General features: G+C 39.6%; 1 protein-coding gene, 1 long non-coding RNA gene and 1 pseudogene across 5 annotated transcripts; 1 reads left to right on the forward strand and 2 right to left on the reverse strand.

The window, feature by feature from the left end:
• Positions 1-22304: 22304 nt before the first annotated feature.
• LOC116558804 lies at positions 22305-23564 on the reverse strand (annotated as a pseudogene).
• Positions 23565-31749: 8185 nt separating this feature from the next.
• Positions 31750-49408, reverse strand: ATP23 (ATP23 metallopeptidase and ATP synthase assembly factor homolog). Of its 4 annotated transcripts, none has more exons than XM_032289027.1 (6): positions 48991-49390; positions 45008-45053; positions 42644-42725; positions 37542-37679; positions 35787-35870; positions 31750-32389 (listed from the first exon to the last, which is right to left on the reverse strand). In XM_032289027.1, exons 1-6 carry the CDS (start codon positions 49019-49021, stop codon positions 32186-32188), a joined length of 585 nt encoding a protein of 194 aa, XP_032144918.1. In that variant the 5' UTR covers positions 49022-49390; the 3' UTR covers positions 31750-32185. The 4 variants fall into 4 exon arrangements, with proteins under 4 accessions (XP_032144918.1, XP_032144925.1, XP_032144932.1 ...); XM_032289018.1 differs by having other exon boundaries at positions 31761-32389; positions 49031-49408; XM_032289034.1 differs by lacking the exon at positions 45008-45053 and having other exon boundaries at positions 49031-49383.
• Positions 49409-53442: 4034 nt separating this feature from the next.
• LOC116558833 lies at positions 53443-59358 on the forward strand. Its single transcript, XR_004272185.1, has 3 exons — positions 53443-54635; positions 54915-54998; positions 59148-59358. It is a non-coding gene; the product is annotated as an uncharacterized LOC116558833 (long non-coding RNA).
• The last annotated feature ends 12731 nt before the right edge of the window (positions 59359-72089 follow it).

Consider the following 72089-nt stretch of genomic DNA (forward strand, 5'->3'; position numbering starts at 1 on the left):
GGTGAGCTCTCTGAACTTTTGCTGGTTCTGAGTACTGCTAATGCATGAATTATTTTCTGCCCAAATAAACTCTGCTAAATTTAAATTGTCAAAGGCTTTTACTGTAACAGACAAAGCTATCCAGCCACAAAGTGAACTATCATAAGATGAACTTCCATTCCTAGAAAAGTTTGTGCAAATTTTTAACATCTGTCAGCCTGTCCTGGAAGGCCCAGGGTGAAAGTTTGGACTACTCGACCTCTAGGGGTTCTTAAATCACAGTGGGTTTCTGTGGTGACAGTTACCCTGAGAAGTTAAGTAGAGCCAAAAAATAAAGTTCCAGTTCTGACTAGTTTTTGTTTCCGTGGCTGCATTGTCAGTTCTCTGAAGAGAAAGGTTGAGTTTCATCCTCTTTGTTATCCTCACTCTTCTCAAGGTCACTCATGACCTTTGAGAGACAAACCTAATGGCCATCTCTCTGTTCTCATGTAACTTTACCTCTCTGCAGTGCTGTACACTTCCTCCCTAAAGCACTTTCTCTATTGATTTCCATAGCCACACCTCTCCATCTTCCTGCCCGTCACACTTTTTGGTTTTTCTCCATCTTTTTTGCTGCTCCTCCTCCTTTTCCCAACTTCAACAATGTTGTGACTTAGAGACACAGTTCTGCACCACCTTCTCTTGGATCTATACTCTCTCCCAACATCAGCTGGTCATGTCCCTGATCTTCCAAAGCCACCTGTATACAAATGTCACCCAAGTGTGTATCTTCAGCTCCAACGTATCTGATATCAGTGTTTTGATGTCCAATAGGCATCTGAAACTAAGCACATTCAAATCAAACCCTTAATTTCCACCCCCTAAACCTCTTCTTTCCCATCTCAGGAAATTATTCAGGACAAAAGCCTCTTTCCCTCAATCCCCACATCTCATCTATCAATATATTTTGTTGTTTCTCGCTCTCTGAAATATATTTTGGCATCAACTACGTCTCACGTCTCACTGTTTCTACTATTTCCACTTTAGTCCAAGACCCTGGACTTACCTGGCTTATCTGAAATAGCCCTGGTGCTCTTCCTGCGCCCACCCTTGCCCACACAGTCATTCTCCTCGCAGCAGCTAGAAGTACATATACAATAAAATCTAAACTCTTCATTGGGACCTTACAAGATCCCAGATGACCCAATCCCTGCCTGCCTCTCCTTGCTTATCTTCCATTACCCCACCTTTGCTCACCAGGCTTTGGCTCCAAGAGCTCCTTCCAGTACCTTGAACATGCCAAGTTTGCTCCTGCTTCAGGCCTTTGCGCTTGTTTGCAATGCTTGGGGTGCTCTTTTCCTCCCTCTTCTCTACCTGATTCCATTTTCTTAAATAACACTCCCTCAGGGAGGCCTTTTCCACCCCACACCTGTCACTCTCTATCACATTAACCTATGTTATTTTCTTCCATAGGCTCTTTGTTAACTTGCTATTGTCTTTATTTCCAAGGAACAGTAAACTCTAAGAGAGCTGGGACTTCACCCATCATGTTCACCAGTGACCCAGCACCTAGAACAGTGCCTGGCATATAATAGGTGCTTAATAAATATTTTTTGAAGAAATTCAGTGTAAGTACTAAAGAAATATTTTTGCTTAACTGAGTCGCCTGGTGACTTTATGCCAGAACTGGAATTAAAGATGTTTAGAAAGCACTGGTTTCTGTTATAAACAAGTGACCCCTAGAGACTCCCCAGTTTCCCATGTTGCCCCAACAAATTTACAGTGGATCTGTTACTAGCAGTGCTGAAAGAGATGACAACCAATAACTCTGGGGCTCAACTTCCTTTGTTTTGCATTCCCAATCTCTTAATGTAGGAAACATAGTTTAAATGATGAATCTGCCTCTTTCTTCCAGGCCCTCCAGTGTTATTATTTGAAATGAAGAGACACCAAAGCAGAAAGCCTGCTTTAGGCCAAGATACAAATTATCTCATTTATATTGTCAGATGTGTGTCATATTCCCCTTGGGGAACTATCCAAAAGTAATGTCAAGAGCCACTTGCAGTTTCATATGAAACATCTCCACATGGACACCCTCTGCAATTTCAAGTGAGTTTGTAGTTCCATTGGAGGCACATTATTTAGAAATGTTCATTATTTTTAGATATTCAAGCAAATCTCATAAGGAGAATTAAGGATTAGGTATTATCAATGTAAAGAGAAAATAATCATTCTTAATCATTACTGCGTTATGTGAAAAAATGACTTCCTTTCATTGAGTTTTGGTTTAAACCACTATTGTAAAATTGGCTTCTGAAAAATTGTCTCAGGTAACTTATTTATAGTCATCATATGGAAAAATGCAATTTGCCTTCAGTATCCTATTATTTCTGCACTTCTCAGTTATTTGTGACCTGAATAAATAAGGCCTGTGGCTTAATAGGATAAGAATACTGCTAAGATCTGTAGAAGCAAAGATAAACCCTCTTCTCTGTTCTCCCCAAGAATATGAGATGAAGGTGCAAGTCATGATACTTTCAAAAAAGCAAGGCCACACACCCAGAGCCTTCCTGAGCAAAGCCCTACTTACAAGGGACACAGAGTGAAGGGCTGGGGCTGGCTTAAATAAGGTGACTCAGGGAGGAAAATCTTTTTTTGTTATAAGCATCTGAATAATTCAAGAAAACATATTTCAACATTGTGTTATCTGGTTTATTGGTCATCACCTTCACATTTCCCCTTGCATATCCAACCACAGCTGAATATTTCATTTCCAACTCCTCTGTTAATGTTACAACTACAAATTAATTTCATTTCCTTATTGGTAATATGCTAAATTTCTTGAGAAGGTTTTAAAAGATTATTAGGAAAAAGATGCCAGAACAGTGCAGAATATCATCACATCCCTAAAAAAGAAAGTCCAGAGATCTCTGGAATAGTGGTGACTTACCAGCCTTCAAAATTACTGAAACACAACTGAAATTTTTAGTCTATGAACTTCAAATCCTTTGACTGATCCCCTGATATAGATATCCACATCCTTCATTTGCTTTCGTTTATCTAACAAATGACATTAAAATGTGATGCACTGATTAGATGAAATTGAATGTGTGTGTGTGTGTGTGTGTGTGTGTGTGTGTGTGTGTGTGTGTGTGTGTGTGATTCCTTGAGGAATCACCACCCAAATACATATTTTCTAAGAATGATGATAATAATGAACTAACTCCTCTACTTCCTACCAGGGAATATATTCCATATATAATTAGACCCATGTTTCTCAAAACATGTTTTACAAAAGGTATATGCCTTGCAACATGGATGCTTGTTCTACCAAAAATGGGAGAAGGATTCTTTAGTTAAATAAGATTGTGAAACCTAAGCATAAAGTTAAATAAGTTGCATTACCACAGAATTTCTTAAGAAATTTTACAACATTTTTGTGTATTGTGAAACTCTAAGAAACAGTTAAAGTTTTCAACATATCCCATAACTGTTTGATAAGGAAAATTTATGAAACCTTGAATGGTACTAGTGTCTTACAGACCAAAGTATAAGAAATCTAACGTAGGTTAGATGAAAGTTAAGTGAGTGCCTACCATACACAAGGATGGTGTTCTTTGAAATATACCTTTTCGTTCAGCCTTGGGGAAAACAGATGATAATAATACCTATCTCACAGGGTTATCATGAAACTGAAATGAAATCAAATATAAGCAATGCCAAGGCTAGCACAAAGAGGGCCAAAATAGACTCTCCTTCTCTGTCCGTAAAGGCAGTACTGTGAGGAAAATAAAATCGTCCTGAATTTTACTGCACCTACACACACTTTTGTATAGATTTGTATGCCTGGGGACAGAATTGTATCATATGACACTTTATTGTCTGGTTCAAGAGTTAAGTCAGTCCAGCCTTGGCCATCTCCCATCCAACTAGGATTTTAGTTCCTTAACTTCACAAGCCTCCATCCACCACTTCCTTTCTTAATTAGACCTATGATCCCTTACACACAGTCAACACACTTGCAAAGACTCAGGCATTCAAGTAGAAACCAAAAACATAGTGCATCTAGTGGCCAAAATAATTAAGTACTTAGCAAAGGATCTGAAGCAAAAATATATTACTATTTAGGATGCAAGTGCTGAACAGTACACTACAACTGCTTTTAGTTTCTAATCTGTTTTAACAACACTGCATGGCAAAGTTGATTAAAATAAATATTTAAATAAAATCTAAGTTGAACAAAGCATTACAAAATGTTTAAGCCGCTCGTGACTCACAATTCATCAGTGATACGTTAGTGCCCTCTGCTGCTGGCTGGGTTTTCCAACAGCTCAGAATTTCAATACGGCTTTTCTTTTTCTCCCTTTTTTATTTTCCTTTTTTTTTTTTCCCCTCTTTTTCTTTTAAGAATATTGCAGTGTATTGTTTTGGTTCAGCATTTTACACATAAATTAATAAAATTGGTAGAATGGTAATCAGGATGCATGGGATTGTTTTAAATTATTGTTTGTGTTTTGACAACTCAAAAAAAATTCTTGATCAAAATTACTTAGAGATTTCATATTGAGCTGCAATCATGGAACACAGCATGTTATTGCTCTTTAACTGTAAAATACCCCATAAAAGGGAATTTATGTAGCTATCATGCTAGCATATCATATAGGTTCCAATTTTCATTGATTAAAAATATAATTTACTCCTCATTTTGCATGGCTTATTTCTTAACGGTTGTCAGATTTAGCAAATAAAACTATGTCCCAGGTACTTGCATGGAACCTATTTCTACTAAATACTTATACTAAAAAATGCTAAATTGTTAGGTTAAAAAAGGTATTTATGGTTGAGAAATTCAAATTTAACTGGATTTCCTGTATCTTACCTAGTGACCTTATCTATACTCATGTGTGCTCTGAATCTCATAATTGAAATTCTTTTCTGTTATGATATTCAGAAACTTTATCCTACCATAATAATGTGTAAAAGCAAAACATATCTTTCTCCATTTTATATTTCTTCCCTCACATGTTGTGAAAAACTGAATAGGTTTTCACATATCAACGCTTAATGCAAAAGACTGAATGAGCAGGGTTTGTTAGTCGTGAGATTAAAAACATTTGTTCTTAAAAGAAGAGTTATTTAATTAATGAATGGATTAAATGAGAACAGTTCTGAATTCCTCAGCTTCCTTTATGGAACAACAGACTTACTATATAAAAAGCATATAAAAAGTTCTGTTTTGTTCTAAGAATGGTAAGTTAGAAAGTAAGGGCACCCAGATGCAATATTATCCAAAAGTAGTGAGTCTTAAACTTGCACTGCTGAATCACTTGTGGAAGTTTTTGGGGGGTTGGTTGGTTTGTTTCTGAGACAGCTCTGTCACCCACGCTGGAGTATGGTAGCATAATCACAGCTCACTGCAGCCCCAAGCTCTTGGGCTCAAGCGATCCTCCCGCATCAGCTTCCCAAGTAGCTGAGACAGGTGCACCACCATGCCTGAGTAATTTGATTCATTGATTCATTGATTGATTGATTGATTTTAGAAACAGGATCTCACTATGTTGTCTAGGCTGGTCTCAAACTCCTGGCCTCAAGAGATCCTTCTGCCTCAGCCTCCAGAGTCCCTGGTATTACAGGTGTGAGCTACTGCAGCTGGCCAGAGGGTGCTTCTTGATTTTAATGTACACATGAATGAAACAGATTGATCTGACAGAATCTGGGCATTTCTAATTAGCAGCTAGTTGATGCCATTGCTGCTAAGCCAAGGACCACACTTTGAGAAGCAAAATTTTAGGAGAGACCAAAAAAGAAAAATATTTTTTTTCAATATGGAACTACATAACGTCTGTGTGATTGAAAATGCAGATTACTTACCACCACATTACTGCCAGAATGTAACGATAACTGCCACAGAAACGAAGGATGGGAGCGGAGATAAAAGAAAACAATCTTTTTTTCTTGAGACGGTTTCACTCTTGTTGCCCAGGCTGGAGTGCAATGGCCCGATCTCGGCTCAGGGCAACCTCCGCCTCCCAGGTTCAAGCGATTCTCCTGCCTCAGCATCCCGAGTAGCTGGGATTATGGTATCTGCCACCACACCCAGCTAATTTTGTATTTTCAGTAGAGACGGAGTTTCTCCATGTTGGTCAGGCTGATCTTGAGCTCCTGACCTCAGGTGATCCACCTGCCTTGGCCTCCCAAAGTGCTGGGATTACAGGCCTGAGCCACTGCGCGCGGACAAAAATGAATCTTAATAGTCCCACAGTGGTGTTCAGTGTGCCACCTTCAGTTCCTTTATCGTTTTCTGCCACAGTAACTCTCACTAGCAAAATGGAATTAATATTTGCTCCCTCACTACTTTTTCAAAATTCGAGAATTTGCATTAGATCATCTTATATGCAGCATCCCAAATATGCAGTAATTTAAAGCATACAAGTTTAGACCACATTAGAATTGAGTTCGTAGTTTATTTCCATTGGACCTCTTTTAACCATTTTGGTCTGTTGGAGCTTAAAGTAGTAAGATGCAGATTGTGCAACCATGTGGAGCTGATCAAACCAACCCCTGAAAGTGTAACTGGTAAATTTCTTCAAGTGCTTTTGAAAAATTAATCAAGACAGGTTTGGTGAACCTTTGCTGAGAGTGTCATTAGGACAAATGACTTGGGTCCCAATATATTATCATAAAGGAAAACTCCAGCTGCAAATCCCAAGGTGACCCATTCATCTCACTTGAATGGAAAATAATGACTTTTTAAGCATTGCAAATAATTCTGCTGGTTTAAAATCAATTTGGTTAACACAACTAAATTGAACTATTTGATCTTTCATGTTCAAAAACCACCAATTTGACTCAAACATTCACATTTTAATATGGAAACAGCCACCACAATCTTCCAATGCCTTCCAAAATGGTTTATACAGACACATTATAGAAAACAGTGCATATAGCATTGTCTTTAAAATTTTTCGAGAATTAGTAATAAGAATTGATATTGAAATATTCTGCCTTAAGCACTCATATTTCACCTCAAAGCCAATGCCTTTTGTTTTTTGTTTTTGTTTTAGACAGAGTCTCACTTTGTAACCCAGGCTGGAGTGCAGTGGTATGATCTCAGCTCACTGCAACCTCCGTCTCCTGCGTTCAAGCGATTCTCATGCCTCAGTCTCTCAAGTAGCTGGAATTACAGGTGCCCACTACCATGCCTGGCTAATTTTTTGTGTTTTTAGTAGAGACAGGGTTTCACCATGTTGGCCAGGCTGGTCTTGAACTCCTGACCTCAATAGATCTGCCCACCTCATCCTCCCAAAGTGCTGGGCCACTGCAGTCATGAGCCACTGCACCCAGCCCAAAACCCAATGCCTTTATAAAGTCTTTTGCTTGTATTTACCAGAGAAGGTAGAGGTGTTACAAAGTGTACATCAAGTTCCACTGAATAGCCTATCTCCCCACCCCACCACCTTCGAAGTTACAACACCTACTTGGAGCACACTGACTTGGTCAATGTTAAAGACCTACTTTCAGTTCTTATTTTAATGAATCAGTTCATGATATTTAACCCTAGTAACCACCCTCTCTCTTCTCAAAACTCTTCTGGTTTTTTTTACAGGAAACGCTCCTCCTTTTGGCCTCTTTGGCCGCATTTTTTCCATCTCTTTCTTCTCTGGCCAAACCTTAAATGCAAATATTCCCCTATTTCTAAGCTTTACTGTCTTCCCTTCCTATTCTATTTATTTTTTCTTCATTTTTATGGCTTTTCCTGTTGCCCATAAAGTGATAATAACATCTACAACTCACAGCCTGGCCTCACCTCCAAGCCCTAGACCCATGCTGTCCAATAGGGTAGCTGCTAGCCACAGGTAGCTAATAAATGTAAATTAATTAAAGTTAAATAAAATTTAAAACTCCATTCCTCAGTCACTAGCTGCATTCCAATACTCAATAACACTTTTAGCTGGTGTATACTGTATTGGATAGTTCTGACCAAGAATATTTCCCTCATCACAAAAAGTTCCGTTGGACAGTGCTACCTAAATAACAATAGCTAACACACAGTTGCTCTTCAACTTACAATAGGGTCATGTCCTGATAAACCTATAGTAAACTGAAAATATTGTAAGTCAAAAACGCATTCCATACACCTAACCTACTGAACATCAGAGCTTAGCCTGGCCTGCCTTACACGGATCCAGAACACTTACGTTCGCCTACAGTTAGGCAAAATCATCTGGCAACACAGTCTACTACAGAGTACGGGTTGTTAACCCTCATGTTCAAGTGGCTAACTGGGAGCTGCAACTCACTGCCACTGCCCAGCATCAAAGAGAGTGTCATATCATTTTCATGACATCACATAGTCAAAAAATCCTAAATCAAACCATCATAAGTCGGGGGCCGTCTGTACAGCATTTTCTATGTGTCAGGCTTTGATTATGTTCTCTCTCTCTGTGCATATGTTCTCTTTCTCTCTCACACACTCTCTGTCTATCCATCTCTATCTCTTTCTCACCCTGTATAACATTTCAGTCAATGACAGACCACACATACAATGGTGGTCCCATGATACTAAAATGGAGCTAAAAAACTCCAATCGGCCCGTGATGCAGTCATGGTAAATTTATAGCAAAACGCATTGCTGACGTTAGCATAGCATTTTATGCACCATACACAATATTACGTACCATACATAATACTTGATGATAATAAACAACTGTGTTACTGGTTTATGTATGTGCTACATACTTTTTATCATTATTTTAAGAGTGCACTCCTTCTACTTATAAAAAAATGTTAACTGTAAAACATCTTCAGGCAGGTGCTTCAGGACATATTCCAGAAGAAGGCATTGTCAGCATAGGAGATGACAGCTCTATGCATGCTATTGCCTCTGAAGACCTTCCAGTGGGACAAGATGTGGAGATGGAAAACAGAGATATTGGTGATCCTGACCCTGTATAGGCCTAGGCTAATGCGTGTGTTTGTGTCTTGGTTTTTAACAAAAAAGTTTTGAAAGTTAAAAAAATAAAATAAAAATTTTTTAAATAAGAAAAAGCTTACACAATAAAGATATAAACATTTTTGTGCAGCTGTGCAATGTGTTTGTGTTTTAAGCTAAGTGTTACTACAAAAGAGTCAAAAAGTCTTGAAAAATTAGGCTACTATAACCAAAACAGTATGATGCTGGTACCAAGACAGAGATATAGACAAGTGGAAAAGAACAGAGGCCTCAGAAATAACGCCACACAACTTCAACCATCTGATCTTTGACAAATCCGACAAAAACAAACAATGGGGAAAGAATTCCCTATTTAATAAATGGTGTCAGGAAAACTGGCTAGCCATATGCAGAAAGCTGAAACTGGATCCCTTCCTTACACTTTGTACAAAAATTAACTCTGGATGGATTAAATATTTGAACATGAGGCCTAACACCGTAAAAACTCTAGAAGAAAACTTAGGCAATACCATTCAGGACATAGTCATGGGCAAGGACTTCATGACTAAAACACCAAAAGCAATGGCAACGAAAGCCAAAATAGACAAATGGGATCTAATTAAACTAAAGAGCTTCACACAGCAAAAGGAACTATCAACAGAGTGAGCCAGCAACCAACAGAATGGGAAAAAATTTTTTGCAATCTATTCATCTGACAAAGGGCTAATATCCAGAATCTATGGAGAACGTAAACAAATTAAAAAAAAAAAAAAAAAGCCCTGTCAAAAAGTGGGCAAAGGATATGAACAGACACTTTTCAAAAGAAGACATTGATGCAGACAACAAACATATGAAAAAAAGCTCATCATCACTGGTCATTAGAGAAATGCAAATCAAAACCGCATTGAGATACCACCTCACACCAGTTAGAATGGTGATTATTAAAAAGTCAGGAGGCAACAGATGCTGGAGAAGATGTGGAGAAATAGGAACACTTTTACACTGTTTGTGGGAGTGTAAATTAGTTCAACCATTGTGGAAGACAGTGTGGGAATTCCTCAAGGATCTAGAAATAGAAATGTCACGTGGCCCAGCAATCCCATTACTGGGAATATACCCAAAAGATTATAAATCATTCTATTATAAAGATACATGCACACTTATGTTTATTGAGGCACTGTTGACAATAGCAAAGACTTGGAACCAACCCAAATGCCCATCAATTATAGACTGGATAAAGCAAATGTGGCACATATACACCATGGAATACTATGCAGCTATAAAAAAGGATGAGTTCATGTCCTTTGCAGGGACATGGATGAAACTGGAAATCATCATTCTCAGCAAACTGACATAAGAACAGAAAACCAAACACTGCCTGTTCTCATTCATAAGTGGGTGTTGAACAATGAGAACACACAGACACAGGAAGGGGAACATCACACACTGGGGCCTGCTTGTGATGGGGGGCTAGGGGAGGGATAGCAAGGGGTGGGGGGCTAGGGGAGGGATAGCATTAGGAGAAATATCTAATGAAGATGACGGGGTGATGGATGCAGCAAACCACCACCATGGCACGTGTATGCCTATGCAACAAACCTGCACAATCTGCACATGTACCCCAGAACTTAAAGTATAATAAATAAAGGAAAAAAAAGTCTTGAAAAATTAAAAAGTTTACAAAATTAAAAAGTTACAGTAAGCTAAGGCTAATGTATTATTTAAGAAAGAAAAATGTTTTTTATAAATTTAGTGCAGCCCAAGTTTACAGTGTTGATCATGTCTACACTATTGTACAGTAATGTCCTAGATCTTCACATTCACTCACTACTGACTCACCCACAGCAACTCCCAGTCCTGTAAGCTCCATTCATGGTAAGTGCCCTAGACAGGTGTACCATTTTGTTATCCTTCTTACTGTACCTTTTCTACTTTAAGATACATTTAGATACACAAATACTCACCATTGTGTTACAGTTGCCTACAGTAGTCAGTATGGTAACATGCTGTATAAGTTTGTAGCCTAGGGGCAATAGGCTATACCATGTAGCCTCGATGTGTAGTAGACTATAACATCTAGGTTTGTGTAAACACACTCTATGATGTTTGCATGACAATGAAACTGCCTAATGATACATTTCTCAAAACATTTCCTTATCATTAAGCAACACATGACCGTATATATGTTTTCTCTCTATGTGTGTGTATATATATGTTCTCTCTATATATATATAAAATAATATCCTGCATTAATATATATGCTCTCTCTATATATGCTTTCTCTATATATGCTTGTTTTATATATATGCTCTATATATATATTCTCTACATATGTGTGTGTTCTCAATATATATATGTTCTCTCTTTGTATGTTCTATCTATACATTTTTTATATATAGTATATATTTTCTCTGTACATCTATATGTATTTTCTACATACATATGTGCTGTTTATATCTATATATGCTCTCAGAGGGTGTATGTTTTGTGTGTGTACTATGTGTTCATACATGTGTATATGCATGCTGTGTATTATGTGTGTATATACATACACATACATACACAGACACATACACACATGCATATATATATATATATATATATACACACTCATTTAATTCCCACAACAAATTTCTGGGGTAGGAATTATTATTCTCCTCCCCATTTTACAGTTGAGGGAATCAAAGCACATAGAGGTTTAGCATTGCCCAGAGGCCATGTTTTTAACTACTGTGATAAATTGCCTAGATGGTATTTGTAGTTTATATTTCTAGCTGCCTACCTGGAGTCCTACAGACTCCTAAAACTTATCACATCTGAAATAATAATAATTGTATCTTCCATTTCCTTCACCCCTAAATAACCCATCTGTGCCCCCTGTCTCAGTCAATCCCTATCCACCCCAGCTGCTAACCTAGAGTTATCCTTGTCTCTTCTTTCATATATTGAAGCTATCACCCACTCTGGTCAGGAAAGTTTCTAAACAAGGTTTTTGGTTAATGAAATAGTTCATATATATGTAAGATAGTGTGAGGGAAATTGGTGTCCAGGGAGTAATCACAAGTAACACGGTAACAAGCTGTTTGTGGTTTTGTTCATTGTTGCCCCCATGAATTAGTTTCCCATAACCACTGTAACAAAATTACCACAAACTCCACAGTTGAAAATAATACGAGTATTTTATCTTACAGTTCTGGAGATCAGAAGTCTGAAATGAGTCACAGGAGCTAAAACCAAGATGTAGACAATGCTGTGTTTCTTCTGGAGGTTCCAAACAGAGAATCCATTTCCTTGTCTTATCTAGTTTCTAGAGGCTGCCTATATGCCTTGGCCCCTGGCCTCCACTTTCAAAGAATATCATTCCAACCTCTGCCTCCATCCCCAAACCTCCCTCTCCATCCTCAAACTTTGTTCTTCTTTCTTTGATGTTCTTTCCTCCCTCTTATTTTGATTAAATTGTGCCCACCTGTATGATAACTGGACTATGTATATGTGGGTCTATTTCAGCTTTTTGTCTTTCTGTCATCCTCAGCTGCACTCAATAATAAAAAGATAAACAATCCAAGAAAAAAATGGGCAAAATATTTGAACAGACACTTTTACAAAAGAAATATATTTTAAAATTTATAATTGTTTAATAAACACAAGAAAATTGTTCAATATCATTAGTCATCAAAGAAGTGAAAATTGAAACTACAATAAGAAACCCCTACACACCTACTAGGATGACTAAAATTAAAAAGACAGCTGACAATATTTGTTATAATACAAAGCAAATAGAGCTCACATACACTACTGGTGGGAATCTGAAATAGCCAGCCACTTTGGGAAAAGTTAAATATACATATATTTAAAGTTAAAGTTAAATATACATATATTATTTGATTCTGCTATTCTACCCTAGGTATTTTACTTATTTGTAGAAAGGAAAACATATTCACAAAAAGACTTGTACAAGAACGTTCATAACTGCCTTATTTATAACACCTAAAACTAAAAACAACCCATTATCTATAAACAGGAGAATGAATAAGCAAATTGTTATATATTCATACCATTGGACATGTCTCAGCAATAAAAAGAATGAAATACTAATAAATGCAATAAGACCAATAAAACTCACAGACATGCTGAGCAAAAAAAACCAGATACAAAAGAGCATATATTTAATGATTTCACGTGTATGAAATTCTAGAACAGGCAAAACCAATCCATGGAGGAAAAAAATTCAGAAAAGTCCCTGGGTGGTGGGAAAGAGGGAAACTAACTGAGAAAAAAAAAGGAAGGAATTTTCTGGGGTAATGGGGGTGTTCTACATTTTAGGATGTGGGTTACACAAATGAACATACTATCCAAATTGTGTAGTTAATATTTGGATATCTCACTATAGGTGAAATTTACTTTAAAAAATGAATGGATAATAGCTGAAAGTATAGATTAAACAAAACAGCAGAATGTTGACAATTGTCAAACCTCAGTCATAGGTGCAAAGATATTTATTATACTTTGTTTGCTTTGTAAATGTCTGACATTTTCTATGATGGAGTTTGTTTAAATTGGTAGAAATTAATTAAAGGTTAATATGCACCGAATTCTAAATGCAATAATCTTCTATTTTAACTAAAACTATATGAGAACTGGTATAACCACACAGTTTTTGCTAGGCAGAAAACTGAGTGCTAAACAATTAAGAAACTATTGTTTTGTTTCATTCATTTATGCCCTTGGGTGAATGAAGAGCAGAAAAGGAGGAAACAGAATAATGTGAGTCTGTAGCAATCAGACCATGCTATTTCAACTATTCACCTCCTCAAGAGGATAGCGATATTCAGCCAAGATATTACCAAACCTAGTTATTTGTTCATTAAACTCGCTTCAGAGCAATGCCCTGAGTGTATAATTAATAAATGTTAATTTATGTTCATGATAATGTTGCACTTGAATTTTTTAACTTTTTTCTGAATTTAAAATATTTGAGAAGCAAGAGCCAAACATTCTGCTAATAAGCCTGTATTTTTCTTTCATTATTCTCTTTTTTCTTTCTCTTCCCTGCTGATTTCTACTTCTAACTTTTGCAATGCAAGTGTTAGAGTCCCTAAGGGCTGACTTTGGTTCTATAGAAATTACCAAGTAGAGTATCTGGGATTATATTGAACAGCATTGTTTATTCAACAGGTACCTATGTTAAGTAGAAGGAAAACAAAAATTGTGTGATGCCCTGAGTAGCAAATGGCAGCTTCTCTGAGTGCTAACTGCATTCACACTTCCTCATAACCAAAGTGGTCAAATACAAGGGGGAAAAAATTACAATGGATCAAGAAAACTCTCCTAACATAATGCTTCAGAGTCCTAGAGCAAAAGTCAAAGTGATATGCACACTCCAAATCTGTCTGTAGGATCAAAGTCAGATCAGACAAGCCACTAACATGGCCACCTGTTAATAGGAAACCCTGAGGAGCCTCAGAAGAGTCAAGGTGGCTGGACTAAGAGCTCACTAGGAAACTACAGTTCCCTTTCATTCTCCAAACCACTGCATGAGGAGAGACTCAATCTAAAGAAAAAAATAGATATTGCACTCATTCAATAGGTATTTATTAAACACTCACTGTCTATTATGTGCTGATGTAGGCACCAGGGATACAGGAGAAAACAACATGGGCTGAGTCTTTGTCACTGTGGGCAACAGCTGCATTAAGGAGGAAGTGCAGGGTGACCTGGGGTGTGTAACACAGCATATATTTGAGGATATATAACCTGGGTTGAGACCCAAGTTAAGGCTCAAGAAAAAATGTCCAGACATAAATAACTCTATTTCTAATTGGCTCAAAAATTGGTTCAGTCAATGGAAAGAAACCATAACCTCAATTCTTACCTCTCTAGCAACTGTGATAATTATACTTCTCATTAGATGTTGTGTCATACCATGCATCTGAGGACTCGTTCAGAGGCTAATAGACACAACCCTTACTAAAATATCCCCAACCCCTCCTCCACCCTATTCAGATAGATTAATTCTTTTAGAAGAACAAACAGAACAACTAAGCCAAGACATGTTAAGGAAGTTTGAAGAAAAACGAAAGCTATAGAGAGGGTACAAAATGACCAAATAGGAACAGCTCTGGAGTGCAGTTCCCAGTGAGACCAATGCAGAGAGTGAGGGATCACCATGTTTCCAAACTAGTTTTTACTGCCCACAGACCAGAGATTCCCAGGCTGAAAAGCATCACAAGTTTGAAGCATGGCTGTTTCAGCCAGCTCCACAGGTCTCCGCACAAAAACTCACACAAATCTGGGCAGCTGTTTCAACTGGCGCCTGGAAAGCCTGGGATACAGAGATGCTCATTCAAATAACAAAAGGGGGGCTGAAACAGGGAGCTAGGTTATCTAGCGCAGCAGGTCCCACCCCCACAAGGACCAGAAATCTGAACCTCTTTGGATTGAGATTTTCACAGCAAGTGCAGCTGGACCTGGGTCAGTCCAGCTCGGTGGGGGGAAGGGCATCAGGCTTTACCAAGGTAGTCCACCGTTACCGAGGCAGTCCACCTTTACCAAAACAGTCCGCCATTACCAAGGCAGTCTGCCATTACTGAGGCAGTTCTAACTGTATCTCTGTAAAAAAAACCAGAAGGAAGTTCACACAGAAGCTGGGCAGAACCCATGGCAGCTCAGCAATGCCTCTGCTGCCAGACTGTGACTAGACTATCCCCTTGCTGGGCAGGGCATCTCTGAAAAAAAGCAGCAGTATGTCAGGAACTTATAAATAAAGCCCCACCTTCCCAGGACACAGCACCTGGGAAAAAAGATGGTTATGAGTTCTGCTGCAACAGACTTAAACGTACCTGGCCAGCAGCTCCGAACAGAACAACAGAGCTCCAAGCTCAGCACTTGAGTTCCTACATGGGACAGACTGTCTCCTCAAGCAGCTCCCTGACCCCCATATACCCAAAGAGACACTTTATAAAAGAGAACTCAGGCTGATATCTCATGGGTACACTCCTGGGACAAAGATAACAGAAGAAGAAACTGGCAGCAACCCTTACTGTTCTGTAGACACCACGGGTGATCCCCAGGCAAGCAGGTAGACCTCCAGCAGTCCTACAGCAGAGGGGCCTGATTGTTAGAAGGAAAACTATAAAACAGAAAGAAATAACTTCAACATCAACAAAAGGACATCCACTCAGAGACCCATCTGAAAGTTACCAACTACAACGATCACAGGTAGATAAATCCATGAAGATGGAAAGAAACCAGTGCAAAAAGAATGAAAACACCAAAAACCAGAACACCTCTCCTCCTCCAAGGGATTACAACTCCTTACCAACAAGGGAACAAAGCTAGATGGAGAATAAGTCTGAAGAATTGAGGGATCACAACTCCTCACAACCAAGGGAACAAAGCTGGATGGAGAATGAGTCTGATGAATTGACAAAAACAGGCTTCAGAAGGTGGGTAATAACAAACTTCTCTGAACTAAAAGAACATGTTCTAACCCAATGCAAAGAAACTAAGAACCTTGAAAAAAGATTAGACAAAATGCTAACAAGAATAAACAGCTTAGAGAAGAATATAAATGACTGGATGGAGCTAAAAAACACAACACAAGAACTCCACAAATCTTACACAACTTTCAATAGCCAAATCGACCAAGCAGAAGAAAGGATATCACAGGCTAAAGATCAACTCAATGAAATAAAACAAGAAGGCAAGATTAGAGAAAAATGAATGAAAAGAAATTAACAAAGCCTCCAAGAAATATGGGATTATGTGAAAGCTACATTTGATAGGTGTACCTGAATGTGACAGAGAGTCTGCATCTAAGCTGAAAAACACTCTTCAGGATATTATCCAGGAAAATTTCCCCAACCTAGCAAGGCAAGCCAACATTCAAGTCCAGGAAATACAGAGAACATCAAGATATTTCTGAAGAAGAGCAAACCTAAGGCACATAATCATCAGATTCACCGGAGTTGAAATGAAGAAAAAAATGCTAAGGGCAGCCAGAGAGAAAGATTCGGTTACCCACAAAGGGAAGTCGATCAGACTCACAGTAGATCTCTCAGCAGAAACCTTACAAGCCAGAAGAGAGTGGGGGCCAATATTCAACATCCTTAAAGAAAAGAACTATCAACCCAGAATTTCATATCCAGCCATACTAAGCCTCATTAGCAAAGGAGAAATAAAATCCTTTACGGACAAGCAATTGCTGACAGATTTCATCACCACCAGGCCTGCTTTACTAGAGCTCCTGAAAGAAGTGCTAAACATAGAAAGGAACAACCAGTAGCAGCCACTCCAAAAATGTACCAAATGGTAAAGACCATCAATACAATGAAGAAACTGCATCACCTAATGGGCAAAACAACCAGCTAGCATCAAAATGGCAGGATCAAATTCACACATAACAATATTTACCTTAAATGTAAATGAGCTAACTGCCCCAATCAAAAGACACAGACTGGCAAATTGGATAAAAAGCCAAAAGCCATCAGTGTGCTGTATTCAGAAAACCCATCTCACGTGAAAGGACGCACATAGGCTCAAAATAAAGGGATGGAGGAAGATTTACCAAGCAAATGGAGAGCAAAAAAAAGCTGGAGTTGCAATTCTTGTCTCTGATAAAACAGACTTTAAACCAAAAAAGATCAAAAGAGATAAAGAAGGATATTACATAATGGTAAAAGGATCAATGCAACAAGAAGAGCTAACGATCCTAAATATATATACATCCAATACAGGAGCACCAAGATACATAAAGCAAGTTCTTAATGACCTACAAAGAGACTTAGACTCCCACACAATAATAATGGGAGACTTTAGCACCCCATTGTCAATATTAGACAGATCAACAAGACAGAAAATTAACAAGGATATCCAGGACTTGAACTCAAACCTGGACCAAGCAAGCCTAATAGACATTTACAGAACTCTCCACCCCAAATTCACAGAATATACATTCTTCTGAGCACCACATCACATATACTCTAAAATTGACCACATAATTGGAAGTAAATCACTTCTTAGCAAATGCAAAAGAATGGAAATCATAACAAACAGTTTCTCAGACCACAGTGTAATCAAGTTAGAATTCAGAAACTAACTTAGAACCACACAGCTTCATGAAAACTGAACAACTGGCTCTTGACTGCTGACTGGATAAACAATGAAATGAAGGCAGAAATAAAGATGTTCTTCAAAACCAGAGAATGAAGACACAACATACTAGACTCTCTGGGACACCTTTAAAGCAGTCTCTAGAGGAAAATATACAGCAATAAGTGCCCACACGAGAAGCAAGGAGAGATCTAAAATTGACACCCTATCAACAAAATTGAAAGAGCTAGAGGAGCAAATCAACAAAACTCAAAAGCTAGAAGAAGACAAGAAATAACCAAGATCAGAGTGGAACTGAAGGAGACAGAGACACAAAAAAACCCTTCAAAAAATCAATAAATCCAGGAGCTGGTTTTTCAAAAAGATCAACAAAATACACCACTAGCCAGATTAATAAAAAAGAAAAGAGAGAATAATCAAATAGATACAATAAAAAACCATAAAGGGGATATCAACACCGATTCCACAGGGGGGAAAAAAAATCATCAGAGATTATTACAAACAACTCTACATACATAAACTAGTAAACCTGGAAGAAATGGATAAATTCCAGGACACTTCCATCCTCCCAAGCCTAAACCAGGAAGAAGTCAAAACCCTGAATAGACCAATAACAAGGGCAGAAGTTGAGGGAGAAATTAATAGCCTCCCAACCAAAAAAAGCCCAGGTCCAGATGGGTTCACAGACTAATTCTACCAGACATACAAAGATGAGCTGGTACCATTCCTTCTGAAACTAGTCCAAACAATACAAAAAGAGGGAATCCTTCCCAAATCATTTTATGAGACCAACATCATCCTGATACCAAAACCCAGCAGAGACTCAACAAGAAAAGAAAACTTCAGGCCAATATCCATGATGAACATAGATGCAAAAATCTTCAATAAATACTGGCAAACTGATTGCAACAGCACATGAAAAAGCTTATCCACCATGATCAAGTAGGCTTCATCCTGGGATGCAAGGCTGGTTCAACATATGCAAGTCTATAAACGCAATTCACTACATAAACGTAACCAAAGACAAAAACCACATGATTACCTCAATTAATGCAGAGAAGGTCTTTGACAAAATTCAACAGCCCTTCATGCTAAAAACCCTCAATAAACTAGGTATTGATAGAACGTACCTCAAAATAATAAAAGCTATTTACAACAAACCAACAGCCAATATCATACTGAATGGGCAAAAACTGGAAGCATTCTCTTTGAAATCTGGCACTAGACAAGGATGCCCTCTCTCACCACTCCTATTCAATATAGTATTGGAAGTTCTAGCCAGAGCAATCAGGCAAGTAAAAGAAATAAAGCGTATTCACATAGGAAAGGAGAAAGTCAAATTATCTCTATTTGCAGATGACATGATTGCATATTAAAAAACCCCATCGTCTCAGCCCAAAATCTCCTGAAACTGATAAGCAACTTCAGCAAAGTCTCAGGATACAAAATCAATGTGCAAAAATCACAAGCATTCCTATACACCAATAACAGACTTAAAGAGAGCCAAATCAAGAATGAACTGCCATTCATAAGTGCTACAAAAATAATAAAATACTTAGGAATACAACTAACAAGGAATGTAAAGGACTTCTTCACAAACCACTGCTCAATGAAATAAGAGAAGACACAAACAGATGGAGAAAGAGTCCATGTTCATGGTTAGGAAGAATCAATATCGTGAAAATGGCCATATTGCCCAAAGTAATTTACAGATATAATGCCATCCCCATCTAGCTACAAATGACCTCCTTCACAGAACTGGAAAAAACCACCTTAAACTCAATATGGAACCAAAAGAAGCCTGCACAGCCAAGTCAATTCTAACCAAACAGAACAAAGCTGGAGGCATCACACTACCAGACTTCAAACTATACTGCAAGGCTACAGTAAGCAAAACAGCATGGTACTGGTACCAAAACAGAGATACAGACCAATGGAACAGAACAGAGGCCTCGGAGGCAACATCACACATCTACAACCATCTGATCTTTGACAAACCTGACAAAAACAAGCAATGGGGAAACAATTCCTTGTTTAATAAATGGTGTTGGTAAAACTGACTAGCCATGTGCAGAAAGCAGAAACTGGACCCCTTCCTGACACCTTATACTAAAATTAACGCCAGGTGGATTAAAGACTTAAACATAGGACCTAACACCATAAAAGCTCTAGAAGAAAATCTAGGCAAAACCATTCGGGACATAGGCATAGGCAAGGACTTCATGACCAAAACACCAAATGCATTGGCAACAAAAGCCAAAATAGACAAATGGGACCTAATCAAACTCCACAGCTTCTGCACAGCAAAAGAAACAGTGATTAGAGTGAATTGGCAACCAACAGAATGGGAAAAAATTTTTACAATCTACCCATCTGACAAAGGGTTGATAACCAGAATCTACAAAGAACTAAAACAGAGTTACAAGAAAAAAACAAACAAACCCATTCAAAAGCGGGCAAAGGATATGAACAGACACTTTACAAAAGAAGACACACATGAGACCAACAAACATATGAAAAAATGCTCATCATCACTGGTCATTAGAGAAATGCAAATCAAAACTACATTGAGATACCACCTCATGCCAGTTAGAATGGCAATCATTAAAAATCTGGAGACAACAGATGCTGGAGAGGATGTGGAGAAATAGGAACACTTTTACACTATTGGTGGGAGTGTAAATTAGTTCAACCATTGTGGAAGAAAGTGTGGCGATTCCCCAAGGACCTGGAAATAGAAATTCCATTTGACCCAGCAATCCCATTACTGGGTATATATCCAAAGGATTATAAATTGTTCCACTATAAAGACACATGCACACGAATGTTCATTGCAGCACAGTTTACATAGCAAAGACCTGGAACCAACCCAAATGCCCATCAATGATAGACTGGACATGGAAAATGTGGCACATATACACCATGGAATACTATGCAGCCATAAAAAATGATGAGTTCGTGTCCTTTGTAGGGACATGGATGAACCTGGAAACCATCATTCTCAGCAAACTGACACAAGAGCAGAAAATCAAACACTGCATGTTCTCACCCATAGGTGGGTGTTGAACAATAAGAACACATGGTCACAGGGAGGGGAGCACCACACAGCTGGGGCCTGTCGGGTGGAAATAGAGGAGGGACAGCAGGGGGTGGGGAGTTGGAGAGAGATAGCATAGGGAGAAATGCCAGATATAGGTGATGGGGAGGAAGGCAGCAGATCACACTGCCATGTGTGTACGTATGCAACAATTTTGCATGTTCTTCACATGTACCCCAAAACCTAAAGTGCAATAAAAGAATTATTCAAAAAAAATACAAAAATTAGGCTGGGCATGGTGGCTCACACCTGTAATCCCAGCATTTTGGAAGGCCAAGGCAGGCAGATTACAAGGTCAGGAGTTCGAGACTAGCCTGATCAATACGGTGAAACCCCATCACTACAAAAATACAAAAATTAGCTGGGTGTGGTGATGGGTGCCTGTAGTCCCAGCTACTCAGGAAGCTGAGGCAGGAGAATCACCTGAATGTGGGAGACAGAAGTTGCAGTGAGTGGAGATCTCGCCACAGCATTCCAGCCTAGGTGACAGAACAAGACTGTCTCAAAAAAAAAAAAAAAAAAAAGAAAGGAAAAATTAGCCAGGCCTGGTGGTGCACACCTGTAATCCCAGCTACTTGGAGGCTGAGGCTGGAGAATCACTTAAACCCAGGAGGCAGAGGTTGCAGTCAGCCAAGATTTTGCCACTGCACTCCAGCCTGGGCAACAGAGCAAGACTCCATCTCAAAAATAAAATAAAATAATAAAATAAAAATAAATAAAATACAAAAAAAAAAATCTTTTCCACATTCTTCACATTTGTAGGGTTTCTCTCCAGTATGAATTCTCTTATGTTTAGTAAAAACTGAGGGCTAATTAAAGGCTTTCCCACATTCTTTACATTTGTAGGAATAGTCTTTAGAATAAATTCTTTTATGTTAAGTATGAAAGCATGCAAAATGATTTGACACACTCTTTTCATTTGAAAGGTTTCTTTCTAGTATGTCTTATGTCTATTTTAATTTCAAAATTTATAAAATACTTTCACACATTTATCACATTGAAATATTTTGCTCTGGTTAGTTGTCAAACACTGGTTAAGTCCATTATGACCTTTTTTGTGCACCTTACGCTCATCCACACTTTTACTTACTTTTCTTAACTATAAATTCTCATACTCACATTTTCCATATCTTTTCAGTATAACTTTTTGGAAAAAAGTTTCTACGTCCTCCTCTGGCCAAAGGTCTTGGGGGTTTGGCTACCATCTCATGTCTCTTCATATTCCAGGGCTTTTTAGTTTTCTCCAGACAGGTGATCAGGTCTGGCTTAGAGACAGCAATACCCAGGAAGACCATGTTTCTATAGTTCCCTAACATCACATTTCTATATAAATTCCACTGTATAGTGTAGAGACATTGCCACTCCTTCAGAGAGAATTCTATGGCCACATCCCTAAATGTCAATGATCTCATTTCCAGGCTTCCAGGGTGTCCTGGCATCTTAGCAGTGGATCTCCCAATACCTGCAGGTCATGGGGCCACAGAGTCTGGACCTCTAGAACCAGAAAACAGAGAAGTGAACACAAGACCTGGAGCTCTGGTTGCAGCAAGAGACAAAGGCCTTTATTTGTCTTTTGACAGTTTGATTATAATATGTCTCAATGTGGCTATCTTTGAGTTCATCCTACTTGGAGTTTGTTGAGCTTCTTGGATGTTTATATTCATGTCTTTCATCAAACTTGAGAAGTTTTCAGCCATTATTTCTTCTAATATTCTCTCTGCCCCTTTTTTTCTCTCTTCTGCTGGAACTCCCACAATGTATACATTGGTCTGCTTGATATTGTCCCATGGGATTCCTAGGCTGTGCTTACTTTTCTTCAATTTCTTTCTTTCTGTTCCTCAGACTCGCTAATTTCCATTGTCCTATCTTCAAGTTTGCTGATTCTTTCTTCTGCTTGCTCAAATCTGCCTTTGAATCCTTCTAGTGAATTTCTTATTTCAATTATTGAAATTTCCAGCTTCAGAAATTTTTTCCTTTCTAGGTTTTCTCTTAATATTGCTATTTTGTTTATACGTAGTCTTCTTAACTTTCTTCATGCCTTCCTTTAGTTCTTTGGGCATCTTTTGCTAGTTCTTTTTTAATTAAATTTTATTTTTAATTTTTGTGGGAACGCATTAGGTATATTTATAGGATACATGAGACATTTTGAAATAGAAATGCAATGCATAATAATCACATCTAGATAAATGGGGTATCCCCCATCTCAAGCATTTATCATTTGTGTTATGAATTACACACTTATTTTAAATGTACAATTAAATTATTTTTTACTACATTCACTCTGTTCTGCTAGCAAATACTGTCTTGTCCATTCTATTTTTGTACCCATTACCCATCCCCAATTTCCCCTCCCTTACCCCAACACCCACACCCCCACCCCATTACCCTTCCTAGCCTCTTGTAACTATCATTCTGCTTTCTCCATGAGTTCATTTTCTTTAAATTTTAGCTTCCATAGGTGAGAACATGAAAAGTTTGTCTTTCTGTACTTGGCTTATTTCACTCAACATAATGACCTCCAGTTTCATCCATGTGGTTGCAAATGACAGGATCTCATTCTTTTATATGGCAGAATAGTACTCCATTGTGTAGGCTGCTTCCAAATCTTGGCTATTGTGAATAGTCCTACAATAAACATGAGAGTACAGATATCACTTTAATATACTAATTTCCTTTCTTTGGGGTATATACTTAGGAATGAGATTGATGGATCATGTAGTCTTTGAGCATCTTTAAGACAGTTGTTTTAAAGTTTTTGTCTAGTAAACCTGACAACAGGTCTTTTCCAGAGACAGTTTTTGTTTGTTTGCTTTTTTCCATAGAATGGGCCATAATTTCCTGTTTCTTTTTATGTCTTGTGATTTTTGTTGAAACTGGACATTTTAATCTAATAATATGGTAAGTCTAAAAGTCAAATACTCTCTCCAGGGTTTGCTGTTTTGTGTTTTTATTTCTGTTGTAAGTTGTCCCTATGATGAGGATCAGTCTGAGATACAAATTTAGGGTCTTCTTGGAGCTTGCACCTTCCCTGCACATGCACTGTAACTTTCTAATTTCTCTTGTATTTGAGGTTACTTTTAAATGTCATAGTCTTTCAGTGTCTGGATCCCAAAAGGGGAAAAAGAAAAATGAATGGCACAGAAAAAAACAAAAAGCACCAGCCTTTTAAATATCCAGGAAGTCACTTCAGCCAGAGGGAGAGGCTTGCAATAATGAAGGGAGGTGCAACCACAATGTCCACAAACCTGTGAACCTCTGTAATCAGAAGCAGCAGTTAGCAATCAAAGCAGAGATTTCCACTATTTGGAGGACAGAGTCTTTTTTTTGTCCACCCTGGCTCCCACAACCTGCATGCAACCTTCTCCAGGAACATGTGCACAGCCATCTGCCACAGGGATAGGGGATGGGGGATGGCTAGCTGCTACTGTGCTAAGAGCTAAAATTGACCAAAATGAACCACAAACTACTCTCCAAGCTTTTCCCTGAATGTTGCAAGCCTTCAATAGACCCATAGTTCCAAAACAGTTACATTAGATTCTATTACTATAACGTTTACCTAAGTGAGAAAACAGATTTCTGGTGCTTCTTTCTCTATTATCTTCCCACAATCCTCAAAATTTGTTTTAAATGTTTAATAAGTTATTAGGCCTGAGATATTACTTTATAATTGATATTTAATAAAATTTTAGCTCAAAAGAATAAATCCTGCTAGTTTAACTGTCTTTAAACGTCTAATCAGCCACATCTGCACATAGGCATCACCACCTATCAATCTAGACATAGGCCAAATGATGTTTGCTAGGAGCAGATTAAAAATGCAGCTGCTAGGAACAGGTGGAAGATGCAGGTAATGCCTGTGTTAAGGGCTATATACACAATGACCATGCTTTCTGGATCCAAAATTCAGATATGGTGCCTAAAAGATTTGAGAATCATTATATGAAAAAATATTAATATATAAAAATTAAATTTGATTGTATTATGAATTTAATGCACTGCCTTTATTTTTGTTACGGTTTTAGTTTGCTTAATTTTATTTATTTTTTTCCATAAGTTATTGGAGTACAGGTGGTATTTAGTTACCTGAGTAAGTTCTTTAGTGGTGATTTGTGAGATTTTGATGCATCCATTGCCCAAGCAGTATACACTGTACCATATTTGCAGTCTTTTATTCCTCAGCCCCCCTCCCTCTCTTCCCCCAAAGTCCCCAAAGTCCACTGAATCATTCTTAAGCCTTTGTTTCCTCATAGCTTAGCACCCACCTATCAGTGAGAACATATGATGTTTGGTTTTCCATTCCTGAGTTACTTCACTTAGAATAATAATATCCAGCCTCATCCATCACTGCAAATGCTGTTAATTCATTCCTTTTTATGTCTGAGTCATCAGTATTCCATCACAGATAGATATAGGTATGGATATACATATAGATGATATATAGATATAGATACATATATCACAGTTTCTTTATCCACTCATTGATTGATGGGCATTTGGGTTGGTTCCACAATTTTGCAATTGTGAATTGTGCTGCTATAAACATGTGTGTCTCAGTGTCTTTTTTGAATAATGACTTCTTTTCCTCTGGGCAGATATCCAGTAGTGGGATTGCTGAATCAAATAGAAGTTCTACTTTTAGTTCTTTAAGGAATATCCACACTGTTTTCCATAGTGGCTGTACTAGTTTATATTTCCACTAGCAGTGTAAAAGTGTTCCTTGATCACTGCATCCACACCAACATCTACTGTTAATTGACTTTTTTATTAAGACCATTCTTACAGAGTATGGTGGTACTGCACTGTGGTTTTAATTTGCATTTCCCTGATTATTAGGGATGTTGAGCATTTTTTCATATGCTTGTTGGCCATTTGTACATCTTCTTTTGAGAATTTTCTATTCATGTCCTTAGCCCACTTTTTGATGGGATTGTTTTATTCCTACTGATTTATTTGAGTTCATTGTAGATTCTGGTTATTAGTCGTTTGTCAGATGTGTAGATTGTGAAGATCTTCTCCCACTCTGTGGGTTGTCTGTTTACTCTGCTGACTGTTCCTTTTGATATGCAAAAGTTATTTAGTTTAAGTAGGTCCCAGCTATTTATCTTTGTTTTTCTTGTATTTACTTTTGGGTTCTTGGTCATGAAATCCTTGCCTAAGCTAATGTCTAGAATTTTTCCAATGTTATCTTCTAAAATTTTTACAGTTTTGGGTCTTAGGTTTAAGTCCTTAATCCATCTTGAGTTGATTTTTATATAAGGTGAGAGAATCCAACTTTATTTTCCTGCATGTGGCTAGCCAATTCTCCCAGCACCATTTGTTGAAAAGGGTGTCCTTTCCCCACTTTATATTGTTTGCTTTGTCAAATATCTGTTGGCTGTAAGTATTTGGGTTTATTCCTGAGTTCTCTATTATGTTCTGTTGGTCCATGTGCCTATTTTTATAGCAGTACCATACTGTTTTAGTGACTATGGCCTTATAGTATAGTTTGAAAGCAAGTAGTGTGATGCCTCCAGATTTGTTCTTTTTGCCTAGTCTTGGTTTGGTTATGTGGGCTCTTTTTTGGTTCCATATGAATTTTAGAATTGTTCTAATTCTGTACAAAATGATGGTGGTATTTTCACAGGGATTGCACTGAATTTGTAGACTGCTTTTGGCAGTATGGTCATCTTCAAAATATTGATTCTACCCATCCATGGGCATGGGGTGTGTTTCCATTTGTTTGTGTGATCTATGATTGATTGATTTCAGCATTGTTTTGTAGTTTTCCTGTACAGGTATTTTGACTCCTTGTTTAGGTATATTCCCAAGGTTTTTGTTTTCGTTTTTGTGTTTTGTTTTGTTTTGCAGCTATTGTAAAGGGGCTGAGTTCTTTATTTGATTCTCCGCTTGGTCACTGTTGGTGTATAGAAGAGCTACTAATTTGTGTATATTAATCTTGTATCCAGAAACTTTGCTGAATTCTTTTATCAGTTCTAAGAGCTTTCTGGAGGAGTCTTTAGGGTTTTCAAGGTAAACAATCATATAATCAGCAAACAGTGACAGTCTGACTTTCTCTTTACCAATTTGGATACCCTTTATTTCTTTCTCTTGTCTGATTGCTCTGGGTAGGACTTCCAGTACTATGTTGAAGAGGCGTGGTGAAAGTAGGCATCCTTGTCTTGTTCCAGTTCTCAGAGGGAATGCTTTCAACTTTCTGCCATTCAGTCTTATGTTGGCTGTGGGTCTGTCACAGATGGCTTTTATTACATTGAGGTATGTCCCTTGTATATCCATTTTGCTAAGAGTTTTAATAATAAAGCAATGCTGGATTTTCTTGAATGCTTTTTCTGCATCTATTGAGATAATCATGTGATTTTTGTTTTTAATTCTGTTTGTGTGGTGTATCACATTTATTGACCTGTGTATGTTAAACCATACCTGCATCCCCAGTATGAAACCCACTTAATCCTGGTGGATTATGTTTTCAATATGTTGTTGGATTCAGTTAGCTAGTATTTTGTTAATGATCTTAGCATCCATGTTCATCAAGGATATTAGTCAGTAGTTTTCTTTTTCAGTTATGTCCTTCCCTGGTTTTGGTATTCAGGTGATGCTGGCTTCATAGAATGAATTAGGGAGGATTCCGTCTTTCTCTATCTTGTGGAATAGTGTTAAGAGGATTGGTATCAATTCTTCACTGAATGTCTGGTAGAATTCTGCTGTAAATCCATCTGGTGCCGGACTTTTTTTGTTGGTAATTTTTTTAATTACCATTTCAATCTCGCTGCTTGTTATTGGTCTGTTCAGGGTATCTAATTCTTCCTGGTTTAAGCTAGGAGGGTTGTGTTTTTCCAAGAATTTATCCGTCTCTTCTAGGTTTTCAAATTTATGTGTGTAAAGGTGTTCATTGTACCTTTGAGTGATCTTTTGTATTTCAGTGGTGTCAGCTGTAATATCTCCTGTTTTGTTTATTAGTGAGGTTATTTGGATTTTCTCTTATTTCCTTGGTTAATCTTGCTAATGGTACATTTATTTTATTTACCTTTTCAAAGAACCAGCTTTTTGTTTATCTTTTGTATTTTTGTTGTTGTTGTTTCAATTTCCTTTAGCTCTGCTCTGATCTTGGTTACTTCTTTCTTCTGATGGGTTTGGGTTTGGTTTGTTCTTGTTTTTCTAGTTCCTTGAGGTGTGACCTTAGAATGTCAGTTTGTGCTCTTTCAGTCTTTTTGATGTCAGTGTTTAGGGCTATGAACTTTCCTCTTAGCACTGCCTTTGCTTTATCCCAGACGTTTTGGTAGGCTGTGTCACCATTGTCATTCAGTTCAAAGAATTTTTTAACTTCCATCTTGATTTTGTTTTTGACCTATTGCTCATTGAGGAGCAAGTTATTCAATTTCCATGTATTTGCATGCTTTTGTTGGTTCCTTTTGGAGTTTATTTCCAGTTTTATTTCACTGTGGTCTCAGAGAGTGCTTGATATAATTTCAGTTTTCTTAAATGTATTGAGGTTCATTTTATGGCCTACCCTAAGGTCTACCTTGGAGAAAGTTCCATGTGCTGTTGAATAGAATGTGCATTCTGTGGTTGTTGGATGGAATGTTCTGCATACATCTATTAAGTCCATTTGTTACAAGGTATAGTTTAAATCCATTGTTTCTTTGACTTGCTTCTCGATAACCTGTCTAGTGCTGTCAGTGGAGTCCTGAAGTCCCTCACTCTTACTGTGTTGCTGTCCATCTCATTTCTTAGGTCTGTTAGAAATTGTTTTATACATTTAGGAGCTCCAATGTTAGGTGCATATATGTTTAGGATTGTGATATGTTCCTGTTGGACAAAGCCTTTTGCCATTATATAATGTCCCTTTGTCTCTTTTAACTGCTGTTGTTTTAAAGTTTGTTTTGTCTGATATAAGAATAGCTACCCCTGCCCGCTTTTGGTGTCCATTTGCATAAAATGCTTTTTTCAACTCCTTTTAAGTTTATATGAGTCCTTATTTGTTACGTGGGTCTCCTGAAGGCAGCAGATAGTTAGTTGGTGAGTTCTTATCCATTCTACGGTTCTTTATCTTTTAGGTGAAGCATTTAGGCCATTTACATTCAATGTTACAATTAAAATGTGAGGTACCATTGCATTCATCATGCTCTTTGTTGCCTGTGTATTTTGGGGTGCTGTTTTTGTTTTTGTTTTGCTTTTTAACTTATATTTTTGTTTTATAGGTCCCATGTGATTTCTGCTTTAAAGAGGTTCTGTTTTGATGTGTTGTGTTTCCAGGATTTGTTTCAAGATTTAGAGTTCCTTTTAGCAGTTCTTGTAGTGGTGGCCTGGTAGTGGCAAATTCTCTCAGCATTTGTTTGTCAGAAAAGACTGTATCTTTCTTTCATACATGATGCTTAGTTTCGCTGGATACAAAATCCTTAGCTGATAATTGTTTTGTTTGAGGAGTCTGAAGATAAGGCCAGAATCCCTTCTGCTTGTAGGGTTTCTGCTGAGAAATCTGCTATTCATCTGATAGGTTTTCCTTTATAGGTTACCTGGTGCTAGTCTCACAGCTCTTCAGATTCTTTCCTTTTTGTTAACTTCGAATAACCTAATGACTTTGTGCCTAGACAATAATCTTTTTGTGATTAATATCCCAGGTGTTCTTTGTGCTTGGATGTCTAGATCTCTCACAAGGCCAGAGACGCTTTCCTCAATTATTTCCCCAAATATGTTTTCCAAGCTTTTAGAATTCTCGTCTTCCTCAGGAACACTGATTATTCTTAGATTTAGTTGTTTAACATAATCCCACACTTGTTCAAGGCTTCATTCATATTTTCTTATTCTTTTTTCTGTCTTTGTTGGACTGGGTTAATTTGAAGACCTTGTCTTCAACCATGAATTTCTTTCTTCTACTTGTTCAATTCTATTGCTCAGATTTTCCAGAGCATTTCACATTTCTAAAAGTGCATCAAAAGTTTCCTGAATTTTTTATTGCTTTTTCTTTAAGCTCTCTATTTCCTTGAATATTTCTCCCTTCACTTCTTGTATCATTTTTTGGATTTCCTTGCATTGGGCTTTTCCTTTGTATGGTGCCTCCCTGATTAGCTTAATAACTAACCTTCTGAATTCTTTTTCAGGTAAATCAGGGATTTCTTCTTGGTTTGAATCCATTGCTGGTGAACTACTGTGATTTTTTTTGTGGGTGTTAAAGAATTTTTGTTTTGTCTTATTGCCATGGTTAGTTTTCTGGCTCCTTCTCATTTGGGTAGGGTCTAGGGCTGAAGGTCACTGTTCAGATTCTTTTGTCCCATGGGGTGTTCCCTTGATGTAGTACCCGCCCCTTTTTCCTATGGATGTTGCTTCCTGTGAGCCAAACTGCTGTGATTGTTGTCTCTCTTCTGGGTCTAGTCACCCAGCAAGTCTATCCAGCTCTGGGCTGGTACTGAGTGCTGTCTGCACAAAATTCTGTGATGTGAACTGTCTATGGGTCTCTCAGCCATGGATACCAGCACCTGTTCCAGTGGAGGTGGCAGCAGGGTGCAACGGATTCCATGAGGGTTCTTGGCTTTGGTGGTTTAATGCTCTATTTTTGTGCTGGTTGTCCTCCTGCCAGAAGGTGGTGCTTTCCAGACAGCATCAATTGTGGAAGTGTGAAGAAGTTGTGATGGGCAGGGCTCTAGAACTCCCAAGATTACATGTCCTTTGTGTTCAGATACCAGGGTGGGTAGGGAAGAAACATCAGGTGGGGGCAGGGCTAGGTGTGTCTCAGCTCAGACTCTCCTTGGGCGGGTCCTGCTGTGACTGTTGTAGGGGCTGGGGGTAAGACGCCCAGGTCACTAGAGTTGTGTATCTAGGAGGATTATGGCTGTCTCTGCTGAGTCATGCAGGTTGTCAGGGAAATGGGGCAAACCTGGCAGTCACAGGTCTCACTCAGCTCCCATGCAAACCGAAGGGCCAGTCTCACTCCCACCATGCCCCCCACCCACCCCAGCCCCAAGTCAGTTTGCAGAGGGTGGGCGAGTCAGGCTTGAAAACTTGCCCCAGGCTACCCACCACCCAATTGTGAAAGAAAAGGGTTTGGTTCTTCCCCACCTGTGGGGAAGATTCTGCACACCGGATTTGCACCTCCCCTGAGTTCTGGCCAAGAGGCTTCTCACTCCATTCAAATTGTTAAAAAGTTCAGCTAGAGATTTCCTCCTCCCTGTGGAGTTTTACCACTGGCTCCTCTGGCTGCCCTCACAATGGATCCCTGTGGTGCCAAGCAGGAATGGGCTGCTTGGGGACCCAATAAGCTCCCAGGGCCTTTCTGCTGCTTCCTCTACCCCTGTATTTCACTCAGCTCTCTAAATTGACTCAGCTCCAGGTAACGTCAGAAATTTCTCCCACAAACGGACCTTCAGTTTTTCCAGTGGGGGTGTGTGTTCAAGAAAGGAGGGTCTCCCTTTCCCACTTCTGCAGTGGGGCACTCACAGTATTTGGGGTGCTCCTGGTTACTGCAGGAGCAGTCTGCCTCCTTCAGAGGGTCTGTGAGTCGTCTCGGTATTGCTGGTTTGTTCTTGCAGTCGATCTGGAGCTAAAATTTGAGCACCACCTTTATGAAAAAGAAAAAAATATCTAACCAGGACTGTCCCCAGAAAATTAAGCCACGTGGATCCCACATCTATGATAAAAGAAGAATAGCGAAAGGATGGCATTGACACTGAATGAATTATTTCCAACTTTCATCATAACAATAACTGTCCTACAATGAGATCAGTATACATTTCTTTACATTTAACGTAAACGCCAACAGTGGTCACCTATCAACATCGTGGAAGAGCACACTTCACAGGTTTCATAATCAAATTTTAAAATAATCACATGTAATAAAAACGAATCACTAAAATACAAAAATGTAATTTATTTATTTACTAACTGGTTAGCTATAAAGACAAAATTTTTGCCTTGGAGTTTAAAGCAATTTCACTTTTTGCCATAGTTACTTTTTCTGATGATATGCTAGAATCACAGTCTTCTCTGTTTTATCTGGATTGAATGAATTGTTTATATTTTATGCTTGTTCACTTGAGAACCAAATTTATTTTTCTTCATGATGATGTAAGTTCTGTATTTATAAAATGTCATTGTGCTCATATATTTGAATAATACCGATCACGGTTTTGAAAGTCTCTATGAGCATATCTTGCATAAGTCTTGTTATGTGGGATCCTTCCAAAAGGTTCATAGTCATTGAAACAAGATTCAAAAACTTCATCAACAGCATTTTTAGCTACTTCTTTGCTGATATTCCTAACAGCCAGGATAGAAAGAGTAGCTCTGTCTCGCACACAAGTCTAAAAGGAAAGAAAAGTATGAGGCTTTAATTTTATATAAACATTTAATCATGAACTAATACATTTTATTTAATGTCTGATAAAATTAATTTCCTCTCATTATTTTACTAATTTCTGTCATTCCAAAGAAGAAAACAAGTTGAACAAAGATACATAACTCTTAAGGAGAATTTTTAGCTCAATCTAAAATTATTTAGGCACAAGTAAGACCTTCTCTATTTTCTCATCTTTCCCACTAATGTAAGCAGATGTCATTCTCAGAAATTCTAGGTAGCGTCTGCCAAACAGTATCTCTTAGTTTGCAAAATCGCCAAAAGGTCTAGAAGGTTCTGATTGACGTTTTTGATAATTTAAAATATACTTCACTTCTGTACCTCTCTTTCTTTTCAGTTGACCAATGCTAGATAACTTTTCCTTTGAGAAGGGCAGTCATCTCTGGAGGCAACAGGAAACCATACACATATCCAACCAAACCTGGAAAGTACCTTTATTTTTTGGGGGGCTGGGAAATTAAACAACTTTTTTTCCTGACTGTTCTTTACACAGATATTAAAGTTCTGTTTCTGCCAGGTGCAATGGCTCATGCCTGTAATTTCAGCACTTTGGGAGGCCAAGGCGGGTGGATTACCTGAGGTCAGGAGTTCAAGACCAGCCTGGCCAACATGGTGAAACCCTGTCTCTTTTTTAAAAAAATAAAAAATAAAGTTCTGTTTCTAAAATAATAATTTACCTAATGTTTCATAGTAATAGACTAGAATTTCTCAATACTCTAATTTAAATATTTAATAAATATAAGGCCCTGCCATTCCAATTCCTGGAGAGCTTTTAATCCATTTATTTCTCCCCAGGCCCAAACTAAAACTAAGAAGAATGGCATTTGACCTTTTCCTAAAAGCAATCAAACACTGGTTTGGATGGCTGTGCATCCTGACAATCATCCATTTTCTCTGCATCTTCCCAGTTTTTCTTTGGCCTGGTCAGTGTGCTCAAGCTGGAGATACTCACTCACATTGGAATATAGTGTTTCTCAACCTAAATTTTACTAAACACTGATTTAAAAAAAAAAAAAAAAAATACACCCCAGGCATAATGGAACAAGAAAAGGAAGAACCATTTGAAGCCAAAACAACAGTTGTCAGAAAGAGAGGAAATTTCTCCCCTTCAAAAATAAAAGATACCAAAAATTTGTCTTCTGAAGCCACAGGGTTAGGAAACACAAGTGTAGACCACAGATTTACTTCTTTTCAGATATAATAAATTTCTGTTAAAATAAAGGTATGACTGTGCAATTTTACGATTGGCAGCCACACTTGCTGTTTCTATTCTCTGGGTACATGCTGTACAAAGGCAGGAACTCCATTCTCTAAGACCTTCTCCTCAGCCACATTCCTACTACCTCCACATATTTTCTGTTCAGTTGCTATATCTGTTTGCTGCTGCTGCTACCCAATGGTAAAAAGAGGAACGCTTCTCTTTCAAAGACTGTGTGCATCTCAAACCCATCACAAAGATAAGTGACTGAAAAAAAAATTCATGCTCTATTTATTATATCAACCGATTTTTTAAAAATTGGAAAATATCATAAAATTAGCATTTTTTTTGCAAATACAGTATACATACAACTTTTTTTTTAAAGGAATTTTTCGCCAGGCGCAGTGGCTCATGCATGTAATCCCAGCACTTTGGGAGGCCAAGGCAGGCAGATCACCTGAGGTCAGAAGTTCAAGACCAGCCTGGCCAATATGGAGAAACTCCATCTCTACTTAAAAAAATACAATATTAGCCGGGCATGGTGGCACAGGCCTGTAATCTCATCTACTCGAGAGGCTGAGGCAGAAGAACCTTTTGAACCCAGGAGGCGAAGGTTGCAATGAGCTGAGATGGCAGCATTGCACTCCAGCCTGGGCAACAGAGAGACTCCGTCTCAAAAAAAAAAAAAAAATTTCAAACTCTATTGACAAGAGCAGATATCCATGAGCTATGCCAGCACATGCTTTAACCACATTACCTCTTCTCTAGGGGCGTGCTGATGTGTACCCCACTTCCACCCTCTCCACTGAGAGCCAGAACACAGAATTCACCAGAGAAGCAGGAACTCAAGGGCACAGAAAACATGCAGCACAAGACAAGTCAGTGGCATATCACTAAGCTGACCCGGCACAGGCTGAATGCCTCACTGTCCAGAGTAATCACCCTTTGCAGGCAGCAGGCTTTTCTTCTCGCTCCCACTCACTAAGTTCACAATTTCTCTGAGTAGCTCACTGTGACTTTCCACCCTCCACACCAGAGTTGAGTTACTCTCTTTTCCAAAAAACCAAGGGCTTTCCTGTCGTTCCAAGCCTATCTTTTTTCATCTAGTTGGAACTGATATCCTGATGCTCACATACTTCACAAACCGGCTCAGCAGGCTCTTACTGTAGAAAATCACTGACCAGCCTTTCTCGTAAGTGTGGACATTAGGCAGAACGGCTCACATTCAGTATCAATCCATTAAGTTCTATACTTCCTCTCCCATATCCATCTAATACAGATCTCCAAGCCTTTCTAGCAGGATAATCTTGCCTTATAGCTACCTCTTTTGCTTTTTGTTTTTGTTTTGCATACACAAACCCTTCTCAGCTAAGCTCATCATAGTCAAGTCTGCACCAAGCCAAAGGTTTTTGGTCACATTATATAGCCTTTACAGGTGCACTGAGACATAGCCATAACCTGTGCGACAACACACTCTCTGTTCTGAAAGGGATTACACTTTTTGTCTCCAGAAACAGAAGTCAAGAATTGCTAGCATAACAGTAAGACAGGCTGTGATTTCAATTCCATTCCTTATCCACCCCCATCAAAAGTATCCCAGGTGGGCCGGGCGCGGTGGCTCAAGCCTGTAATCCCAGCACTTTGGGAGGCCGAGGCGGGTGGATCACGAGGTCAAGAGATCAAGACCATCCTGGTCAACACGGTGAAACCCCGTCTCTACTAAAAATACAAAAAATTAGCTGGGCATGGTGGTGCGTGCCTGTAATCCCAGCTACTCAGGAGGCTGAGGCAGGAGAATTGCCTGAACCCAGGAGGCAGAGGTTGCGGTGAGCCGAGATCGCGCCATTGCACTCCAGCCTGGGTAACAAGAGCGAAACTCCGTCCCAAAAAAAAAGTATCCCAGGTACAAGATCTCAGCCCCTTTCATTATTAAAATCTCTCACACACTCGTTGACTCACATAGCTTGCCCATAATTATAAAGTAGAACTAAATTCCATCTACTTTGTTTAAATGGTACATACTTTGTATTCTTTTCATATAGGAAGTTCTTTCAAATTTCAAATACTGAATGTACTTCTCATTTCTTTATTCATTATTTCCACTCGTAACACTCTGGAGAGTAGGTGATTTCATGTTAGTTTTTACCTGGTGGTGTTGTTTTAATCCAAAATGGAACCTGAATATTTCATTTACAAGTGAGCAGTCTCCACTAAGGTTAGCAGCTCGAACCTATCAAACAGAAGACAAACAAAAAGAAAATAAACACTCATGTTCTATATATCTTTATGACATCAACCTATGTTTTAAAATTAGAAGAGAATATAAAATTTGCATCTTTGTCTGAGAAAAGAGTATTTGTAAGACTTTTTCTTAAAGAACTTTTTAAACTCTATTGACAAGAACAGATATCTATGAGCTATGCTAGACAATGCCAAATATGCTGTAGAGATGGGGAAAAGTTCAATCACCTACCAAAGGAAATTTTCTAAATTTCATGCTGTAGCTTTACTGACAGAACTAATTTCTTTTGGGACCAAAAGTCAGAGAGCTAGACCTCAGAGTTAAAATACACACACTCAACAAGATATAAATACTTGTAGAAATTACCAAAAGTACTTCAAGAATGCATCTTGAAATAAACAGTTTCAGCACAAGCTTAAAATTGAATGCATTAATATCTGAGACACTTTGAGCATATGACCCTCCCAACCCTAGCCCCAACCTCTCTTGGAACTTCCCTCAAACTGGTATAAGTTCATGACCTTCCTCTAGGGACTTGATTGTCCTGTGAAAAATGAAGCAACACAAAACACAAAGAATCAAGAACAATCCAAACTGATCACGCTATGAGCATGACAGCCGGAAATTAGCACACATTTTCAGATTTACTATACTTCGATGGATGAAAAAGTCTTAGAACTACCCGCATAGATTCTACAGGCAGCCTGACCACATTTTTTGCTAATTCATCACAAAGAGAATGGCCCACTTCTTGTTCCTTCTACAATATTATGGCCTCATTCCTCTGAGGAGCTCAAAGTACTTAACACACTTTAGCTAAAAGGCATTAATTCTCACAGCACTCAAGAGAGAGACCTATTTAAAAACTCAAGTTTCAGTCTATTCTCCAAATAATTGGAATTATAATTAGATGCAGGGGGGCTACATATTAATTTCAAGAGAAAGGGAAAATAATCTAAGTTATAAAGTATATGCTTGAGATTTAGATTATTTTAATTAACTCTTCAATTAATGACATGCAAGTATATGTATATGCAGAATATGCTCTCTCTAGGACCATATTCCGAGAGCAATTCAACGTGCTTAGTAATAAATACCTTTTTATGTTGTATTTTGGAGATGAGCATGTTTTGCTCTAGGGCAAGCAGGGAGCTCTATGGAAGGCAGCCAGGCAAGCCAGTTAAAAACACTGGTTATAATCCTGCTTCTGCCACTTACTAACTTTGGAATCTAAACAACTGTCTCACTTTCCACATACATAAAGCAGGGACAATAATAGTATAATATCCATCTAAGTGGGTTATTGTGAAGATTGAATAAGAATCTATGCAAACAGAACAGTATTTGGAGCATAGCCCTCAGTAAATGTTAATTATTATTTTTTCATATTATAAAACATATTCAATAGGAAAAAATTAATAGCTTATTAAAGTTAGTCATCACTATTATTAGGACTTAAATAATATAGTTAAGTGAATTCTAAAAATATACTTTAAATTCCTCTAGCTGTATATCAAAAATTATATTCAACGATAGTTAAAAACAGAAATTCAAGACTAAGGTAGAGGAATACACTTAAATAAATTACACTTGAATGAAATATTCACGCATAGAAGGTTCTGGGGGAAAATGCAATAAAACTCATACAATAAAACTCACCTCTGAGCACGCCAAGTGTCTGAGGTTGGTGAACCAGTCGACATGGGCACGACAATGATCAAATGCATGAATGAGCTCGTGGGTGACCACTCTGTTCATATGGGCCTGATTACGGATATTATTCTGGCACAAAACTATCTAGGAGACACCAAATAAGGGAAGTTCCGTGATTTCTAAAATCTCCTTTCATAGACTCGATCTTCTCTCCCACATGACCTCCCTTCTCCCCCAGAAGTGAGGGAATTCACCTGCCTGGAATGCTTCCACCCACTCTTCTCCATTGACAACACATCTACCAAGTGGACAAGTCCCAGTCCTCACTGAACACGCTCCATTTGCCTCACCCAATGACTAACTTCTCTCTTCCCCTCTCTCTGGACTACAATAGTACTTATGATTGAGGACAAGTATTCACGCACCATTCTCACTGAGCTGATCATAGCAGTCTGTCTTGGACTCCACAGCATTACGGTTAAGAGACTGGGCTTTGGAATGAAGCGGACAAATTTAAATTCCAGCTCCAGCCCTTACTAACTCAGTGACCTTGGGCAAGTTTCTTAATCTCTCTGCACCTCAGTTTCCTCAACTATAAAAAGGAGATAGAATACCTACCTCACAGAACTGTGAGAATTTAATTAGAATATATTGTAAATACTTAGCAAGTTTCTGAATGAGCACTGAATGAACAAGGAATGACCACCACTGTCTTCATTTTACTAGAAGGAGGAAAGATGCCAGGGAAAAGTCCTCAGAAAGACCTTCAGAAAGAAGGTCTTCAGAAAGACGTGCAAAAAGCCAACAGCACACTGAGCAGGGCCCTAAAAGATTTAGTAAGACACAAGGGTTTCTAATAGTAATAGCTGCCATTTATTGTGTACTACTGCCAGATGCTGGGATATGTCCCAGATATTTATATATTTATATACATTCATTCAACACCATTGATTCAACTAATACTTATTGAGACCTATTAATAGATTTATAATCTACTGATGGAGATAGAAATTAACCAAATATTTACCAAAATGTTTAAATACATGCAATGACAGCTGTCATGAAGAAAAGCCCAGGTTGTCATGGGCATATATAACATAATATGCTGTAATCCCAACACTTTGAGAGGCTGAGGCAGGCAGATTGATGGAGCCCAGGAGTTCGAGACCAGCCTGGGCAACATAGCAAAATCCCATCTCTATCAAAAACTAAAATTAAAAATAAAAATTAGCCAGGTATGGTGTCACGTGCCTACAGTCCCAGCTACTTGGGAAGCTGAGGTACGAGAATCACTTGAGCCCAGGAGGTTGGCGCTGCAGTGAGCCAGGAACACGACACTGCACACTCTGGCCTGGGCAACAAAGGGAGACCCTGTCTCGAAAAAAAAAAAGAAAGAAAGAATCCCTGACCTGGTCTGGAGGTAAAGAAAGGCTTCTCTGTGGAAGGAATAGTTGAACTGGTATCTAATGAATGAACAGAAATGAAATTTGAGGTGCAGAGAAGAAGGGAGTATTCTAGATAAACAGAAAAACCTATGCAAAGGGTAGAGGGAGGGTTGAAGGAAGAAAATGCTTGAGAAGCTAAAAGGAGAGGCCTAGACTTGAACTACAGCAGTGGGGGAGGTAGGCAACAGATACGGCTGGTGAGGTCGGGGGGCCAACTCCCTGAAGACCTCATCTTTACCCTAAGAGCACTGGGAAGCTCTCAGGATAAAAAAAAAAATGTTGAAACAGAAGACTGCTTTTGTTTTATTTTGCTTTTATCCTTTTAACTATAGTTGGAAGAATAGGCAGGAGATGGCCAAAACTGGATGCAGAGAAATTAGCTGAAGGCTAATATTCTAGGCAAGAGAACAGTACTTCAGCTAGACTGGTGGAAGTTGAAAGAGATACTTAGGAAGTAAATCAGATAAAACATAGTGATAGAATATGAGGAAGGAATCAGGGGTGTCAACGATGATCCATAAATTTCTGGCTTGGCTAATAGGATTGACGATAGCACCATCCACTGAGATATGCAAAACTAGAAGACTGGGTTGGGTGGGGATAGGGGATGGTAAAAATCATGAATTTGGATTTAGACATTTCAAATCTAAAGTGTCTTTAAGACACTTAAGCAGGCGGGGAGCAGTGGCTCTCACTTGCAATCCCAGCACTTTGGGAGGCTGAGGTGGAAGGATCATTTGAGGCCAGGAGTTCAAGACTAGCCTGGGTAACACAGTGAGACCTCATCTCTACAAAAAATTTAAAAAGTTAGCCAGGTGCAGTGATTCACACCCACAGTCCCAACTACTCAGGAGGCTGAGATGGGAGGATCACTTGAGCCCAAGAGTTCAAGGCTGCAGTGAGCCATGACTGCACCACTGCACTCCAGCCTAGGCAACAGGGTAAGACCCTGTCCCAAAAAAAACTCTTTTTCATTAAAAATATAAATAAATAAATAAAAAGACACTCAAGTAGAGGTGTTAAATGGGCACTTGGACATATGCAATGTGTAGTTCTTAAAAGTGAGCTTTGACCCCAGAAAATTAGTGGGACCTCCTTGGCAGAGAACAGAGTAAGAAAAGAAGGGGCTCTGTGACCAAGGATTGAGGGACTTTGATATTTAAGTGCTGATAGAGAAAGGTAAGCTAGCAAAGAAGTAACCAGGAGAGTGCTGTATACTAGAAACCACAGAGAGACAGTGTTTGGCACTAACAGCCAAAGTCAAGTGTATACACACTCTATGATCCAGTAATTCTGCCTCTTGGGCGTATACCTTGGAGAAACTCTTGCAAATGTGTACCAGTAGCGAAGGTCAAGAATATTCACAGCAGCATTGTTCATAATAAAAAAGTTGGAAACAATCAATATTAGAATAAACTGTAGTATAAACATATAACAAAATAAATACTATATAACAGGGAAACTAAATAAACCAGAGAGGTACACACAACAACATGGAAGAATTTCACAAATGTTGAACGTGGGAAGTAAGTTGGAGACTATCTGCTGTACGATTTCATAATACTACAAAATAATACATGAAACTCAAAGTATTCCATGCATAAAGCTCAAAAACAGGCAACCAAGTAACACATTGTTGAACTGTATACGTAGATGGTAAAGCCATGCAGAAAAGCAGGGAATGGTTACTACAAAAGTCAGGATAAGGAAGGGAAAAGGACCTGATTCAAGAGGACCACACAGGCTTCTGAAGTCCTAGTAATGTTCTTTTTCTCTAATCTGGGTGGCAGTTACATAGGTGTGCACTTTCTTATTACTGAAAGTGTGTATATATAGGGTTTTTTTTATCCTTCTGTATGAGTGAGATGCTTCATAATGAAAATTTTCATTTAAAAAATAGGCAGGGTGCAGTGGCTCACACCTGTAATCCTAACAGTTTGGGAGGCTGAGGTGGGTGGATCACCTGAGATCAGGGGTTTGAGACCAGCCTGGCCAACATGGCAAACCCTGTCTCTACTAAAAATACAAAAATTAGCCAGGCATGGTGGTCCATGCCTGTAATCCCAGCTATTCAGGAGGCTGAGGCAGGAGAATCATTTGAACCCAGAAAGCAGAGGTTGCAGTGAACCCAGATCGTGCCACTACACTCCAGCCTGGGTGAGAAAGTGAGACCCTGTCTCAAAAATAATAGCCAGGCACAGTGACTCACGCCTGTAATCCCAGCACTTTGGGAGGCCAAGATGGGCAGATCATGAGGTCAGGAGATTGAGACCATCCTGGCCACATGGTGAAACCCCATCTCTACTAATATACAAAATATTAGCCAGGCATGGTGGTGTGTACCTATAGTCCCAGCTACTTGGTAGGCTGAGGCAGGAGAATAGCTTGAACTGGGAGGTAGACGTTGCAGCGATGTCACTGAACGCCAGCCTGGCAACAGAGCGAGGCTTCATCTCAAAAAATAATAATTTAAAAAACAAAAAATTTTTAAAAATTAAAGGAGAGGATGCCCAACTATCTTCAACACTGCTAAGAATTAGGATGAAAGTTCAAGATGTACATTCTATTTAACCCTGGGGGGACGGGAACAGGGGTGAACGTATTCAGAGCCATTTTGAGGGCTATAGGTATTGTGATTACCAGTTTACAAATGAGGAAACTGAGAAGAAGAAAAATAACTTGCCCAAGCCCCACAGATAATAAGCAGGGAAACTAGGTTTGAAATCAAATCTGACTCCAAAATCTAGACTTCTCATCCCTGTTCTATATTGCCACTTCCCATGATTACTATAAAAAAGTTATCGATAACCTAAATACATATAAAATTCTCCAGCAGGAAACAGGTAAATATAGTTAAGTATGAATTATATATTAAAGTGTGAAACAGTTACTTAAAACACCACCATTTACCCTCATCACGTAACATTATCTACCACCTCCAAGATTCTGTTGAAACCCTCTGATGACTTAAAACTAATAATAAAATTTATTGAATACTTACTATGGGCCAGGCACTAAGATAAGCAACTCTATAAGAGATATCTCACTTAACTCTCATAATCTTTCCATAAAATAGATACATTTATTGCCCATGTTATACAGATAAGAAAATTCCCCTAATGAAATTTTTTACAAGCACTATCACCATGTAAAGGTAAAACCCTTTCGTTTAGCATTCAAAGACTCCCACCATATGGCTAACATTTCTTTCCAATCCTATTTTCCCTTATTCTCCACATGTTCCTGCCCTCCAGATAAACTAGACAATATGCCATTCCCTACACATGCCGTGCAGTTTCCTAGCATGCACTTTTGGTCATGCTACCCCTGCTCTGCCCCTAAGGAAGCTTTACATCTTCTAGTCGAATCAGTTGGCACCTTTCAATCAATCACATCACTGTCCCATTGTGGTAACCAAACCCATCTAAAATGGTTTAGCCTGCCTCATTTTATAATTATCTATGTTCATGTCTTATCTTCCCTGTGAGGCTGTAAACTCCTTAAGAGATTTTAAGAGTAAACTCCTTAGAGTAAGAATAGCTAATTCATGTTTTTAGTCCTACACAAAGTCTACCAAACAGAATGCTGAGCACGTGGACGATGCTCAAATAATACCAGGAGAGAGGGTTAAAGGGAAGGAAACAATTTGGCAATAACGCCTACCTGAGATGTTGAAGCATCAAAACCTCCACTGACATTCCCATTACAGTCTTCACAAGAAAAGTGTCTATCTTTGTTAACAGCACTAAAAGGCAAGAACAGATTAAAGAGACAATGTCCAGAAGCAGTGTGTAGGTGGCAAACAGCCCTGGGCCAGGACTCAGGAGGCCCTCCACCATGTAGTAAATCCCCTCCACCACTAACACATAGAGAACCTCCGGAAAGAAACTTAACACCTTCAGGACTCAGTTATCTCATCTGTAAAATAAGGAGATTGTAGGCTGGGCGCGGTGGCTCACGCCTGTAATCCCAGCACTTTGGGAGTCCAAGGCGTGCGGATCATGAGGTCAAAAGATCAAGACCATCCTGGCCAACATGGTGAAACCCCGTCTCTACTAAAAATACAAAAAAAAAAAAAAAAAATTAGCTGGGCGTGGTGGCGCACGCCTATAGTCCCAGCTACTCAGGAGGCTGGGACAGGAGAATTGCTTGAACCCGGGAGGCGGAGGTTGCAGTGAGCCGAGATCGTGCCACTGCACTCCAGCCTGGCACCTGGCAACAGAGAGAGACTCCGACTCAAAAAAAATAAAAATAAAAAGATTGTATGTAAAATCCATCCTAGTTCAAATTCTATAGATACAATTCCATAAAGCATTTGTTCAACTGATTATGACCATATTGCAAGTACGCTGGAGTTCCTGCCTTTGGGCCCAAATGTTAAGAACTGGATGTCAAAAGTGACTTCCTTTAGGCCCCTCAAAGTTATACATCTGCAAGTTTCCCAAATAACAAGCTGAGATTTCTTCTCCATTAAAAACAATGCTCAGGCTGCTGTAGCAGAAAGGCCAGGATTGGTAATTACTTACAAGAAAATTTTGAGTACTGTCTTTACTAATAGGGTGAATGGTAAAAGCTAGAAAATGAGTTGGGCCAGCACAATGGCTCACACCTGTAATCCCAGCACTTTGGGAGGCTGAGGTGTTGTATTTGACCGAGTGTAGAAAGTTATCACAAGACAAAAGTATGCCAGATTGCAGGGTCATTTATTATGCCGGCGACCACAGAGGACTCACGTCTCTCCAACCTGTGGTGGCAACAGGAGGGTGCCACGATTTTTTATACCCGAAAAACCACCTTGGGAGTGGCGGTGAGGGGCAGGGATGGGGATGAAAAGGCTTCAGACATTCCGAGGGCTAGTGGATTCTGTAAATTACCTCCTGGGCAGAGATGAGGGTGGGGGTCTCCGGACATTTCAAGGGCCAGGGGACTTTTGTCATTCCGTTTGTTACTTAAGTGGTTTACAGAAGTCAAGATAAACATTTGTTTACACATTATCTGGTTAAGGTGGAAATCACAGACCTTAGTTACTTATTACAAGTCGCAGGAGCCAAGATGGCATGGGTTAGGACTGCTTGCCTGTCACATTAGGGCCACAGAGAGCAGTTACTGATAAGAAAAGGTAAGCAGCTTTACATAGTTTTGAAGAACAAACTGGCAGTTCTATTTACAGAGGCCAAGGACAGTAGTTATTGTGAGGAGAATGGGGCAGCCATTTCAACTTATCTAAAAACAGTTTTGCATTTTATAAAATAGTTTTGCTCCGGTTCTGGCTCTAGGCCAGCACAATATCACAGAGGCAGGTGGATCACTTGAGGACAGGAGTTCAAGGCCAGTCTGGCCAACATGGTGAGACCCCATCTCTACTAAAAATACAAAAATGAGCTGGGCATGGTGGCGTATGCCTGTAAACCCAGGTACTCAGAAGGCTGAGGCAAGAGAATTGCTTGAACCTGAGAGGCAGAGGTTGCAGTGAGTCGAGACAGCACCACTGGACTCCTGCCTGGGCAACAAGAGCGAGACTCTGTCTCAAAAAAAAGAAGATGAGTTAGGGCAGAAGGTGTCCAAAGAGAACAAGGCTTGCCTGGAGACAATGCAGCCAATTACCCCCATTTACCCTATGGAAAAGACTTCATGACCTCAGAGAAATTTTAAGCAGCTCTCTTAAAAGAAGGCCAGGTGCGGTGGCTCACACCTGTAATCCCAGCATTTTGGGAGGCCGAGGCAGGTTGATCACAAGGTCAGGAGTTCAAGGCCAGCCTGGCCAAGATGTTGAAACCCCATCTCTACTAAAAGTATAAAACTTAGCCGGGTACAGTGGCAGGCACCTGTAATCCCAGTTACCTGGGAGGGTGAGGCAGGAGAACTGCTTGAACCCAGGAGACAGATATTGCAATGAGCCAAGATGATTGCACCACTGCACTCCAGCCTGGGCGACAGAGTGAGACTCTGACTCCAAAAAAAAAGAGAACTTGGTTTTTGTTTTCAGCAGCCAGAGCACAGAGCAGCACTTCAAAAAGAGTTACTTACCAACCTGAGTGTTTCATAGCATCAAGCAGAAGTTTGACATATGGATCTAAAAAAGATATTGAGTCAATTAAGTTAATTGGAAAAGTAGCACCAACTAAACTACCCAAATAGCAGTATATTATCAAAAAGTAACTCACAGGCCAGACACAGTGGCTCATGCCTGTAATCCCAGCACTTTAGCAGGTCGAGGTGGGCAGATCACTTGAGGCCAGGAGTTCAAGCCCAGCCTGACCAATATGGCAAAACTGTGTCTCTACTAAAAACACAAAAATTAGCCGGGCATGGTGGCCCACGCCTGTAGTCCCAGCTACTAGAGAAGCTGAGGCATGAGAATTACTTGAACCTGGGAGACAGACATTACAGGAGCTGAGATCGCACCACTGCACTTTAGCCTGGATGATAGAGTGAGACTTTGTCTCAAAAAAAATGTAACCTTAAAATTAGTAAAAATTGAAACAAGAGGACAAGCTTAAATTAACATCAAAGCAAATTTATACTGAAATAAAACACTAATACAAATACCAAGATGGTACTACTAAGCATCTTAGACAATATCAAATATGCTTTTAAAGTTCATTTTTAGTTAAATGATCAAACACAATGTATTACCAAAAGACTGACGGAATCTAGGGCCATGTTACTAGAAGTGAACAACAGCATAGTACCTAGATTTGAGGAAGCCAAGTAGCCACGCTGTTCTCTATCCTGGTCAGACCATGCTGGCAACACCATGTCCCATGCTGAGTACTACCACGCTCTAAACGGAACCTGCCACTGAAGCTCTTCCACAGGGGATGGTGGCTAGGATACCACGGGACTATTTTCAATAAGAAGCAAGAATGGATTTGCGGGGGTGGAAAGGAAACAGAAGACTTAACTAGGACCACAGTAGCTTCAAGTATTGAAGGGGTGAGATGTGGGACTAGAATCAGTTAATATTTCTTCAAAGGGCAGAACAAGAACCAAAGCGTGGAAGTTACATGTGGCAGATTTCAGCTCAGCATGAGAAAGGATTTTTCTTCAACAGTTAAAGCTAGTGAAACAACAGACAGTAGATTGAAAGGGCCTCAAGGAACAAGTGACTATGTTCCAGGAGAGATCTGTGGAGTATCTGGCCAGCAATGACACAGAGGTTTTCCTTTAGTGGGACAGGGAGGCCTTGATGATTCCTGAGGGCCCTTCCACTTCTAAGACTCTATGGGCCTGTGACTACTACAGGAAAGTACAAGGAACCTAAATGTCTCTAATATTAACTTTTCACATAGGCATCTTGTCTGAGAGTATAAATGCACAGCAAATAATTTGATGTAACCCCAAAAAAGAAACTAAGTTTAAAAAAAAAAATTGGGCCGGGCGCGGTGGCTCAAGCCTGTAATCCCAGCACTTTGGGAGGCTGAGGCGGGTGGATCACGAGGTCAAGAGATCAAGACCATCCTGGTCAACATGGTGAAACCCCGTCTCTACTAAAACTACAAAAAATTAGCTGGGTATGGTGGTGCGTGCCTGTAATCCCAGCTACTCAGGAGGCTGAGGCAGGAGAATTGCCTGAACCCAGGAGGCGGAGGTTGCAGTGAGCCAAGGTCGTGCCATTGCACTACAGCCTGGGTGACAGAGCGTGACTTCACCTTAAAAAAAAAAAAAAAAAATGTGAGATGAGAAAGGCAGGTATAGGTTACTGCTTTACTTTTTTCTTTTTTTTTTGGGACGGAGTTTCGCTCTTGTTACCCAGGCTGGAGTGCAATGGCGCGATCTCGGCTCACCCCAACCTCCGCCTCCCGGGTTCAGGCAATTCTCCTGCCTCAGCCTCCTGAGTAGCTGGGATTACAAGCACGCGCCACCATGCCCAGCTAATTTTTTGTATTTTTAGTAGAGACAGGGTTTCACCGTGTTGACCAGGATGGTCTCGGTCTCTTGACCTCGTGATCCACCCGCCTCAGCCTCCCAAAGTGCTGGGATTACAGGCTTGAGCCACCGCGCCCGGCCCAGGTTACTGCTTTACTAACCTGCCCCTTGCAAGAGTGTTCACAGCAGAATACTTATTGTTAACAATCGAGTGAATACTAGGTAGCAGGCACCATATTAAGTGCATTATTATTCACGCAACTCAAAGAATTTTACAAAGTTAAAATGGTTTCAAAAGTCTATAGTCCTTGTACTTAAGAATGCTGTCAACACCGTGGTTTAGTACTTAAAAAGGACCTGCAACAATGTTTAGAATAAACCTGCTTTGGTGGAAAAAAAAAAAAAGTATCCCATGAGGCCTGGTTTCTGCCACCATGCCCCACCCAGGGATAGGATTTTAAAGCTGCAGGTTGACACTTTAATACCAGCAACAGGCCCTCTTAGCCACCCTCCCCTTGAAAGATCGAGGCCCATTGATTCCTACTAAAGTTCAGTTCAGCACCCTACCTTCCTCACATCCTGTCTATTTCCACTCTTCCTCCACTGTGTGGCCCTTCCACTGTAAAAACAGCCAGCATTTATTCAGCTCAGCTCCTGATACGCTGGTACTTTACATTCATAAAATCAATACTTTTTTTTTTTTAGAGTCTCGCCCTGTTGCCCAGGCTGGAGTGCAGTGATGCAATCATAGCTCACTACATCCTCAGCCTCCTGGGCTCAAGCAGATCTCCTGCCTCAGCCTCCCAAATAACTGGGACTACAGGCATAAGACAGCACATCCAGCTAATTTTTTTATTTTTGTAGAGACAGGATCTCCCTATATTGCCCAGGCTGGTATTAAACATCTGAGCTCAAGCAATCCTCCTGCCTTGGCTTCCCAATGTGCTGGGATTATAGGCATGAGCCACCGTACCCACATCCATAAAATCTATTCTTCACAACAACCCTAAAAGAGGCATTTTTCCACTTCTCTTTTTTTACAATTAGGATAGTGAGGATCAGAGAAGTTAAGTCACTCTTCCACACCTGTGGAAAGGGATCGGCATTTGAACCCACATCTAACTCTGCAACCCATACTCTTCCCACTTCCTCCACTTTGAAGCACCTTCAAAGCAGGACGCTAACTCATCTTTGTACTTCCCCCCACCAGAACCTGGGAGGCACTCAATACATATTTGTACAGTAAATACAGTATCATCATGCTCTCCCCCCTTTCCCTCTACTCCCCTTCCTCCTCCTATGTCCCTGAGTCTCTATAAGCAGGTAATCCCAGGAAGGCTGTAAAATGTTTGGGTGGTTGATTTTTGAACTGTGACTGGCCAGCTATAAAATAGTAACCTTGCTTTGGGACAAGTAAGTCTGATTTTCTAAATGTATCTGAAAGTAAACTTAGGAAGTCTATGTCAATGTAAAGGAATTAAGAAATCTTCTCTAGTGCAATGTCTACAGGACTGGAGAGAAATCTGTCAATGGGTAGGTGTGTACCTGTTTAACCCATAGCAGTCTTTAACGTTTTTGGGGTCGTTGGCCTCTTTGAGAATATGATGAAGCCATTAACTCTCTCCTCCCCAAAAAAAAATGCACTTAGGCATACACACACACACACACACACACACACACTTTCACAGACCATTTCAGGGATTTCTACGCTCTGAGCCCATTCATGCATGAAGGCTAAGAACCCCTTCCAAGGAAAGGTAGGTTTGCAAAACTGTTGTTTTTGCACTGCCAGCCGTAAGTATGCCTTAATTAACCTGGCTGGCTCTTTAAAACTCTGCCTCACCCTTACTCAGAAGTCACAGTATAGCTGCATAACTTATGTAAGAAATCGGATGATCTGTCAGAACAGTGGGTGACAGAAAAGAGCAGACAAACTCTTTCCACAAGCCAAAAACAGCGATGAAAAGGCTCTCAGCGCCTCCTCTAGTGGGGAAACTGAGGCCCAGGCTCCCAATCTAGCCCCCATGATGCCCAGTCTGCCTAGAGGCTGTGCTGAACCCGGCTCATTCAGCCCTGAGGCTGAACCTGCAGCCTCTGGCCAAGTGTTGCCCAGGCCTCTCCTCGCCCACCCGGTCTCAGACCCACACTGCCGAACACCACTCTCCAGGTCATGGCTCCTACTTGTTTCCAGCGTCCTCAGGAGCCTAAGCTGGCACTTCTGGTTGCTGGTGAAGAAGCTGGAGAGGAACCCTTGCTGGGGATTCCCCTGGGCCAGACGCTTAGGGAAGACCTGGCAAGAGACGTGTTGCTGCTGCAGCTGCTCCCCTGCCGCAGGGCCAGGCCCGCCCACGTCCGGAGCTCCAGCCATGCCGCCGGCAGCAGACCGCACTGCTGCTTCCTCCAAGCTCCGGCGGCCGCAGAGAGGCAGGGAAAGGTAACCTCCCTCCCGCCCACCCGACCGCCCAGGAAGGCCCTCCTTCGGCAGGGAAGAAGGGCAGCAGGCTGGGCGGTAAACGTCAGGCGGGAGGGGACTTTTGAACCTGACGGGGAGCGAGAGGCCGGAGAGACAGGCGAGGGGCGGGGCGACGGTCGCAGGGCGGGGCATGGGGCAAGGGGCGGGGCGAGAGGCGAGGGGCGGGGCGAAAAACAAGGGGCGGTGCTGGGCCAGATGCTGGCGCTAGGAGCTGGGTCCTGCGACTTCCCTTAAAGGCAACACCCCGGCTGCAGTGGGATTCGCTGCTGCCCACCCAGTGTGGGTGACAGGTCTTTATAAGCGTTGTTCTGCAGCCTCCTGCTGCCTGTTTTTTTTTTCCACATGCATTTATTTTATTCTATTCACATTGTACAATTGTTACAGAACCTACAAAAAGTACAAAAGCCTAGTCCATTTTCCAATGCCAGGTCAGAACCGAGTTGCAGAAAAGGAATACAGCACAGTAAGTTACAAGAAGAGCTCAGGGGTCCTGTACAAGTCACATGACATATTTAAAGCTGTAAATGTTGCCACAGGAGAATCTCTTGTCTTTGCAGCGACCACACAGTTCTTGTCGATGGGGCCTCCTTAGATCAATGTGTCTTTTCTTTTGAGGACAGGAACAATGAGACTTTAAGCAGGTCTGACATGGGATTGCTTCTACTCGGTAAGGGTTAAAACTCTTTTGGTAATTACAACAGAGTTGTTTGAAATAAACCTTGTTAGTTCCAGAAATGCACTACACCTAAGCACTCTCCCACCTGGCTATTTTCACTGCAAAGATTGTAAGACCAGGTGGGAGAGTGCAACAGGTATTGTGCACAACACTTCTTATCTGGGGGCTGGAGCCTTTAAAGGTTTTCTAATAGAAAGATACTGTAAATCAATGCAGTGGGAGCTGACAGACTTGTGCTCTTAAGATATTTATGGGGCCGGGCGCAGTGGCTCACGCCTGTAATCCCAGCACTTTGGGAGGCCAAGGCAGGTGGATCACGAGGTCAAGAGATCGAGACCATCCTGGTCAACATGGTGAAACCCCGTCTCTACTAAAAATACAAAAAATTAGCTGGGTATGATGGCGCGTGCCTGTAATCCCAGCTACTCAGGAGGCTGAGGCAGGAGAATTGCCTGAACCCAGGAGGCAGAGGTTGCGAGATTATGCCCTTGCACTCCAGCCTGGGGAACAAACCCGAATCTCCGTCTCAAAAAAAAAAAAAAAAAAATTTATGGGAGAATGATTTGAGCTAGCACAGAAGAGAGAAAAGACTGACAGGGTATACAGCTGCCATGACTGGTTACACCAGAGGGGTTCTTCTCCCTCCGTTATTTGCGGGATCTCAGGCCTGAGGCCTACTTTCCACAGTAACTGGATGCAAGGTATTACAACTCCTTTATCAGGAGGAGAGGTTCTTGCTCTAAGCTTGCCATACAGCGTATGCCCTTTCAGGCAGGGACGCCACCGCTTGGGTCTTTGGTTCTTGTCCTGGTCTGGCTGTTTTCCCATGTACTGCTTCTGTTCTGTGACTGCGCTGGGCATTCCTCCTACTATAAACTACTATATGGTTATATGGAAGGATTATATAAATCAGTAATAATGTGTCAGTACAGCTCCAACTACAATACCTATATGATTATATAGAAAGATTTATGGAACTAAGTATGCTAGATATAAGACTAAGTATGATTATATAAGCTAGATATATGTAAGCAGTAAGTTACATTTCAGGCACTAATTCTATAAACTAATATATGATTATATATAAAGGATTATATAAAGGAAACAGCTGAGTAATAACACTATAAACTAAGATATTCTTCAGGCACTAATGGTGCCTGGGGTTTGCACAGCTCTCCTTCCTCGGTGCCCATGTCGGGGGTTATCCACACCTACTCCACAGGGCATTCCCAAATACCTTCATCACAATTAATGACTCCTGATCTCCCATTGTACAAAGTCCTTTGTATCTGTTAATCGTTTTCATCATAGCCTGCCAGGTTTTATCCAATTTCTGTGTTTCTCTTTTCCTACAAAATTATTCCACTCAGCTCACACATTTATTCAGCACCTACTATGATGGGCCAGGCAATGTGTTAAGAGACTGAGGAAACAGATGACTAAGAAAATTGCTAAAGTTGAAGAGCAGCATGTGGTTTATGTAAGAAACATACCTGAATAATATAGGCTCACCAGGACTTTGGTTATAAACAGTGCTTTATGTGTCATAGATGCTCAATAAATATCTAAATTGAGTGTGATGCTAGGATATTCATTCATTTGGAATATTATAAAAATACAAACACCTGCTATGTGCCTAGACTGCTAAAGCCAAAAGTCAAAAAAAAACTACTTTTAATTAAACTCACCTTGGACACATTATTTCTAATCCTCACTACAACCCTGCAAAGCATTATCTCTAATTTGCAGATAAAGAAATTGGGCTCAGCAAAATTCAATAATTTATCTAGGACCACACAACTAGCTTTCAATCCAGTTATATAACTAAAACATACACATATGGAAAACTAAGCCATTACAATACAGTATGAATAGTTTGGAATACTGAAGGAAGGCTAGCTATGCCTAGAAATGGACCATAGCCTATAAACATTTGAAATACTATTTGGATTTTTTTTTATGCTTTCTTTTTGTATACCGAGATTCAGGGCGTATGTGTGTAGGTTTATTACATAGATACATCATGCAGTGGTGAGATCTGGGCTTCTAGTGTACCCATCACCCAAACAGTGAACATTGTACCCAATAGTTAATTTTTCAACCCTCACCCTTCCCTTCCCATCCTCCCCACTATTGTAGTCCCCAGTGTCTATTATTCCCCTCTATGTCCACGTGTACCCAGTGTTTAGCTTCCACTTATAAGTGAGAACATGTGGTATTTGATTTTCTGCTTCTGAGTTATTTCACTTAGGATAATGGCCCCAGCTCCATCCATGTTGCTGCAAAAGACATGATTTCATTATTTTTATGGCTACATAGTATTCAATGGTATATGCATACCACATTTTCTTTAACCATCTGTTGGTGGACACTTAGGTTGGTGGTTGATTGTATGTCTTTGTCTTTTTGTCATAACAATTTCTTTTTTTTTTCCACAGACAGGGTCTTGCTCTGTCACCCAGCTGGAGTGCAGTGGTGTAATCATAGCTCACCACAGCCTTGAATTCTTGGGCTCAAGCAATCCTACCACCTCAGTCTCTCGAGTAGCTGGGACTACTGGCATGTACCATCATGTCTGGTTAACATTTTAATTTTTTGTAGAGATGGAGGTTTTGCTGTATTGCTTAGGCTGGTCTCAAACTCCTGGCATCAAGTGATCCCCCTGCCTCAGCCTCCCAAAACTCTGGGATTACAAGCATGAGCCACCACACCCAGTTACAAATTTGTTTTCCTTTGGGTACCCAGTAGTGAGATTGCTGGGTCAAATGGTAGTTCTATTTTTAGTTCTTTTGAGAAATCTCCATACTAGTATCTACAGAGATTGTACTAATTTACATTCCCACCAACAGCGAATAAGCAATCCCTGTTTTCTGAATTTTCATAAATATCTGTTTTTTGACTTTTTAATAATAGTCCTTCTGACTGGTGTGAGATGGTATCTCACCATGGTTTTAATCTGCATTTCTGTGATGATTAGTGATGTTGGGAATTTTATCATGCTTTTTGGCCACTTACATGTCTTCTTTTGAGGAATGTCTATTCCTGCCCTTTGCCCCTTTTTTAATAGATTTTAATTTTTTCTGGTTCAGTTGAGTTCCTTGTAGGGTCTAGATATTAGTCCTTTGTTGGATGCATAGTTTGCAAATATGTTCTTCCATTCTGTAGGTTAGTTATTTATCTTACTATGCAGAAGCTTTTTAGCTTAATGAAATTCATTTGTTTTTGTTTTTGTTGCATTTGTTTTGGAGGACTTGCTCAAAAATTCTTTGCCTAGGCCAATGTCCACAAGAGCTTTTCCTAGGTTTTCTTCTAGGATTTTTGTTTTTCAGGTCTTAACATTTAATTCTAATTCATCTTGAGTTAATTTTGGTATATAGTGAAAGAAAGGGGTCCAGTTTCATTCCTCTACATGTCTATCCACTTTGTCTAGCACCATTTATTAAATAGTGTCCTTTCCCCATTATTTATTTTTGTTGTCTTTAAGATTAGTTGGTTGTAGGTATGTGGCTTTATTCCTGTAGACTATCTGCAATACCCTTCAGCTACACAAATAAGCAAAAAAGTACAAACCAAAAGCTGCAATATAGCCTTACTAAATTAGCTAAAACTCTTTCAACACTCATTGTTGAAGGAACAGAGAGAGAAAAAAATCATACCACAATGTCAATGGTTATGTAGGTATTGAAATTTTTTTGTTACATTCTTCTGAAATTTTCTAATGTTCCTCAATAAGCATGTATTACCTTTCTAATCAGAAAAATAAACTTTAAAAAATTGAGTGGGCTTTGGATGCCATGTGTACCTTCATCTGCATACAGTATAAAGACATACCTAACCTCTTCACTCTTCAGACATACCGAAAACCACCGCAGTCTACACGTATGCCCCAAATTACTATTTTCTTCCCAAATAAAATATTCTAATTTCAAAAATTCATCTCTACATTCTGACTCCACAGCTTTTAGTACTTAATAATGTTTTTGTTTTTAGTTGACAAAAATTATAGTATACAACAAGATGTTTTGAAAAATGTATACACTGTGGAATGGTTAGATAAAGCTAACATATGCACCCTTCGGCTCTTTAAAAACTAACGTCCAATTCATCTATCAACGACCAATCAAAATTCCGTGAGAGTAACGCCTTTGCTTAGCTTTCCAGTCCTGTTAAACGGTGAGAGAAAAAAGGGTCCCCATGACCCTGCCCAACAAGACGCCACGCAGCCAGAAAACGCCAAGTGACCCCCAGGCAGATACTTCCGGAAGAAATCGGCTCTCCGAACCTGGAAGTGAAGACAGAAAACGCACGGAATTCTGGGAAGCGTTACGGAGGCGGGATTGCGTTTGCTGGCTGTTACCACGACAACCGGAGGCGATTGACCGTTATCTGCGGTTTGGAGCCGTTAGCGCGAGAGGTGGAGATGTTCAGAGGTCATTTAGGATGAGCTAAAGGGTCGTGGGGGCTCTCTTAAGATTATCTTAACAAGAGGTTTCCGGTCGTGCCCCGCGCCCCAGCCGCTGGACGGGGGGATCTGAGTCGCACTCTCTCGTTTTTCTGAGTCAGCCTTAAGGTGAAATGAAGTGTGGCCCAGTGACTTCACTGTCGCTTTCCTAGTTTTCTGTCTTCTTTTAGGAAATGTAAGTTGAGAATTTCTAATTTACATCGGGATGTGTTCTAATGCGCTTGTTTTTAAAATTGTGGAAAATTTTAGAAAATAAATCTCACCAGTCATCCAGCTACCCAGAACAAAATTTTCATGTATTACCTATTAATTTTTTTCTCTGCATTTTTTTTATAGTTGAGATGATTTAGGGAAAACCATTTTGTGTCCTGCATATCTGTATGAATACGATATAATTTTGGTATTAATATCACAGCAACAAAGAAGGCATTGAAGACTTTGAATCTGTTTACAGTGAATTGAAAAGGCAGGATGAAGTGGACACAGCATGTGAAGACAATTCTTTCAAGAAGTTTGGCTGTCAAGGAAAATAGAGAATGTGAGTAGCCAGAGGACAATGACAGGTGAAAGAAAGAAATTGGGAGCCAGACAATACAGCCTGACAGTTTATGCCCGTATTGATGTCCCACCTCTCTCACAAAATATTGAGTATCCTTGGGGAAAAAAATATATACTGTAATAGGAGAAAATGATTGGAAGAGAAACTGAGGCAAAAGTAACTAGAAAACAAAATAAAGCCAGAGGTATGTTAATACCCCAAAACTTCATACCAAAAGGTCCATGTAATTACTAGAGGGGTGCCACAAATTGGGTTCTGAGGTTCCTCACAACTAAACCAAAGGGTAATATAAGTTTCACATGATCCATATGAGGGAGGGGGACCAATGGCATATTATGGAATCCTGTTAGACATTAGCCGTATGAAATTGATTGGGTAATGTAAGTTCTTTAGACCTCATTTCTCCATTCCTTAAAGAGTGGAGAGAGGAAGGAAACTTAGAAGAGATGATCTTTTCATATCTCTTCCACTACTAGTAGTCTATGATCATATAGGCCGGAGACAGCAAACTCAAATGCCTTAAATCAGGGACTAAGAAAGTTTCTTAAGTGAGGAAATGGACTCAATGTGATAAAAGCAAGGAGTAATAGAGTTTATAATGGTGGAGTTGATTGAGCTGTCCCCTCTAAAACTCCAGACAATTCTTGTAAGGATAAGGACCCAGTGTTGCCAGATGTTCTGAGTTTTCGGGAGAAACAGGAAAATCATATTTTTGATAATATTATACAAAACAAATAAAACACCTCTACTGGCTAGATACAATTCATGGGTCACTAATTTTCAACCTCTGCTATAGGTGAAAGGACCTCAACAAGAGGGATAATTGTTTGAATTAAAGAATTAAATATGAAGAAAAAAGAAGAAATTAAAAAGAATACCAAGATTTCCCCTTGGCAATAAGGAGGAGATAGTAACATTGATACTAAAACTAGCAGAAGGTTTAGGGAGAGAAGGTGCTTGACTGTGAGTTTCTTCAACATGGGGCAAACTTGTGTCCATAGCACATGAATCCAATTCAGCTGTTGGGTTTGAGAAATCTGTGGGATTTATCCGGGGAAAGGGTACAGGAATGTAGGTCAGGAGTTTGGGGAGAGAAGATGAAAAAGGAGTTAAAGATTTAAGATTCATTCTTTCAATAAAGTTTTATTGATTATATATCACAATATGTATTTTCACAAGACTCTAAACTGTCTGAGGGCAGAAACCCCATTTTTTTTAAACAATTACCCAGCTCCTAGCACAACACATAGTCAGTGCTTACGTATGTTGAATAAAGAAATGAAAAAATACAAAACACTGTGTTTTACAGTATGCAAGATGCAGAGTTGAACTAGAAAATCTTTTTTTTTCCATTTATTTTATTGCATTTTAGGTTTTGGGGTACATGTGAAGAACATGCAAAATTGTTGCATAGGTACACACATGGCAGTGTGATTTGCTGCCTTCCTCCCCATCACCTATATCTGGCATTTCTCCCCATGCTATCTCTCCCCAACTCCCCAGCCCCCACCGTCCCTCCCCTGTTTCCCCTCAACAGACCCCAGTATGTAGTGCTCCCCTCCCTGTGTCCATGTGTTCTCATTGTTCAACACCCGCCTATGAGTGAGAACATGCGGTATTTGATCTTCTGCTCTTCTGTCAGTTTGCTGAGAATGATGGTTTCCAGGTTCATCCATGTCCCTACAAAGGACACAAACTCATCGTTTTTGATGGCTGCATAATATTCCATGGTGTATATGTGCCACATTTTCCCTGTCTAGTCTATCATCGATGGGCATTTGGGTTGGTTTCAGGTCTTTGCTATTGTAAACAATGCTGCAGTGAACATTCGTGTGCACATGTCCTTATAGTAGAACGATTTATAATCCTTTGGATATATACCCAGTAATGGGATTGCTGGGTCAAATGGAATTTCTATTTCTAGGTCCTTGAGGAATCGCCACACTGTCTTCCACAATGGTTGAACTAATTTACACTCCCACCAATAGTGTAAAAGTGTTCCTATTTCTCCACATCCTCTCTAGCATCTGTTGTCTCCAGATTTTTTAATGATCACCATTCTAACTGGCGTGAGATGGTTATCTCAATGTAGTTTTGATTTGCATTTCTCTGATGACCAGTGATGATGAGCATTTTTTCATATGTTTCTTGGCCTCATGTATGTCTTCTTTTGTAAAGTATCTGTTCATCTGGCATCTACTTGAGGGTGGAGGGTGGGAGAATGGAGAGGAGCAGAAAAAGGCTTAATACATGGGTGATGAAATAATCTTTACAGCAAACCTTCACATGTACCCCAAACCTAAATAAAAGTTTAAAAAGAAAATCTTCCTAAAGAAGTTTATAGGGCAAGGGCCCCATATCCTAAAGGACGGAAGAGAGAGAGAGAGTGAGAAAGAAAGAAAAAAAAAGAGAAAAAGGGAGGGAGGGAAGGAAGGAAGGGAGGGAGAGAAGGAGCTTATAAGCCAGAAAGTAAGACACATAAGTAACTAATGCAAGTTAAAAAACTACCATGGGATTCAGAAGGGGAAGATCTTTTTAAAAGAAGTTAAGAAGTTAAGCTGTGTCTTTCTTGATAATGAACAGTTAGGATTCAATCACATAGGTGTTAGGAGAAGAACTGATCAGAAGCAGTTAAATAGATGTAGGCCGGGTGTGGTGGCTCACACCTTAAGTAAGCCCTTTGGGAGACTGAGGTGGGTGGATCACTTGAGGTCAGAAGTTTGAGACCAGCCTGGCCAACATGACAAAACCCTGTCTCTACTAAAAATACTAAAATTAGCCGGTGTGGTGGTACACGCCTGTAATCCCAGCTACATGGGAGGCTGTGGCAAGAGAATCGCTTGAACATGGGAGGCAGCCACCACCCTCCAGTCTGGGTGGCAGATGAGACTCCGTCTCAAAAAACAAAAAAAAAATGTATACCCTTTTGAAAGTCAGTATTTGAAAGTGCCAAAAAAAAGTGAATAGTGAAACAATTTGAAGCCAGAACCTTGAGAATCACCCATGTATAAAGAAGATGAGGAAGAAAAACCAACAAAGTAAACAAAGTCATCAGAAAGCTAAGAGAAACATCTGGAGACTGTGTTTCATAACAACTAAGATTCCAGGTTTCAAAAAGAAAAGGTCAGCCAGTGTTGTCAAATACTACAGAGACAGCAAGCCATCAAGGGGAATCCAAGGCCATTGGATTTGATGGTTAAGGAAATCATTGATGACTTTAAACAACTTGCTGATGAATATAAGAAGAGGAGCTTGAAAAAGCAGTAGCATTGAGAGGCTTCTTGATTTGTTTAGGGAGGTAGGGAATGGGGTTCCATAGGCACAGGGGAAGAAAATAGAAGGTGAGATTAAGCTGCAAAACAGGATAAATTTATGAAGCAAGATTTTGGAGCAGTAATGAGATCAAGAAATGTGGGAAGAGTAACATCAAAAATCTGCATTATAATTCTAACAAATTATGTTTTCCTGACCAATGGCCTGGTTTCTTTTCACCTTTATGGCCCTAAAATAACTTCATAATCTAAAAAATAGAACTTTAACTTACTAATATTTGCTAATGTTGCTTTTAAATCCTTTTTTTTATAAACAGATATTATTGGTGGGGCATGGTGGCTCACACCTGTAATCCCAGCACTTTGGGAAGTCATGGTGAGCAGATCACCTTAGGTCAGGAGTTGAAAACCAGCCTGGCCAACATGGTGAAAACTGGTCTCTATTAAAAATACAAAAATTAGCTGAGTGAGGCGACAGGTGCCTGTAATCCTTCCTACTCAGGAGGCTGAGGCAGGAGAATCACTTGAACCCAGGATGTGGAGATTGCAGTGAGCCGAGATCGCACCTCTGCATTCCAGCCTGGGCAACAGAGCAAGACTCCATCTAATAAATAAATAAATAGGTATTATGGTGTATACACCTGATTTTTTGATTGCTCCACATTCCTCTCAGGAAACCACCACTCACCAGCCTTAGCCTATGTGGTTGAAGTGCGGCTGATTCCCAGCTCCCCACCCTGCCGCCATTTTTACACTTGATGTAGACCTGACCAATGAGAACCATAATTGGTACTTTTGCTGACACTATTTAAAAACAAAAAACAACCTCTCTCCCGCTGATGTTGTGATATTGCAGGTGCTAAAGACCATATAGACAGAGCAGACAGGTCACCCTTGCTACCATATGGAGGTTTGTCTAATATTGAAGCTGAAGAAGCTAAGCTGGAAGACAGAGAGACCAAGTCCTGATGACATTGTTTGAACCAAAGATACAGACATGTCTGAAAACTAGTTTTACCACTGGACTTATCAGTTAAATGAGCCAATAAACTCTCTTTTATACTTAACCTTGGGTTTTACCTGATTTTTGTCATTTACAGCTCAAAATATTCTAATACAGAGATATGTATCATTAAATCAACATTATTTCTTTTTTTCTCTGTCTTATTTTAAATGTAACTCGATAATGTATTCTAAAAGTATTCTACAGTCTCTCTAAGTTAATCCACAAATGTAGTAAAATTCCAATATTAATCCCAAAAGTATTTTAAGAGCTTGTTTTTGTTGTTTGCTTGTTTGGGACTAAACAGAATTACTCCAAAATTCATTGAGAGAAAAAAAAAAAAAAAACATGAAAAAAACAAGAAAATCAAATTCATAAAGGGTAAATGCACTGTCATATAATAAAGCATGAAACAAGAAAAATAAACACAGGGTGATAATGGAGTAGGAATAAACAGTCATGGAACAGAATTCAAAGCCTGAATATATCTAAGAGCACTTGCCAAATTTAATATGTGGTAAATTAAGAAAAGATTAATCCAGTAAAGTATATAAAAACATTGAGCCAGATTTAGAGGAGAAAGATAATTAGATCCTTACCTTATTCCCAGAATAAATTTCAAATGGATTTGTGACTTAAATGTAAAAATTGAAGCCCGATTCTCAGTATATATTGATTGGCATATAATTGGCACAATCTTTAGAAATATCAATTAAATGTTAAATATTAATAATGTACAACACAGACTTTCAATTCCAGAAATATATCCTACAGAAACAAAATATTTGTATAAATATAGGTAATGCAGTATTGGAATATCAAAAGTAGTAGTACACATATGAAATAGGATATGGATATAGGATATCATACATTCACAGAGGAGCAATATCACAACAGGGAGGTGAAAATTGATTCTTAAGAGAAACATTTTTTTTTCTAAAGCATAGATACACATAAAGCATATAAATGGATATACAGTATATATGTGTTATTGAAACTTCATGGGAGAGTAATAAGAAAAAAACTGTCTATGCCAGGCACGGTGGCTCATGCCTGAAATCCCAGCACTTTGAAAGGCCAAGGTGGGTGGATTATGAGATCAGGAGATCAAGACCGGCCTGGCCAAGATGGTGAAACCCCTTCTCTACTAAAAATACAAAACTTAGCTGGGTGTGGTGGCGGGTGCCTGTAATCCCAGCTACTTGGAAGGCTGAGGCAGGAGAATCTTTTGAACCTGGGAGGTGGACGTTGCAGTGAGCCAAGATCGCGCCACTGCACCCCACACTCCAGCCTGGGCAACAAAGCAAGACTCTGCCAGAAAAAACAAAAAAAAAAAAAGGGAGGGAGGGAAAGTAGGAAGGAAGGAAGGAAGTGGGGGAGGGGAGGGGAGACTGTCCAAAAAAAAAAAAAGGAAGGAAGATGACTAAAAGGCTGAGAAAAGCTGTTGTATATAATGTGATACCATGTTAAAAAGAATGAGGTAGATTTTTGTATGTTGACAAGAGGATGCCCCAAGATACATTGTTTTTAAAAAACAAGTTGTAAAATAGTATGCATGATGTGATTACTTTTTTAATAATTAATATATGTTGATACAAACAAAAAAGTATTGGTGTTTTTCTTTGGGGTTAAAATTAATGTTCAATTCTATATTATGTTTACAACTTTTAATAGCATTTTAATAAGAAGATAACTTGTAAGAATAAGTGAATATTGGAGTAAATGTTTTCATAGTCTTGTGATGAGAAAGGACTTTTTAAAAATGACTCCAAAACCCAAAACTATAGAATTTTAAGTTAAACTACATAAAAATAAAAATTACTACATGGTTAGCCAGGCACAGTTGCTCATGTCTGTAATCCCAGCACTTTGAGAGGCCGAGGCGGGAAGATTGCTTGAGCCACAGAGTTTGAGACTTCCTGGGCATCAGGAAGACCCCAACTCTACCAACATTTTTTTTAAATTAGCCAGGCATGGTGGCCACACCTGTAGTCCCAGCTACCTGGGAGGCTGAGGCAGGAGGACTTTTGAGGACAGCAGGTCAAGGCTGCAGTGAGCTCTGATCACTCCACTGCACTCCAACCTGGGCAACAAGAGTAAGACCCAGCCAGGTGCAGTGATGCACACCTATAATCCCAGCAAGGATTTGGGAGGCTGAGGTGGGCAGATCACTTGAGGTCAGGAGTTCGAGACCAGCCTGGCAAACATGGCAAAACCCCAGCCCCCATCCCTACAAAAAAATACAAAATTTGGTTGGGCGTGGTCATGGGCACCTGTAATCCCAGCTACTCAGGAGGCTGAGGCAGGAGAATTGCTTGAATCCACGGGCAGAGATCCGAGATTTCGCCACTGCACTCCAGCCTGGGTGGCAGAGTGAAAAGGTTAAAAAAAAAAAAAAAAAAGTGAGACCTTATCTCAAAAAAAAAAAAGAAAAAAAATTACTACATGGCAAAAGAAAAAAATCATAATTGAAGTTGAAGCAACAACCTGAGAGAAAATATTTGCGATATATATGACAAAAGATGCATGTTAGTATACAAACAGCTTTTATGTGTCAATAAAAAGTTCCAACACCCTATCAGACAAAACTGGTTAAAAAAAAAAAAAAATGAACAAACAAATGCACACACACACAATACAAATGGCTAATAAACATGAAAATATTTTTATCCTCACTAGTAAAGAAATTCAAGGCCGGGCGCGGTGGCTCAAGCCTGTAATCCCAGCACTTTGGGAGGCCGAGGCGGGTGGATCGCGAGGTCAAGAGATCGAGACCATCCTGGTCAACATGGTGAAACCCTGTCTCTACTAAAAATACAAAACATTAGCTGGGCATGGTGGCGCGTGCCTGTAATCCCAGCGACTCAGGAGGTTGAGGCAGGAGAATTGCCTGAACCCAGGAGGCGGAGGTTGTGGTGAGCCGAGATTGCGCCATTGCACTCCAGCCTGGGTGACAAGAGCGAAACTCCGTCTCAAAAAAAAAAAAAAAAAAAAAAAAAAAAGAAATTCAAATAGGCCAGGCATGGTGGCTCGCACTGTAATCCAAGCACTTTGGGAGGCTGAGGCAGGAGGATCACTTGAGCCCAGACTGCAGTGAGCTATGATTGTGCTATCGAACTCCAGCCTGGGTGTCAGAGCAAGACCCTGTCTCTAAAATAAATAAATAAATAAATCTAAAAATAAGATAGCTTTTTTTCATTAGATTAGCGAAGTTATTACAATTGTTGGTATTGGCAGAGAAATGAGATAGGGCAGTGCCAGAGTATAAATGGGTTCAGCCTTTCTGAAGTGCGGTTTGGCAACATGTATCAAAATGTTAAATATGCATACCTTTGAATCAGCAGTGATACTTCTAGGAATTTATCCAAAAGTGATAGACAAATCAGAAATGATGCAAGTACATGAATATCATTACATTAGTCAAAAGTTGGCAACAGGCAGGGCACAGTGGCTCACGCCTATACTCCCAGCACTTTAGAAGGCTGAGGCAAGAGGATCACTGGAGCCCAGAAGTTGGATGCCACAGTAAGCTATGACTGTGCCGCTGCACTTCAACGTAGGCAACAGAGCAAGACCCCTTCTGTAAATAAATAATTTTTAAAATAAAATTTTTTAATGGAAACAAAGCTTTTGAAAAGAGGCTAAGTGCTTTTGAGTGAAAATAGCTTGTAACAAAATATCATGTTGTTATCCCATTTACTTAGATTACGTATGTGTAATTATACATAGAAGTAATATCAAAATAATAATGGAAATCTCTGGTGGAATTGCAAGTGAATTTTAAGGTCATGCAAAAGTGAGAGAACAGTATGAATCCCCATGTACTTCAACTCATACTCAATCGTGTTTCATCTATGTTCCTACCCACTGCCTCCCTGTCCCTAATTTTTCAAGCAATTAAGATATTTTCTCAGTTAATAGTTTAATATGTACTTCTAAAAGATAACGATGCTTTTAAAACACAATCTCAATACTAATGTCATGCCTAGAAAATCCTAACAATTCCCCAATAAAAGCAACTCTATCTGGTCAGTGTTCGCATTTTCCTGATTGTCTTATAAATGGTTTTACAGTTCAGTTGCGGACTGTTAATCTATAAGTTCTTTCTCCCTCTCTCTTTTTTGTTTTATTGCAGTTTATTTAGAGAAGTAATTGGATTGTTTATTCTAAACTTTAGGAGCTTAAGAGTAGGCCTAACCCTAACATTTACATGCCTGGGACAATAGTACAAATGAAGGCTCAAATACCACATATATAAAATGTAAAAGTATCACTCAAGCTAACAGTTAAATATGCTCTATACTTCTACCTTGAAAAACCCTTGTAATGACCTGAAAGGCCAGGCTTGAATTTAGAGTTCTCAGACTCCGAGTTCCTCACTGGGTTGTGGTTGCACTGGAGAGCTGGCATACAGCCCAAAGGCTGTCCTCGTTCTCTTTCCACCCCTGCCTTTATCCCAATAACAAGGAAACCCCAGCCCACATGTCCAAATTCAATCTACATCCTCTGCAAACAGCCACCCCTGGCAGCACAGTCTACCCTTGGGAAGAAGAACTAAGGATGGGCTCATGCAGGTCCTGGAGGGCATTTTAATTTCTTCTCAGTAAGTACCTGGGAGTGAAAATGATTATTTAACTTTAAAAAGAGACTGCCAAACAGTTAAAAGTGATTTTATCATTTTTCATTTCCAACAGCAGGGTATGAAAGTCCTAGGTGCTCCACATTCCATCAAAATTTAGTGCTGGTGGTCCTTTTCATTTGGGGCTGGGGTGTGTGTGTGCATGCGTGTGTATGCGTGTGTGTTCGTGTGCGTGTGTGTGTGGTGTATGTGCTGTTAGCAGTTATTGACGATCATTATATCAACGGTTACAAAATGGTGATATTCTAATTCTGTCATCCATGTATCTGCTGAAAAGCTTTTATAAAAAGAAACTTCCCTTCAACATATATTCAGTTTCCCTGAAATACAATTTAGATGGGAAAGGCAGGATTCATGCTTAATTGTTTCCCTTTATTTAACAATTATCAAAATAATGAGTTGATTCCTTCATATTCATCAAAGATTATTAGTGAGAGTTGTGAGGGTTTTAAAGAATTTAAGAATTTAAATATAGACTGGGTGTGGTAGCTCATGCCCATAGTCCCAGCATTTTGGGAGGCCAAGGCGGGCCAATTGCTTGAGCTCAGGAGTTCAAGGCCAGCCTGGACAACATAGCAACACCCCATGTCTACAAAAAATACAAAAATTAGCCAGGCATGATGATGTAATCCGTAGTCCCAGATACTCTGGAGTCTGGGGGGCGGCAGGGAGGATTACTTGAGCCCAGGAGGTCAAGGCTGCCACCACTCCACTCAATAGAGCAAAACCTTGTCTCAAGAAAAAAAAATTAGAGTTGAGCATTCCTAACCCAAAAATCCAGATTCCAAAACCTGAAACACTTTGTGCACCAACATGATTCCACAAGTAAAAAACTCAACACCTGACCGCATGTGACAGGACACAGTGGAGACAAAGCAGCCATGTTGGCTGTCGCTCTTGTTTCCAGCTGACGCAGGTGTTCTGGTGATGCTACTGTGCTGTTGACTTACCCTGAGCACATTCGTTTTTCACTGGGTTAATAATGGTGGGTCATATATTTTACTGTTAGGCAGTTATGTGTGAACAAGTGTAAGAAAATGTTTGCTTATCCATAGCATATAAATTCAGAGTAAGGAATAACAGTGATGTCAAACAACCACAGATTCTCCACATGGGTGACTGAGGTAGTGACACCTTTGCTTTCTGATAATTCAATGTACACAAACTTTATTTCATGCACAAAATTACTTAAAATATTGTGTAAAATTACCTTCAGGCTGTGTAGATAGCCGTATATAAAACATAAATGAATTTTGTGTTTAGATTTGGGTCCTATCCCCAAGATATCTCATTATGTATATGCAAATATTCCAAAATCAAAGAAAAATCCAAAATCCAAAACACTTATAGTCCCAAGCATTTTGGATAAGGGAGACTCAGCCTGTATATTTGATGTGTTTAATCCATTTTAATTCTCATTCTCATTGATGTTGAAATTGTGCTATCTTTAGTCAATGGGAATCTTCTCAAATTAACATCAGAGTTCTTTGACACGACTGTAGAAGCCTTTGGTATCTTCCTTGCCTTCTGAATAACAAGATGTTCCAGACTTATCTTCAACATTTCCTGCCTCAGATGTGGAATCAGCATGTCTCCAAAGAGCCCTGATCTTCTCAGTGGGAAATGGTATTTCAGAGGCAACAATCTAGAATGGGTGTTTATTCCTACTGGGTCATTCATGACCCGTTCATTGTTTCTAGACCTTTGCAGTGGGTGGAGCTAGGAAATGTTGTTTTAATAGGAATGTATAGTCAATTACCATGTTTTAAAGTCACTTGGAGGCTGGGTGCAATGGCTCACACATATAATCCCAGCACTTTGGGAGGCCAACCTAGATGGATTACTTGAGGTCAGGAGTTCAAGGCCAGCCTGTCCAACATGCTGAAACCCCATCTCTACTAAAAATACAAAAATTAATCAAGTGTAGTATGCACACCTGTAATCCCACCTACTTGGGAGGCTGGAGCAGGAGAATCACTTGAACCCAGGAGGTGGAGGTTGCAGTTAGCCAAGATTGCACCACTGCACTTCAGCCTGAGTGACAGAGCAAGACTCCGTCTCAAAAAATAATAATGTCACTTGGTAAAGTTTCTCATGTGTGGTTATGCCACTAGCTCAGTACATAGGCTGATGTGCTTAATTTTGATTTCAATTTTTAGGGGTTGCATTTTTAGATTTAATTTTGTTTTATAATTATATAAATTATTTGTGTGGTTCTAAAGTCAAGTCTATAAAACAAGGTCTATTTGAGAAAAATCCAGCTTCTACTTTATTCCATAAATGCTCACCCATTCCTTGTTATCTAAATGGCCATTTATTTTTATGGCTTGTCCTTCCATTTCTTAAAGTATAAACAATATTTCAGATACATGTATATATGTCCATCCTCTCTTTAAAAATAAATAGCAGCAGCCTATGCACTCAATTCACTCATTTAAATTAAATAATTCAATGGTTTTTAGTATATTCACAGAGCTATGCAACGACCACAATATTTTCCTTACCCCCAAAAAGACATTCCCACCAGCAGCGCGGTTTCCAATTTCTCTGAATCCTTGCCACCACTTATTACTGTCCATTTTCTTTATTATAGCCATCTTAGTGGAAGTGAACTGGGATCTCATTGTGGTTTAGTTTGCATTTCCCAAATGGCCTATAACATTGATATGGTTTGACTCTGTCCCCACCCAAATCTCATCTCAAATTGTAATCCCCACGTTGAGGGAGGGACCTGGTGGGAGGTGATTGGATCATGGGGATGGTTTCCCCAATGCTGTTCTCATGATAGCGAGTGAGTTCTCATAAGAGCTGATGGTTTTAAAGTATGGCACTTCCTTGCTCTCTGTCTCCTGCTGCCATGTGAAGAAGGTACTTGCTTCTTCATTTGCCTTCTACCATGATTGTAAGTTTCCTAAGGCCTCCCTATCCATGCAGAACTATGATTCAATTAAGCCTTATTCTTTATAAATTACCCAATCTCAGGGAGTTTCCTTACAGCACTGTGAAAACGGACTAACACAAATATGGAGCATCTTTCATGTGCTTTTTGGCCATTTGTATATCTTCTCTTTGAAGAAATGTCTGTTCAGATCCTTCACCCATTTATCAATTGGGTTATTTGTCTTTTATTGTTGTCGTAAGAGTTGTTTATATATCTTTTTGGATATAAGTCTCATCAATATTTAATTTGTAAATATTTTCTCCTATTTTCATTTTCTTGATGATGTCCTTTGAAGCACAAAAGGTAGGAGTTTTTAGTTAGTTTAATTTTTATCAGGTCCTACTCATCTGCTTGTTCATTTGTCACTTGTGCTGGCATCATGTCTAAGAAGGCTCTGCCTAACCCAACATCACAAAGACTAACACCCACATTCTAAGATTTTTATAGTTTTATTTTCTATATTTAAGTCTATGATCCATCATTATGAGTTAATTTTTGTCTATGGCATGAGGTAGGGGCCTAACTTTATTCTTTTATATGTGATATTCAGTTGTCCTAGCACCATTTGTTGAAAAGACTATTCTCTTTTTCCTCTGATTTAATTGTGTTGGCACCATTAATTAAAAAACCAATTAGCCATAAATATTAGTTTAATATAAAAACAAACATAATAGTTTTTATGGAGATTGTGTTTAATCTGTAGGTCAATTTGGGGAGTATTGCCATTTTTGCAGCATTAAATCTTTTAATCCATGAACATTAGATGTCTTTCATTTATTCTTATTTATGTCTTCCTTAATTTCTTTTAACACTAATCTTTTCATTTCTTTTGTAGTTTTCAGATTACAACTTTTTGTACTACTTTTGTTAAATTTATTCCTAAGGATTTCTCTTTTTTTGATGCTAATGTAAATGGAATTGTTTTCTTTATGTCATTTTAAGATTTCTCCTTCCTTTTTTGTCTTGTTTTTGTTTTTGTTTTGTTTTTTAATAGGCTTTATTTTTTTTAGAGCAGTTTTAGGTTCACAACAAAACTGAGCAGAAAAGTAAAGAGAATTCCCATCTGCCTCCTGTCTTCACATATGCATAGCCTCCTCCACTATCAACATCCCACACCAGAGTGGTAGGCACATTTTTTATAATTAATGAACCTACATATCATTATCCATCATTTGCATTAGGGTTCACTCTTGGGGTTACACATCCTCTGAGTTTTGACAAATGTGTAATAACATGTGCACCATTATGGCATCATACAGAATAGTTTATCTGTCCTAGGCCAGGCTCGGTGACTCATACCCATAATCCTGGCACTTTGGGAGGCCAAGGCAGATGGATCACTTGAAGCCAAGAGTTTCAGACCAGGCTGGCCAATATGGCGAAACCCATCTCTACTAAAAATACAAAAAACTTAGCCAGGCATGGTGGCACACACCTGTAGTTCCAGCTACTAGGGAGACTGAGGCATGAGAATCACTTAAACCCAGGAGGCATAAGTTGCAGTGAGCTGAGATTACACCACTGCACATCAGCCTGGATGATAGAGCAAGACTCTGTCTCAAAAAAAAAATAGTTTCACTGTCCTAAAAATCCTCTGTGCTGCCTATTCATCCCTCCATCCCCAGAAACTACTGGCAACCACTGCTCCTTTCACTGTCGTGGTTTTCCCTTTACCAGAATGTCATCTAGTTGGAATTGCATAGCATATACTTTTTTCAGTTAGCTTCCTCTACTTAGGAATGTGCATTTAAGTTTCTGTTGTTGTTGTTAGTTCGTTGATTTGTTTCTTTGTTTGGGACAGGATCTCACTGTCACCCAGGCTGCAGTACAGTAGCACTGTCGTAGCTCACTGCTGCCTCAAACTGCTAGGTCAAGGGATCCTCCCACTTTGGCCTCCTGAGAAGCTGGGACTACAGCCACCCACCACCATGGCTAACTTTTTATTTTTTTGTAGAGACAAGGTCTCATTATGTTGCCCAGCTAGTCTCAAACTCCTGGACTGAAGCCATCCTCCCATGTTGGCCTCCCAAAGTGCTGGAATTACTAGCACGAGCCACCATACTTAGCTGCATTTAAGTTTTCTCCATGTCTTTTTATTTTTTGTGGAGATGGGTCTCACTATATTGCCCAGGCTGGTCTCGAACTCCTAGGCTCAAGCAATCTTACCACCTCAGCTTCCCAAAGTGCTGGGATTATAGGTATGAGCCACTGAACCCAGCCTACTCTGTGTCTTTTCATGCCTTGATAGCTCATTTCTTTTCAGCACTGAATAAATTCCACTGTCTGGATCTACCACAGTTTAATTATCCATTCACCTACTGAAGGGCATCTTGGTTGCTTCCAAGTTTTGGCAATTATAAATAATGCTGCTATAAATATCCATGTGCAGATTTGTGTGTGGATGTAAGTTTTCAGCTCATTTGGGTAAATACCAAGGAGCACAATTACTGAATTGTTAGTAAGAATATGTTTAGTTTTGTAAGAATCTGCCCAACTGTCTTCCAAAGTGGCTACACCATTTTGGGCTCCCACCAGCAATAAATGAGAGTTCCTCTTGCTCCATATCCTCACCCATATTTGGTATCTTCAGTGTTTTAGATTTTGGCCATTCTAATAAGTGTGGCACTTCCTCGCTGTCTCTGTCCTGCTGATGTAGTGTATAGTGATACCTCGTTGTTTTAATTAGCAATTCCCTGATGACATATGATGTTAAGCATCTTTATACCTGCTTATTTGCCATCTGTATATCTTCTTTGATGAGGTGTCTGTTCAGGTTCAAGTGTCTGTTCAAAAAATTTTTTAATCAGATTATTTTCTTATTATTGAATTTTAAGAGTTCTGTGTTTTGGTTAAGAGTCCATTATCAGATATGTCTTTTGCAAATATTTTTTTCCAGTATGTGGCTTGTCTCCTCCTTTTCTTGACCTCTTTGGTTTTTTGTTTTTTAACTTAAATCTAGACCTAAAAATCATACCATAATAGTAATTATACTTCTCATTTCTCTTTACAACTGCAAGTATTTTCTTTGTTTATAGCTTTTTTCAAAAGGAGTATGTATTTGTGTAATTTAACAAGAAGCTATTATTTATTTTGAAATAGATAAAATAATATACTCATCAGATAATTACCTTCATTACATCTTATGATGTGGCAAATATTAGTATATTTGAGATGCCAATAATTGCCTGCCAGCCCACATCTTCTAAGAGAACTTGTTTTGTGCACAAATTTTCTTTCCCTAAAGGATAATTTAGCCAGATGTGGTGGCTCACACCTGTAATCTCAGCACCTTGGCAGGTGAATTGCTTTGAGCTCAGGAGTTCAAGACTAGCCTGGGCAACATGGGGAAACCCCATCTCTTACAATTACTACAAAAAACAGCCAGGCATGGTGGCTCACGCCTGTAGTCCCAGATACTCAGGAGCCTGAGGCTGAAGAATCACTTGAGCCCAGGAAGCAGAGGTTATAGTAAGCTGAGATCACACCACTGCACTCCAGCCTGGGTGACAGAGTGGACCCTGTCTCAAAAAAAAAAAAAAGATCATTTACTAAACCACTTATCATCACCATGACTGATCAGGCCAGGGAGTGCAACACTGCATTCAATACCGTTCTCCCATTTTCCTTTTTCATCCTAATAGAAAAATTCCTTTGTTATCTTAGCCAAATGTATCATGATAGGCTGAGCACCTTCTCAGCCTAAGAGGATGAACCTTGATTAGTGTAAGTCAACTATGATCATTGCCATTTGCCCCACTTAATCTGCCAATGAGATGTAAGGGGAAGTCTGCTGGAGGCCTCCTGGGAACATTTTTCCCTGCCCTAAAAATGGAACACATAGGAACAGAAAACCAAACACTGTATGTTCTCGCTCATAAGTGGGAGTTGAACACTGAGAACACATGGACACAGAGAGGGGAACAACACACACCAGAGCCTGTTAGGGGGTGAGGGGTGAGGGGAGAGAACTTAGAAGACGGGTCGATAGTGCAGCAAACTACCATGGCACATGTAATGTATACCTATGTAACAAACTTGCACATTCTGCACATGTATCCCTTGTTTTGTTTTTTGGGGTTTTTTTGGAGAAATTTTTTTTTTTAAATGGAATACATGAGAGGGACAGTTGATTTTCCGTCTCCCAGTGTTGTCAACCCCTATGATGCCTGAAGCTATAACAGCCAACTTGGATTCATGGAAGAAACCAGCCTCAGTGGAAAAGCCAACCTGCTGAGAATGGCAGAGCAGGAAGATAGGAGGCACGTGGGCACCCAGGTAATGAGGTCACTGAAGGCATGCCCTATCTCTAGATTATCATTATATATGATAGTAAATACTTAAACAACTTTGGATTGGGCTTTTCATTACTCCAAGAGCATCAGAGCTGATCAAATCAGATACCTAACCCAAGGGTAGCCAATCTCTAGGCCTGCCAGTTGGACATAGAAATATGCAAGATGTCATCATTCACACTAACGTCAAAGCGTGGAGCTGCAGCCCACACATTTCTGCTTAAATCCAGAGCCACTCTCCAGCTCTGGTCTGTCTGATGTCTAATCCCAGAATGTCTCTTATTTGTTGAATGCCAAGAAAATTGATCCCCCTTGGTGCAATGTTCACCTTTTGTTTGAACTAGCTTGAAAGGCTTATAACCAAATGAGTTTGATTAGAGCAATCTGGAAAAGTTAGTACCTTGGAAAATATCCTGCATTTTTTAAAAAAGAGATGGGGCTTGTCACCTTTAGCCTAAAAGGCATAATAGAGGCATTATGCTGCATTTTACTTCTTTAGCAACCCCTGTAACAAACAAAAGGAACTTAATTTTTAAAAAATTAAAGACAGTCCATTTAATGAGCAAATATGGAATCTGGCCTAAAAAATTCACAGAAATTTTTTTTTTTTTTTTTTTGAGACGGAGTTTCACTCTTGTTACCCAGGCTGGAGTGCAATGGCGCGATCTCGGCTCACCGCAACCTCCGCCTCCTGGGTTCAGGCAATTCTCCTGCCTCAGCCTCCTGAGTAGCTGGGATTACAGGCACGCACCACCATGCCCAGCTAATTTTTTGTATTTTTAGTAGAGACGGGGTTTCACCATGTTGACCAGGATGGTCTCGATCTCTTGACCTCGTGATCCACCCGCCTCGGCCTCCCAAAGTGCTGGGATTACAGGCTTGAGCCACCGCGCCCGGCCAGAAATTTTTATAGTATATATTAT

This window comes from Sapajus apella, unplaced genomic scaffold (assembly GCF_009761245.1).
Source record: "Sapajus apella isolate SASKATOON/1434 unplaced genomic scaffold, GSC_monkey_1.0 scaffold2, whole genome shotgun sequence".
Lineage (NCBI taxonomy): Eukaryota > Metazoa > Chordata > Mammalia > Primates > Cebidae > Sapajus > Sapajus apella.

Excerpts from the sequence above, each read along its gene's own strand:
- ATP23 (XM_032289018.1), bottom strand. The coding sequence starts at position 49,217 with ATGGCTGGAGCTCCGGACGTGGGCGGGCCTGGCCCTGCGGCAGGGGAG. Across the intron at positions 45,054-49,030 it reads CCTGAGGACGCTGGAAACAA|ATCCATATGTCAAACTTCTG; the intron begins GTAGGAGCCATG and ends TATCTTTTTTAG. Across the intron at positions 37,680-42,643 it reads TTGATGCTTCAACATCTCAG|ATAGTTTTGTGCCAGAATAA; the intron begins GTAGGCGTTATT and ends GGTGTCTCCTAG.